The sequence below is a fragment of the Eptesicus fuscus genome, chromosome 12 (assembly GCF_027574615.1).
Source record: "Eptesicus fuscus isolate TK198812 chromosome 12, DD_ASM_mEF_20220401, whole genome shotgun sequence".
In the NCBI taxonomy this organism is placed as follows: Eukaryota; Metazoa; Chordata; class Mammalia; order Chiroptera; family Vespertilionidae; genus Eptesicus; species Eptesicus fuscus.
The window spans coordinates 32,105,715-32,176,149 of record NC_072484.1 but is presented as its reverse complement, the minus strand read 5'-3'; the positions used below and the strand labels follow the sequence as shown (position 1 = coordinate 32,176,149).

The window sequence follows — 70,435 nt, the reverse complement described above, 5'->3', positions numbered from 1 at the left end:
AAGACCGTCTGAGGGTGGGTGCCTCCTGCATAAGGCTGCTTCTCCAGAGGACATCTGAGCTGACATCAAGAATGGAGGTTGTTTAGAGTCTGGGATAGATAAGTTACCAAATATTTGTTCCAAAGGACAAATGCAGTCCTTCCCCCGCCTCTTTTCACTTATTATTATATTATGCTACTCAGCAGGTAGGCCATTGAAAATTCATGCACTTGGGGCGGAGGCGTCCCCCAGCCTGGCCTGCACCCTCTCGCCGTCTGGGACCCCTCAGGGGATGTCCACCTGCCGGCTTAGGCCCGCTCCCCGGGAGATAAGGCCTAAGCTAGCAGTCAGACATCCCTCTGGCAGCCCTGCGGGGGACATCCTTAGTGCTGCCGAGGAGGCGGGAGAGGCTCCTGCCACTGCTGCTGCACTTGCAGCCATCAGCCGGGGCTTGAGGCTGAGCAGAGCTCCCCCTGTGGGAGCGCACTGACCACCAGGGGGCAGCTCCTGTGTTGAGCGTCTGCCCCCTGGTGGTCAGTGCGTGTCATAGTGACTGGTCGTTCCTGGTCATTCTGCCTTCAGGGTCAATTTGCATATTACCCTTTTATTATATAGGATTCAGTCACTATGAATGCATTTACAATTTAAAATTTTTTTCCTCATACACACACACACACACACACACACACACACACACACTTGGCACACAGTATTACATGCTTGAATAGTTCTGAAAATAAGAAGCAAGGATCATCAATGGATGCTAAAACTATTGAGAGAAAGGCTGTTAAGGAACAGGATATTCGTACCATTTTAAAGTGCTGCCCCAGGGATTACTTATTAATTATAAAAGGAAGACATTTCCTTGACATGGAGTGATCTGGTGGGCACTCCCCTAACAAAAGGATCAAACTTAGCATCCCCAGGTAGGATGGAACACAATGGCCAGATGGAACAAAATGCAGTGCAATGTGGGGGACACCACCTGTGTAATCTTGCCAAACATGTTTAAACTGCATCTACTCATGAGGAAACCAGAAAAGTCAGGATTATGGCACATTCTACAAGACAGATTGGACCCATAAAATGCCAGTGCCGCCCGCTGATGTGGCTCAGTGGTTGACCCATGAACCAGGAGGTCACAGTTCCATTCCTGGTCAGGGCACCTGTCTGGGTTTCGGGCTCGACCCCTAGAAGGGGCTGTGCAGGAGGCAGCCGATCAATGAATCTCTCCCATTATTGATGCGCCTATCGCTCTCTCCCTCTTCCTTCCTCTCTCCGAAATCAATAAAAAAATATTTTTAAAAAATGTCAGTGCCATGAAAGAAAAAAACAATCCATGCGATTGTTGTGGATGAAAGGAGACTAAAGAAAGGGGAAAACCAAGTGTGATGTATCCTTCTCGATGGCACCATTTTTCTGAAGAAAATGCTCAGGCAAGTGGGGAAGTTTGAATGTGGATTGCTTGGATGGGATAATGGTATTGTGGTTCTGCACCCCTTTTTAATCCAGGCGTGGTCCCCAGATCAGCAGCATCAGCGTCACCTGGGAGCCTATGCAGAATCTCAGGTCCCCCCCAGACCTACCAGGTCTCCAGATGATCCACACGCACTTTTAGCCTGAGAAGCGCTCGTGTCGGAGAACTTCCTTAATTCATAGGCGGTATATCTTCTCAGGAGCCAGGTGTGCGGGGTTTTTGATCCTTGTGAGAGAATGGGCTTGACAGCAGTATAAATGTTTACTGTTCTTACTGTCTGTTGAGACCACAGGGCCTTTAACTAAATGTGCTCAACCAATATTTGTGTAAATGAATGAATACATTGTTTCCTCCACGAAACCTTTTTCTCACCCACAACCCTGGTCAGCCTTGACTCATCCCCCAGAGCTGAGTCAAATGTCATCTCCTTAGGGGACCTCGGGGGCTCCTGTCTTTCTAGCAGGTGGAGCTCCCGCTAACTGCCACCGGGGCTTTACGGAGGCAGAAGAAACGGGGAGAAACCTGTGCCCCGCGCCTCCTTGCATTAGGGCTGGACTTCTCACTTGGGAAACATTTTTGGAGGCCAAAATAGCTCATGTGAATTGTGTCCTTAGCTCCACAATCCCAGAGAAATTCTCGAACAAGTCTACTAGGGGACCTGCCCGAGGATTTCTCTGCAGTTTTGTTGTTGTTGTTGTTTGTTAGTAGCAGCAAGTCAGAGCAAACCTAGGTGTGTGTCACCGGGGAACACGTAGACAGAAGGTGCTGGATGTATCCTGTGGGATATTAGGCGGCCACAAGCCACGTGCATGTCGGTTAGTGCATGTCGTGGTTTGGGCAGGATGGCCATGGTTTCTGCCCTTCATCCTGGCTCCGTTAGTCATAGAACCCCTGGCCCTCTTAAAAGCACCCAGCTTCGATGATAATGTATGGTCACCGCCAGAGGTCAGATTCCCTAGAAGCAGAGCCTATAGGGGGATTCGTGTTTAAGTGATTTTGGGGGAAAGTGTACTTAGGAGGAAGTGAATGAGGGAAGAAAAGGCTAAGGAAGTAAAAGGATAAGTGAGGAGGGGGTCTCCGCTGGAGACTCACTCAGCCTGAGCCCCAGGGGAGCTCTGGGCATACGCTGCAGCCGAGTTGTTCCCGCCTTGAGGCTAGGCCCTTGCACCCTGGATCTCTCAGGCCGTGGCCACAGTCTAGGGAAGGGGGTGGGGCTGTGCCCCTGGCTAGTAGGCTTCTGTTTGGCAGTTCTCCAGAGGTGACAGCTGTGAGTGGCTTTTAGCCACCACTCAACGACAGCTGGGGGTTATGCCACTATGTCACTAAAGGGCATCTGGTTGATGCACTAAATTCATCTCTTACAAATCCCCCTAACATGAATAGATCTTTAAAACGTAGAGCTGAGCATGAAGAAAAATATGCGATATGATTTATATAAATTTTTATTTATTTATATAAAAGTACATATTAGCCCCTGGCTGGGTGGTTCAGTTGGTTGGGCATTGTCTTGTACACCCAAAGGTTGAGGGTTCAATTCCCAGTCAGGGCACATACCTAGGTTGTGGGTTCAATCCCTAGTGGGGGTGTGTACAGGAAGCAGCCAATCTATTTCTCTCTCACATCAATGTTTCTCTCTCTCTCTTTCCCTTCCTCTCTCTCTGAAATAAATAAAAACATATCCTCGGGTGAGGATTTAAAAAATAGTACATATCACATGGCAACATTGCAAAGCTGACAATAATATTTACATATTAAAGAATACATATCAAGTACATTAGAATGGTTGCCCATAGAGGGATGGGAATGAGCGTGGAAACTGGTAATTAAAGCAAAAAAAATGTACGTAAGTAAAATGAAACAGGGGCCTTGGGGAAAACGGTGATGACAGTCTACCAAGAAGGAATGAGTATGATGGACACATCCCTCTGCTCCTGGCATGCAAAAAAGGAAATAAAAGAGCTTTGAAGACTTCTACACAAAGCCGTCATTTCAGAGTTCCCTTTGTTCTTTGTTGGTCGGGGACAGGCTGGACTTGCAAAGGGAATGGCAAGTATTGTCTGACAGTGAGGCAGGGCTCTCCAGTTTGCAGGGGCTGGAAGCCCAGCTCAGAGCACGTTAGGTAGGAATGTATAGGCTCGTGAACTCCAGGGAAGAGGTGAATAACAAATCCCTGCAAAGGACAGGCAGGGACAGTGCTGGGCCTCAGTTACCCCCAAACCATGGCGTCCATGCTGCCAGCATCCTCTCACTGCTTGTCTTCTGCTTTTCTCAGCGTATCATCTTTATTCTCTTTCACAGCTACAAATGCGTGCTACAAACGGCAGCCTTCAGGAGCTGAGTTAACAGGGTAGGGTTTGCCTCCGGAACCCTGAGGCTCCTATGTGTGTGAGCCTCCTTGGCTCAGCGTGGTCAGGGTGTCCAGCTCTCCTGTCACAGGCCTCTGGGTGGGTGAAACTTCCATTACGTGGTTTAAGTCTGGAGTTAGTGAGGATTTCTATAATCGTGGGCCAATCCACAGGATGTTGGAATGATGGTAGATGTTAGTATCATAATGTCTTCAAGGGTGAAAATGTTACTGCCTTGTCATTGGTATTTTTTCTAGGAAGGAATTGTATATATATCCTAATATATAAAAACCCTGGGTCCATCACGACCGGAGGCTTGACCAACTGGAAGTCCTGCAGTCAGTGCTGGGTTGTCGTGGCAACCCAGCACTGACTGCTATGACAGCAGGCTTGGTGACCCAGCACTGACTGCTGAGGGGGCTGCGAATCAGGCTCAGAGAGAGGCCTGAAGAGAGAAGCAGGGTTTGATCTGTAGTCTCTGTGGCAGCTGTTGATCAGCACTTGCCTCTCTCCTTCTCTCTGGGCCTGGCCAGTAGCCACACCTCCATTTCTCTCCAGGCCTCCACCAGGGCTGCTGATGAGCCCCACCTTTCTGATCAGGCCCCATTGATAGGCCCAGAGATGCTGACTGGCATAGAAACTGACCAATCAGAACCAAATCCAGGTGAACTGTGAGGAGCCAATGGCTGCCTAGGAGGCGGAGCTTTTGATGCTGACTGACATAGAAACCGACCAATCAGAACCAAATTGGCTGGCAGAGGAGGGCAGTTGGGGGCAAGATCAGGCCAGCAGGGGAGGGTAGTTGGGGGCGAGATCAAGTTGGCAGGGGAGGGCAACTGGGGGTGACCAGGCTTGCAGGGGAGGGCAGTTGGGGGCGATTGTGCCAGCAGGGGAGCAGTTAGAGGTTAATCAGGCCAGCAGGGGAGCAGTTAGAGGGTGATCAGGTTGGCAGGCAGAAGCGGTTAAGAGCCAGCAATCTCAGATTGTGAGAGGGATGTCCGACTGCAGGTTTAGGCCTGATCCCCCAAGGGGTCCCATATTGGAGAGGGTGCAAGCTGGGCTGAGGGACACCCCCCAAATGCATGAATTTCATGCACTGGGCCTCTAGTGTGTATGTATGTACATATATATATCTGGCTAACATGCAAGGTGTCCCCGTGGGAGTTCAACCAGGAGACCAGGAGTTATATTACTTGCTATGATGTGCACTGACCACCAGGGGGCAGCACGGAATGAAGGGAGGCTCCAGCCATCAGCTGGCAGCCAGGGAAGGAAGGCCCTGATTGCTGGCCAGGCCTAGGTACCCTACTCGTGCACCAATTTCATGTACTGGGCCTCTAGTACATATATATGTATGTTATATATGTATGTATACACATATATGTATGTGTTTGTTTGTATATCATGGGAAGATTAGAGGCCCGATGCACAAATTCGTGTACCAGTGGGGTCCCTCAGCCTGGCCTGTGGGATCAGGCTAAAACTGGCTCTCCGACATCTCCTGAGGAGTCCCGGATTGTGAGAGGGCGCAGGCCAGGCCAAGGGACCCCACTGGTGCACGATCAGGGCTGGGGAGGTATGTGGGAGGTTAGCCAGCTGGGGAGGGACCGAGGGAGGGTTCCAGTGTGTGTCTGGCCCATCTCACTCAGTCCCAGCAGCAAGCTAACCTACTAGTTGGAGTGTCTGCCCTCTGGTGGTCAGTGCATGTCATAGGGAGCAGTTGAGCGGCCTTAGCATATAATTCATATTACGCTTCTATTAGTTGAACGGACGACCAGACAACCAGACACTTAGCATATTAGGCTTTTATTATATAGGACAATGACAATCTGCTTGAGGGCAATGTGAAACCTTAAGAACTCTGGGTGGTAGATGCCAAAGAAACAGAAATGGTCAATCTGCTTTGCATTAGAAATTAACAGGGATTTGTGGGAGGGGGAGAATGAGACAGACACAAATGAAGGAGGATAGAGGAAGGAGAGGAGCCAGTGAGATGGTGTGAGGCTGGGACACCACATGGAGAGAGGAGTGGGGAGGCCAAGCGCCTGCTTGTGAGGCTCTGAGGTGAGCTCTCCTGTTCTCCCGCATCTTCGTAGTTTTCCACACCTGCAGAGAGCCCTGGGTGGGTGGGCCTGTGTGTATGTTTGGTCCAACAGCGGTTGATATGAGGAGTTATAAACTGAGGAGAAAGGATTGTGGAATCACAGGATGTCAGGAGCACTCTGACTGTGGAGCGGGAATTGGATTGGCCAGGACAAGAGTAAAAATGAAGAAATAGAGCAAAGAAGAGATGGTGGTGGCTTTGGCTAGGGTGGGGCCGGTGGGGATGGGGAGAGCGGATGGGATTAATAGATATTGAGGAAATTTATGATTTATGATTTTATTTAAAAAATAGAATCAGCAGGACTCCCTGATGCAGAGGAGAAACTGAGTCCTTGGTTTCTGAATTGAGCTCCTGGATGACGGAGGTGCCATTAACTGAGCTGGGGAAGATTGGTGGGAGACAGGCGTCCTCCCTCTTTCAATCTGGAATTGGGAGGAGGGCCCTCTTTTGCCAGCAGAGGGCAGCCTAGACCAGTCAACAGGCAGCCCTGGTGGTCTAAGATGGGCCCAGGCTCACGGGCAATGGGAAGGCTACTGCATGGCTATGGAAAGCATCAGGTCTGCTCTGCGGCTTCAATCCAGCCTTTGACATAGAGTTCAATCAAGACACTGAAATCTGGGGCTATCTATGCCCAAGGCTGCTGGCCCTCCAGGCCACATGGTCTCTCCTTTTCAACAGCTTCTCAGTTCATCTCCAGGAGTCAGCTCCACATCACACCACTCAGCTTGAAACCCTCCAATGGTACATTGCCCTCAAGGTAATTTTATGGTCCTCACCCCGGTCTTCGAGGCCCCTCGCGAGCTGCCTCTGCCTAGATGTCCAGCTCATCCCTTACTGCTTGCCTCTTCGGCACCAAGCTCTTTCCTGCCTCAGGCCCTTTACATGAGCAGCTCCTCCCTGACTGGTGTTCTTTCTCCCTGATGTGTTTTTGTTTTTTTTCTTCATTATATATTTTAATTTTTAAAAATTAAAAACATATATTTGGGAATGCTCTTCTGTATCTCCCTGATGTTTTTGTTGAGCTAGCTCCTTCTCCTGGGTCTCAGCTTACATGTCACCTTCCCTAACCACCTTCCTATTCTTTCTCTCAGTTACTTATAAAAAAGTCCTCATAGCACATAGCACTTCAACGTGCAATGCGCCATCTACCAGGATAATTTGATATATTTATTTGCATTTTCTCCTGCCCTTTCTGTATCTATTGCCTAGCGGGGGTTTGGTCATGGGTTCAAAGCAAAGACGGCCTCCAAGACTCTTTCCTTTCTGGCTTCCATTTTTGATACGTTTCAACAGAGGAGATATTGCAAACCGCCAGTTTCATGGGCCCAATCCTGCTCACAGATGTGTTTTGTATGACCTTCACCAAGGTTTAACAACTGTTTTCACTCAGTTGCCAATGTTAAAAAAAAAAAAAGAGCAATTTCAAAATAAAAAGTTGGCTATCGGACCTCTTTTGAATATTTAGAGGATCTGGCCATCTCAGCCTGCGTTTTCATGTGAGGGGTGCTGATACTTACTGAGTACCGACCAGTGTCAGGCACCATTCGAAGTGCTTTCTCACATGAAGTCACACGGATAGGTACAAGTATGACTCTTTTTCAGGGTTAAGAAAACTGGCACAGAGTGGATAAGTGACTTGGCTAAGAACTCACAGACAGTAAAGAGCAACCCCAGAATTTGAACCCAGGCAGCATAGCTCTAGAAGATGGTCTTCTAACCATTAGGCAACACTGCCTGATGGCATCTGGGTGAGCTGAGCTGGGCTGTCCCCTCTTTGTGGATCATGTGCGTTCTGATCACCAAGTCTCAACGTTTTGTTAACTACGTGGGTCCTGGAGACTGAGTTTGCCGACCCCTGGTGTAGAGAGGGAAGGACAAGGGGAGAGAAAAGAGCTCTTCGAGGTTCTGCAGAGAAGGAAGGAGGAAGGAGACTCGGATTGGGGGGATCTTCCTGTCTCTTTCTGGGCAGTGCCCCAAGAGGCGGCCCGACTCTGTGGGGATGAATGGACGGTGAACCTGGGAGGCTGGACCCAGGCTTCCAGCAAGACTCCCTCTCTTGGCTTGGAAGCGGAGGCTGCTGGACTTCAGGGGCAGATGAGGGTTTGGACGCTGTGGTTAGCGGCCTCCCATGGTCCAGTGCCAGGGAGAGACCCTGGTTTTCCTCCTTGTCCCCTGGCAGGTGAGGATGGAGGGTGAATTTCCCTCCAGTCCAGAAGGGTGGAGGATAGGAACAGAATTTAATTTGTTTTAAATTTAAATTCTTTATTGTTTAAAGTCTTACATATGTCTCCTTCCGCCCCCCCCCCATTGACCTCTCCCCAGCCATTCCCACCCTCCAGCATATGCCCTCACCCCCGTACTGTCTGTGGATGCTCATATGCATGCATACAAGTCCTTTGGTTGATCTCTTACCCACCCTCCTCCCCTGCCTTCCCTCTGAGGTTGGATGGTCTGTTTGATGCTTCTGGCTCTATTTTTGTTCATCAGTTTATGTTGTTCATCACATTCCACAAATGAGTGAGATCATGAGATATTCATCTTTCTCCAACTGGCTTATTTCGCTTAGCCTAATGCTCTCCAGGTCCATCCATGCTGTTGCAAATGGTAAGAGTTCCTTCTTTTTTAGCACAGTATAGTATTGCACTGTGTAGATGTACCACAGTTTTTTAATTCTCTCATCTGCTGATGGGCACTTAGGCTGTTTCCAAATCTTAGCTATGGTGAATTGTGCTGCTATGAACATAGGGGTGCATATGTCCTTTCTGATTGTGTTTCTGTTTTCTTGGGATATAATCCTAGGAGTGGGATCACTGGGTCAAATGGGAGTTCCATTTTTAGTTTTTTGAGGAAACTCCATGCTGTTTTCCACAGTGGCTGCACCAGTCTGAATTCCCACCAGCAGTGCAGGAGGGTTTCCTTTTTTAAATTTGGTTTTTGAGAAAATAAAGAAATGAATGTTTTTTGCACACCTGAGTTGGGCGGGGGGATGGTGGTGATTAAGATTTACATTTGATGCAACAATTTGTAATTATTTTTATTATTTCTGTTTTTTTGAAGTTGGTCTTTTTAAGTTTTTTTCTCCCCTATTAGATGTGAGCCCCTTGAGTACAATGTTCACACTGTACATGTACTGTCGAGAGGGCATCAGGCACATAGTAGATGTTCAATAATCATCATGATAATTACAATGCACATTCATGGAGAACTTAATCCCATGCAGGGTGCTTACCCTCACACCACCTATGTATGGGTAGGCATCTTTTCTTCCTCATTTTGCTTTCATTTTTTTAAATTCTCACCTGAGGAGTGAGGATATTTTTTCCATTGATTTTTAGAGACTGTGGAAGGGAAGGGGAGGGAGGGAGAGAGAGAAAAAAATATTGATCTGAGAGAGACACATCAATTGGTTGCCTCCCGCTCTCACCCTGACTGGGGCCGGGGATTGAACCTGCAACTGAGGTATGTGCTTTGACCAGGAATCGAACCTGAGACCTCTCCATCCACAGGCCAACATTCTAACCACTGAACCAAACCAGCCAGGACTCCTCCTCATTTTACACATGAGGAATCTGAGGTACAGAGAGGCTAAATAATTTGTCCAAGGTCACGCAGCTTGGATTGTATCTAATAAATATTCACTGAATGACCGGATGAGTGAATGATTTCCTGGCATGCACCATGTTTTCTTGCCACCAGGCTGTCCCTCATCCTACACAGTGGTATGCCGCAGTATTAAAATTACATGGGTCAGGCAGGAGGCTGTCTCAGAGCCTTCAGTGAGTCCCTGAGGCCCATGGGGCAATGTCCTCACCCCTGGGATTTGATGATTAATCCTCTCCTTCTAGCTTACTCTCTCTTCCTCCCCAGCATTACATCCTACACTTCAGGGCACTAATTACTCATAGGTCCCTAGATTCTTCCCAGCCTCCCTGCTTTTGCTTAAGCTCTTCATCGTGTAGGGACCACCCTTTCAATCCCGAGGTTCCATTATTCTAAAAGGAGGTACCAGAAAGGTAGGCCGGTTCTTTAAACCACAGCTCTCCCTTGTTTAATAATACTAAAATGCTAGATTGTATCTGGTCGCCAGCAGCCTTATGATGGTGGTGGTGAGGGGCCGGTCATAGAACAGTGTTCTCATCCCCATCTCTCTAGTGGGATACGGAGTCCCAGGGAGAAGAAGGGACTTGATAAAAGCAAAACCTTTGCCCTGGGTGGTGTTTTTCAGTGGTTAGCGTATTGGCCCGTGCACAGAAGGGTTATGGGTCTGATGCCTGGTAGGGCGTGTGCATGGGACAACCCATCAATGTTTCTCTCTCACATAGATGTTTCTCTCTCTTGAAAAACATACACTTGGGTGAGGATTAAAACAAACGGGCACTTTTGATCAGATTTAGTGGGGCCCAAATCCAGGCCACAGGCCTCCTAGCCCAGAGCCCGTCCACAATGGGCAGCTGCTCTCGTTGACGCCGCACAGAGAACAGGGCCTGACCGCCAAAGAGAGCCTCAAGCCCGCGCTCACCGTGCTTGAAGGCCCACCATGGGAGATGACTGCCTTTGGAGGTAAAGGGTGTTGAGGGCTCTCTGATCCTCAGGGAGTCTCAGCTGATGATGGAAACCCCTGCAACGAGTCCGCCGTTCCGTTCACGTCGGCCGTTCCCAGGAGGATGAACTGGCTGACAGGCAGCCAAGGGTGAGATGCCGTGGGAAGGAGGTCCCGCATGAGGGCTGGAGGAATGTGGGAAGCACCAAGGCAGGCAGAGGGATGGGGGCAGGGAAGTCAGCCGTGGACAGGGTGGGGCTGCTGTGAGAGCCTTGGGCTGGGGAGGCTGGGCTTCCCCACCACTTGCTGTGTGGTGCTGGGCGAGTCTCTTTCCTACTGGGAGCTCTGATCTGGGTCAGTGCTATGGAACAGACTTGTTTCTGGGTTTATCTTAAGGCTCTTGGTGTCAGGAAGTTGGCACCCCCCCCCCCACCTCCCAGGGGTGGTTACCATGACAACTATCTCTGTGGAACTAGTGACCAAGGTGATTGTTGCTAGGACTACAATGACAAGGTACAAGGGCCGAGTGATTGGCTATCAGTTCTGCCTTCAGACAGGTTCCCCCCCTTCACCTCCTTCAATCACCCCCTGAAGCTCAGTGTGTGGGGCCAGATGCGTTGACACCCAAGGGAAGTGTCAGGTGTCAAGGACCTGTGTTCTAATGTCTTTTCTTATACAGACAGGCATTGAGACCTTGGGCAAGTCTCAGCTTTTCTCTGGGCCTTAGTGTCCTCATCTGGAAAAGTAAGAGGTTGCACAAGGCCCTTTCACTTCCAAATTTCTACCAATTTGCCTTTCAACAAAAGGCAGTTTTAAGCCAAAGGGTTGTTTCCAAGAGTAATAGGAAAATATTTACAGCCCAGCCGGTGTGGCTCAGTGGTTGAGCGTTGACCTATGAACCAAGAGGTTACGATTCAATTCCCGGTAAGGGCATATGCCCGGGTTGCTGGAGTTGCGGGCTCGATCCCCAGTGTGAGACGTGCTGGAGGCAGCTGATCAATGATTCTCTCTCATCATTGATGTTTCTCTCTTCTCTCTCTCTCTCTCTCTCTCTTTCTCTCTTTCTCCCTCTCCCTTCCTCTCTGAAATCAATAAAAATATATTTAAAAATATTAATAGCTATTATGACTGTCATTCACCAATCTATCCACAGGACCTGGACTACGCCGCTGTGGCAGGTGTTAATCTTTCAGTGCCTGTAAGTGAGGAGGTCTGGGGGGTCCCAGAGGGAGGGACTGCAGTGGCCTTTATGCTTGGAGGGTACTTGGAGGGAACTTGGGACCGGGCTTATGAACAACTAGTTAGAACATATCTAAATGTTTCGATGACTGGCATGGCCATGCCTTTCCATGCTGAGCACCAGCCTTGTGTGTATGGATGGCGGTGGGATACAGGCACTGTGAGCAGTGAAGGGAGGTTTTCTGGGCCGAGGGCCCCACTGATATCACAGAGCTCTGGCTGCTGCTGAAGCCGATGGATCGCGTTCAAGGCAGCTCTGGTCACGATCTCCGAGTGTAGGATCAATCCTCCTTCCTGGCCACTGCGCCTCCCTGAGTCAGCCGTGCACAGTCCCCAGAGAGTCAGATTTGCCAGCGTCTCAATTCCAGGATGGCCGATGCCCAGACAAGTGGGCAGGGCACAGCAGGAGCTGCCAGAGCGGGGGAGCCCAAGGAGGAAGCAGGAAGCTGGGGAGGCCTGCTCCTCCTCTCCCAGGAGACCAGGCCTTGGGCAGATGCCAGATCCTCAGCCTCCCAGAGCTATTCCTCTCCCCCCACTCCAGGCCCAGTACCCCCCACCCCCACCCCCCACTTACCCCCCTTGCCTCTTTCAGCAGGACTTTGCAAACAGCTTCCCCGGATGGATGGGGCTGCCGCCTCCTCCCTGCACACTTTCCATTCCCAGCCCTGAGCCTCAGCCAGGGTTCCTCAGGAAAATTGGCTGAAAGAGACATTTTCCATGCTCTTGACTCCTCTGCCGGGTGGCTGTCCCTGCCTCCACTCCTGCAGCCTCTTCTCCAGCGGGTCACCCAGACCCAGGAAGGAAAATATTTGGTCAACTGGTTGCTGCTCACTCACCATTTGACTTAGTATGTAATGTTATCTCTCTGGGCCTCAGTTTCTTAATCAATGAAATGAGCTAGCTACCCTGGGAAGCATGCTGGGGAGGCAGACATTTTTTATTTAGACCTTAGCTCTGCTGATGACTGTGTGACTTTGGACATGATACTTACCATCTTAGAGCCTCAGTTTTCCTCGTCTGTAAGACGATGTTGTCTCATACTGTTGTGAGGATTAAAGAAATGATCTGAGACAAGGGCTTAACTCAGTGTTCTGCACATGGCATGTGCTTAATGAATACTTTTTTTATTTTTAAAAGCCAGTTGACTTCTTTTTTAAAAATATACTTTTATTGATTTCAGAGAGGAAGGAAGAGGGAGAGAGAGATAGAAACATCAATGATGAGAGAGAATCATCGATTAAGTGCCTCCTATACACTCTCCACTGGGGATCAAACCCACAAAATGGGATATGTGCCCTGACCAGGAATCGAACCATGACCTCCTGGTTTAGAGGTTGATGCTCAACCACCGAGTCATGCCAGCTGGACTGAATACCTATTTTTTTAAAATTAACTTGTTATATTAGTATCTGCTAGGTGCCAGATGCTGTGCTGGGCGCTTTACATACCTGCTTTCTAATCCATCTAACACCTGTACAAAATGTTTGTCATCCATTTTGTAAAGCTGAGGCTCCAAAGGTTCAGAGAGGCTAAGTAACTTGCCCTCAGTCACACAGCTGTCAAATGGCTGAGCCAGAGGGAGTCCAACTCAGGTTTGGCTGATTCCAGACTCCCTGTTCTAACCAAGGCTCTGGTAACTGGAAGAAAAAACACATCCCTCTACTCTAGGCAGATAATGAAGAGTGGAATAGCTTAGGCCCTAGGCTAATAATTTAATCCAGCCCTAGCCGGTTTGGCTCAGTGGATAGAGCACTGGCCTGCGGACTGATTCTGGTCAAGGGCACATGCCTGGGTTGCGGGCTCGATCTCCAGTGGGGGGCGTGCAGGAGGCAGCCGATCAATGATTCTCTCTCATCATTGATGTTTCTATCTCTCTCTCCCTCTTCCTTCCTTTCTGAAATCAATAAAAATATATTTAAAAAAAAAAGAATTTAATCCAGCCCTTAGGAACTGTAATTTCAAAGCTTCACTGGAGTTTTGGGCAGCTAAGGGCACAGTCATTGAGAGAAATATTGCTCAACTTTGTTATAATTAGGGAAATACAAAGTAAGCAATGAGACACTTTCTTTCCCAAGAGAATATCAAATGAGAAAAGATTGGTCTTTTGCTGTCCTGAACCCAATTCCTGTACGTGTGTGTGTGTTTCTCCAGACTAACAAGCAATTCTCAGACTATCTACCTGGAGATAGCATCAGACTCCACAGGTAAAGGGCTCAGTCCCACAAGACTGCCCTCCAATTCAGGGTCCGAATTGCAAGCTGAGGTTGGTACCTGTGCTTCTGACTGATCAACTACAGACAGGAGGTTCCAATGACCCCCTGCAACTCAGGTTGCCAGTCGCAAGTCCAGTGCGTTATCTGTACTTCTGACCAACTGGCTAAACATCAGAGGTTCTCAGGACCCTCTCTTTGCATTTGATTAATTTGCTATAATGGCTCACAGAACGCAGGGAAACCCTTTACCAACAAAATAGTTGATTTATTACAAAAGGATATTAAAGGGTACAAATCAATAGCTAGACGGTGAGGTCCCAAACAAAGGAGCATCTGTCCTGGTGAAGCTTGGGGCCCTGTGTTCTGATTCTCCAACCGGGAGGGTCTCTGAACCCCCTGGAGGCTGCATTACGTAAGCATGATTGAGTAACTCATTGGCTATGGGTGGTTGACTCACCTCTAAGCCTCTCTCTCCTCCCCGGAAGTCAGGGGGTGGAACTGGAAGTTCCACACCTCTATTCACGGTGGGTTCCTTGGCAGCCAGACCTGTCCTTAGGTGCTTTCCAAAAATCACTTTCACTAACATAAATCCAGTTGTAGTGGAAAGGGGCTTGTTATGAATAATAAGACCAAATATTACATCAAAAGATGCTCCCATTGCCTTATCATTCAGGCAATTTCAAGGATTTTGGAAGCTGTGAGGTGAGCCAGGAATTGTATGGGTGAAGACCAGATATATCTGATAAATATATTTTGATCATCTGAGTGGTCACACATGTATATTTCTTAGAAATTATAATATTGTAACTAGTGATAGCTAATGTGGATCCTGGTGTGGGGAACTGGGCACTATTGGTGTGAATATAAGCAAAACCAGTCCTTTTGGAGGGCCATTTGGCAGTGTCTGTCAAAATGTAAAATGTACATGCCCTTTGACCTAGTAATTTCGAATTTGGTAATTTCTCCTATGTGTGCAAGAATATTCAGTGCACACTATAAGGGCAAACGATTTACAATAACCTTAATGTCCTTCAATGGGGGAAATATGTATATCATACTGAGGAATATTTTGCAGCAATGAAAAAGAACAAGGAAAAGAAAAAATGGACAGACCAAAAGGAGATTTCAACACTCCTTTCTCAGCAACGGATAAGACCAGTAGGCATAAAATCATTTTGGATATGGAACTCTTTTTTTTTTTTTTTTTTTTAAATATATTTTATTGATTTTTTACAGAGAGGAAGGGAGAGGGACAGAAAGCTAGAAACATCGATGAGAGAGAAACATCGACCAGCTGCCTCCTGCACATCCCCCACCGGGGATGTGCCCGCAACCAAGGTACATGCCCTTGACCAGAATCGAACCTGGGACCTTTCAGTCCATAGACCGACGCTCTATCCACTGAGCCAAACCGGTTTCGGCTGGATATGGAACACTTGAACAGCATTATCAATAACCTTGACCTGATTGACATTTTTAGAACTCTACAACCAACAATGGCTGAATGCATATTATTTTCAAGTGCACACGGAACATGGATCATGAAAGACCACATGTTGAACTATAAAACAAGTCTCAAATTTGCAATAGAGCTAAATTATAAATCAATAACAAAAAGACATATAGAACTCCCACCCCAAATATTTGGAAATTTAAACACTACATATCATTATACGTCTGAGTAACCTATGGGAAGAAGAAATCACAGGGGAAATTAGAAAATATTTTAAACTGAATTATAATGAAGATACAACACACCAGAATTTGTGGGATGTATCTAGAGCAGTACTTAGAGGGAAATTTAGAGCTTTATATAACTTACATAGCTTTTTTCTAATATAGAGTTAAATGCATATATTAAAAAAAGAAGAACGTTCTCAAAAGGTTTAAAAAAGAACAAAATAAATGTCAAAATAACGAGGTACATTTGTATGTATTGGCTTGCGTAGAAAATCAGAATAAATTGAACAAAAAAGCAAATTACATCCAATACTTACAGTGTCATGGCAGATATATATTGCTCGCTGCCCTTCAATGTCTGTCCTATCATTCCTTGAACATTAAATCCCTGGTTTTGAGTTGATACATGGGTATTCAGAATAAAATACCCTAGGCACCTTTGCAATGAAGTGTGGTGATGTGACTAATGAGATGTAAGCAGTGGTAATGTGTGCATCTTCTGAGAGGCGGGCCTTTTCAGGCTCCTCACCACTTCCTGCTGCTGGAGTTTAGGATGTGATGGCTGCAGCATGAGCAGCATGTGGGATGGAAGACGGACCCAAAAGATAGAAGGAGCCAAGGTCGTGCACTGTGGAATACATGCCAGCCTTGGACTGCCTGCTTCTGAACTTCCTTTCCGTGAGAGGGAAATATACTCCTATCTTGTTTCGATCACTGCTATTTTGAGTTTCATCCTTTGTGACTAAATGTCAGTCCTAACGCATATAAGGGTGATCCCATTTATGTGAAAAAAAGCAAAGTAAGCCCGGCTGGCATGGCTCAGTGGTTGAGTGTTGACCTATGAATCAAGAGGTCACAGTTCGATTCTGGTCAGGGCATATGCCCGTGTTGTGGGCTCGATCCCCAGTGTGGGGCATGCAGGAGGCAGCCAAACAATGATTCTCTCTCATCATTGATGTTTCTATCTTTCTCCCTTCTTCCCTCTCCCTTTATCTCTGAAATAAGTAAATAAATATGTTTTAAACAAGCAAGTTAAACCTATATACGTCAGATGATTTTGACTTTGGTACAGAAATCCTCAAGATAATTTGCTTCAGCACTGAAAACATATTATCTAACATAGCAATAGGTTCAGAGGTGGGGCAGCCTCAGGAATGGTTGAGTCAGTGGCTGGACTTCATTGTTAGTGACTTCGGTACTTCCGATCTTCCTACTTTGCTATTATTCTCTGACTAGATTCCGTCATCATTTCAAGATGTTGGCTACAGTTCCAGGCATCACATGCATACATCTCAATGACCAGTAGAAGAAAAGGGACTGTCCCTTTCTGCTGAAGCTCTTTTTTTTTTGTTTGTGTCTTAGCACTTTTGTGAGAGCAAAGAAACTTTTTCTAGACCCTTCCAGCCAACTTCCCTCACACCTCATTGACCACAGCTGGATGGTAGTCCATCTTTAAGCCAATCTCTGGCTTAGAGCAATCAGGCTTATTCTTGACCCATGAAAAAGAGAAGAACAGCAAACTCGTAGCCCTGACAGCGTGGAAGAAAAGAAAAATGGCCAGATGTCTGCTCCAGCGTATATGGAAGCAGGCAAAAACATCTGGAAGGATACATCATAAAATGCCAATGGTGGGTAACTCGAGGGAGAAGAGTGGAACTGGGGGAAGAATACAAGGAGTTCTGTGACAAATGCCAAACCCACCCATTCAACGACTCATAACCACTCCTCCGTTGCTCCCCAAAGCCATCTTGTGAGGGCAGCAAGGGGTGAATTGTAATTGGCCCACGCCAGGTGTGGCACTCTCATTCATTTGGGCCAAACAGTTGCTCTCCCAACCTCTCTGGCAGCTAGAGGTGGCCGTGAGACTCCGTCTGGCCAGTGAGATATAAAGGGAAGCTGCTGGAAGAACAACTTCCTCCTTGGTAAAAAAAATAACGTCTTTCTGACCTTTCCCCTTCCGTTCTGACTTGGGATAGGGTGTGAGGATGTGATGTTTGGAGCTGTGGCAGCCCTATTGCAACCATGAAGAAAAAGCCTAGAGAATTATGCAGCTGCACACTCAGTGTCCTGGGATTTTCAGGCCGATGAATCAACCTTAAAACTGCCTACCTCTGGACTCTTGTTAGAAACTATCCTTATAAGGGTTTCTATCATGTGTAGCTGAGAGCAGCTTAACAGACAAATGCATCTATTTTCTATTGTTTTGACATACCCTAATAATTAAAATCTATTATTTCTGTAATTCAAAGTTCAATTTAAAAAATATACCACTGGGCCTGGGCACCTTTGACATCCCAACGGGCCTGGAGAGGCACCCGTGGAAAGGGGACTGAGAGGAGTTGAACAAAAGGAACAAGCTAGCCCTGACCGGTTTGGCTCAGTGGATAGAGCGTCGGCCTGCGGACTCAAGGGTCCCAGGTTCGATTCCGGTCAAGGGCATGTACCTTGGTTGCGGGCACATTCCCAGTGGGGGGGTGTGCAGGAGGCAGGTGATGGATGTTTCTCATCGATGTTTCTAACTCCCTCTCCCTTCCTCTCTGTAAAAAATCAATAAAATATATTAAAAAAAATAAAAAGGAACAAGCTGTTCTTTATAATCTGGTATGAGGGGTGACCTTGCAGGCCGGGGGTGACTGAGACTACATTTCTCTATCACTATCTGGGTTTGGATCAGAGGTTACAAACTGTCAGCCTCTGGTCAGAATTTGGCTGGTGGACATATTTTGTTTCTCCTGTCTAGGGTTTTTAAAAATTGGAATTAGCACTAATGATTTAAGAATTGAGCCCTAGCCAGTTTGGCTCAATGCATAGAGCGTCAGCCTGCGGACTGAGGGGTCCCAGGTTTGATTCCAGTCAAGGGCACATGCCCGGGTTGTGGGCTCGATCCCCAGGAGGGGGTGTGCAGGAGGCAGCCTGATCAATGATTCTCTCTCATCATTGATGTTTCTATCTCTCTCTCCCTCTCCCTTCCTCTACGAAATCAATAAAAATGTAAAAAAAAAAAAAAAAAGAAAGAGGGAGAATTGAGATACTTCACACAAATATCTGGATTGCTGGCTTTTGTGGAAAAAAACAGAAGAAGAAATATTTGGCAACACGGGATTTGTATCCTAACAGCAGTAATAGGCAGTTTAGTTGTGTCCCTCCCCGAGGGGCAGGACAGGTGCTTCCAATTTGCCACAGACCTTGATGCTCCTTAATGTCCTTCGCCCAGTCTACTTCACTGATTTATATTCCCTTTCTGATACAGTGAGCGTTGGAGTTAGTGCAGTTGTGTGTGATATCCAACAATTACTTTCCAGGCAATTGGCCCTGTAAAATGGCCACCACCTCATGCACACAGGTGGGCAAACCTTGAAGAGACCTGGATGTGGAGTGTCACCCTCTGGACTGTCCTGTAAGACTGGAAGAACTAAGAACGCCCTTGATTGTCCTGCTGGGGCACTTGGAGCCTTAATCTACCCCCAATACCTCGGACTTCTGAAGATGTCCTGCTCGGGAGGGAGATAATTCGGAGGCAAGACTTACCTTGGTGGGTAGGGAGCAGGGTTTTCTGAAAGGCAGGTGGAGATTTGCCCGCTGAAGGATGGAAGGAGCTGGAGCTCCTGAAGAGAAGCATGGACTTGAGGGAGAAGAGTAAGGCCAGACTCTGGGGACAGCATCCCAGAGCTCCTGACATGACATTCCTCTAGGAGGCTACCCCTTTCATGTAGGGCCTCTCCACTCATTAAGACACGGTGGACTGTGTCTGTGCAGAGAGAGAGAGAAGACCCAGCCACGCCCTTCCCCCATCCCTCACTCTCTCCCGTTACGGTAGGCAGAACAGTAGCTCCTCGAAATGTCCATGTCCTCGAATCCCTGGCAAAGGCGGATTAAGGTCAGAAATGGAATTCAGGTTGCTAATACCCTGACTGTTAAAACAGGCAGGTTATCCTGAATCATTCGGGTGAGCTCAGTGTAGTCACCAGGGTGGAAGGAGGAGGCAAGAGAGGGAGAACCAGAGAAACGGCGGCACGAGGCGGTCTTGTCCCGACCTTGTTGGCTTTGAAGATGGAGGAAGAGGTCATGAGCCAGGGAACGTGGGCGGCCCCTAGACGTGGAAGAGCAAGGATACAGATTCTTCCCTGGAGCCTCCAGAAAGAAACGCAACCGTGTGGACACCTTGGTTTTAGCTCAGCGAGACCCATGTTGGACTTCTGGTCTACAGAACTGTAACGTGATGCATGTGTGCTGTTTTAAGCCACCAAGTGTATGGACATTTGTTAGAGCGGCCATAGGAAGCAGACGCACCAGGCCACGAGTAGGTGACACTCCAGCGCCGGCCAGTAGCACCCTCCAGACATGTGAGTGATGACACCAGGCCTGTGAGAGAAATCTAGTCACTCCGGTCCCCGAGCGGCCCCGAGGAGGCCCCAGAGAGAAGCTGTACGCGTTTTGCCCAGATTCCTGACTCACAAAATATGTCAGTATAATAAAACGACTGTTTTTATGCCACTGAGCTTCGGGGTGGTGTGTTTGGCAGCACAGTAACTGGAACAGCCTTCTCTTCCAGCCTTGAACTTGAACCAGATGGGACTGGGGAAAGCTGCACACACTGCTGAACCCAGAGCTCCCATTCCATCATTCGTATTATTTTTAACTGAACCCTGAACTGAACAGAAGGGAACACGGCTGAAATTGAAACTGAACTTGTATATTTTTTCAAGCTGTGGAACTAGAGTATTCAAATATTCTCGAGACAGCATCACATAGAGGATTCTACCTTAACCCCTTCACTCTGTGTACTTTTATTTGCCTGAGGTCACACGCTCATGGCAGAGCTGAGAGATTCATACTCTTTATAAACAGCCAGCGGTGACCCTCTCTACCCTCCTTCCCTTCCCTTGTCAAGGTTTGCTGAAGGAAGGACTGAATTGCCCCAGGAGACGTGAATTTCCCACCATCCAAGGACAGGGAGTCCCAACCTGACCCGGATTCCTTGGGGGTCCCTGAGTGGAAGCTTTGTGTCCCTGGCTGAGATATTGGAACTTTCCATGAAGGTCAGTGATCCTCACATCTGAGCAGCCCGGCTGGGGTGTGTCAGGATCCAGGTGGCCTTCATCTCGTCTGGAGCAGGCCGGCACAGCTTGTGGCAAGGGGGGTGGGGCTCTGAGGAAACTTGGGGCCCCTGGGAGACGTTCATCTTTCCAGAGCTTTATCATTTTTTCCATAACACCACCCTCCCTTAAGGTGGAAAGTCCCAGCTGTCAGCTGAGGATACTCTCAATGTGCTTTTGTTCTCCACCCTGCCCCCAGCCCAGGCAGCAGGGTGCTGGCAAAGGACACCTCCCTCTTTATACCAGGCTGCTCCAGACTCACTGTTCTGACAGACAGTGCAATAACACCACGGGACTACATTTCTCTGGTTCAAATCTTGGCTCTGCTATTTGCTAACTCTGCAATCTTGGCAGGGTATGGAACTTCTCTCTGCTATAGTTTCTCTATCTGAAAACTGGCATGGTGATAATACTGTCCAGTTTTTAAAATATATTTTTTTATTGATTTCAGAGAGGAAGAGAGATAGAGACATCAATGATGAGAGAATCATTGATTGGCTGCCTCCTGCATACCCCCTACTGAGGATCGTGCCAGCAACCCCATCATGTGCCCTGACCGGGAATCAGAACTGTGACCTCCTGGTTCATAGGTTCAACCACTGAGTCACCACAGCTGGGCAATACTGACCAGTTTTGAGGATTTAATATATGAAAAGCACTTAGCACAGCACCTGATACATAATAAGAGTGATATAATTGTTTGCTCTTATTATTACACTTGAGGCCTGGTGCAAGAATTTTGTGCACGGGTAGGGTCCCTAGGCCTGGCCAGCGATCAGGGCCAATCTGTGAGGTGACCAGCAGGGCAATCGGGGTGGGGGGGGGGCCCTGCTGGCACCTGCCTGGCTGGGGCCTGCGGGCTAGGGGCAGCTCCTGCGTTGAGCATCTGCCCCCTGGTGGTGAGTGTGCGTTATAGAGACCAGTCATTCCGCTATTTGGTTGATTTGCATATTAGGCTTTTATTATATAGGATGACCTTGGGCAACTCATCTCCTTTCTCTGGGCCTCAGTTTCCCCAATTGTACAATGAAGACAGCAGTTTCTTCTAGTCTGAGAGTAAATCCTGAATGCCCTTTCCTGCTGGGTGGTCTTGGACAAATTTTTTTTGGTTCTCTTAACCTCAATCTGCTCATCTTTAAATGGCACATACTAAGTAGGTGGTTATGGTGATGATGAGATGAGAAAATGCGTAGCAAGCACATAGCATGGGGCCTAGCACACAGAAAGTACTAAAACAAAGTTAGCATCTTCTCCCCCCTCCCCCTGCAAACACCAGTTTGTTTTTATGGATGAGAAAGAACTTTCTAGACTATAACTAGCCGTGTTCCTGGGAGGAATATTGTGGTTTTCTCATAGGCTTCCCCACCCATACCTTATTCACAGACTCCTAGAATCAGAGAGGTCAGGATTGGAAGGGCCATTGTACAGATCGGCTAATTAATCCACTAAACAAATATTTACCGATTGCCTATTAAGAGCCAGGCACTGCTGTAGGTGCTTGGGAGAGAGCAGTGTTGAGGGCCTTGCCCTCACGGGGCCTTCATTCCTGTGGGGGAGGCAGACTGTAAACACGGGTACATGAATATGTAATACAAGTTCAGATTCAATCCCTTTATTTTATGTGTGGGGAAACTGAGGCTCAAGAGGGGAAGACATTTTCCTAAAGTTCTCCAGTGTCATAGCAGGGCAAGGACTTCAGGCAAATCTTCACAATCTCAGAATACCCTACCCTCAAGAAACCCTGGTTTCCCCAAGGTTTTATTATATAACTAGAGGCCTCACGCACGAATTCGTGCACCAGTGGGGTCCCTTGGCCTGGCCTGCGGGAATCAGGCCGAAATCGGCTCTCTGACATCCCCCAAGGGGTCCCAAGATTGTGAGAGGGTGCAGGCCTGGCTGAGGGACCCCATCAGTGCACAATCAGGGCCAGGGAAGGACCAAGGGAGAGCTCCAGGGTGTGTCTGGCCTGTCTCACCCCGTCCTTATCAGCAGGACTCCAGCAGCAAGCTAACCTACCAGTCAGGGCATCTGCCCCCTGGTGGTCAGTACGTGTTACAGCAACTGGTCAAATGGTCGAAAGGTCGGAGGGACAATTAGCATATTAGGCATACACACACACACACACACACACACACACACACACACACATACATATAACAGGAACCAACATTTACTGAATCTTCCTAGCTGTGGGAACTGCTTTAAGTACTTTACATATCATAAGTCATTTAATCCTCACATCAACTCCGAGGGAAGGAATTGGCATAAATCCTATTTTATAGATGGGGAAACTAAGGCACACAGAGGTGTAGGAGAGTAGGGTTTGAACACAGACCCCCTGGTTCAGGGTCCTTGACCTCAAACTTGGTGCTGGCTGCATACTATCCCCGCCCCCCCCCAACATTGGTTTGCACTATTTCTTTCTTTCTTCCCTTCCTTTCCACCACTCCCCCCCCCCCCCCCCCCCCCCGCCCCCAAATCTTGGTCTCAATGATTTCTTTCACACTTCCAGGAGCCTCAGGTAAGCCCTCTCCCTCTCTGGCCCTCAGTTGCCCCACCTATGAGTTGAGTGGATTGGACTGGATTGTCTTTAGAGCCCTCAATGACCACCCTGACTTTTAGCTCCTTCTAAGTTTGTAATTATTTTATTCACTTGTTTTCCATCTGCTCGCCTCCCCGCTCCCGCCCCCCCCCCCCCCCCCCCGCCTTGTCTGTGAGCTCCAGGAACAGCGTCCTACTCATTCTATTCATTGCCATCTCCCCAGAGCCTGGCACTGTGTCCTGCACTTAGTAGGCCCTTGGTAAGTATTAGCGGATGAAGGAAAGAATGAGAGGATAGTCCTCAGTTTTCTCAGAAATAGCTCCTGTGCTCTCTCCCTGGCCCCTCTTCCTTTCTCAGCCTGTGGGGCCCCATCCCTCCCTCTCTTCTGCCCTCCCTCCTTCTCACCTCCCAGGGCCGACTCAGGCCCTCCATCCGGCCTGCATTTTTCCGGGTTTGATATCATTTTTTCCACTCTCCCGGCTGCTGCCGGCTGCCTCTGCCAACTTTCCACAACTACAGCCCCTCCCCCATGACCACAGGCGGGGGACAGCTTGGGTGGGGGAAGACCCTCCTCCCTTCCCTTCCCCAGGCTGGAGTTGGGACGGGGAAATCAGTGCCATCGGTGCCTGGCTGGCAAGATGGTTGGGGGTGGGGGGTGAATGTTACAGCTGGAGGCTATGGCTTGCCTGCCCCTGCTTTACTTCCTTGGCACCCTGTTCCTGGTGGCACGGACAGGGCCCACGTGGGGCGGGGAGGGGCTGAGGCATCTGGAAGGGCAGCTGTTTGGGGGCAGTGGTGTCGGGAATCAGGGACACGTGGTCCAAACTGTTTATATCTTGTTCTCTTTTCCAATTAGTGACACCCCTTCACCTTAAGCTGGAAACTCCTTACCTGACCCCAAGACCCCATCCCCAGCCAGAAGCCTCACTACCTCCTACTTCCCGCACAGACATAGGAGAAGGCTGGGCCCTGGGGTCTCGTCCTCACCCTCCCTGGCTGGGTGACTCTGGGGTGTTCACTTCCCCTCTCTGGGCTTCAGTTTCTACATTCTGAAAAGTGAATGAGTTGGACTAAATTGGGGGTCCATCCTGGGGATAAGTGGATTGAGTTTCATGGAGTCTACTCCCCTTCCTTCCTTAAATTGTGTGCAAAATTGTGTTTGAAAGTCCATTTCCCCGGGGGCTCTATAGCTTTTTTTTTCTTTTTAATATATTTCATTGATTAAAAAAATTTTTTTTTATTGATTTCAGAAAGGGAGAGGGAGAGAGAGATAGAAACATCAATCAATGATGAGAGAGAATCATTGATTGGCTGCCTCCTGCATGCTCCCCAGTGGGGATCAAGCCTGCAACCTGGGCATATGCCCTGACCGGGAATCGAACCGGTGATCTCTTGGTTCCTGGGATGACACTCAACCGCTGAGCTACACACGGCTGGGCTATTTTATTGATTTTTTACAGAGAGGAAGGGAGAGGGATAGAGAGTTAGAAACATTGGTGAGAGAGAAACATCGATCAGCTGCCTCCTGCACACCCCCTTACTGGGGATGTGCCTGCAACCAAGGTACATGCCCTTGACCGGAATCGAAACTGGGACCCTTCAGTCCGCAGGCCGACGCTCCATCCACTGAGCCAAACCGGCTACGGCTCTATAGCTTTTTAACACATTCTCCAAGAGGACTGGATAATTGGGTACAGACTAGACTGACAAGATACAAATCCTGGCCACTTCACGTATAGCAGTTGTGTGATCCTGAGCAGGAGCCTTCACCGGCCTGTGCCTCGGTTTTCTAATTATTGAACGGGGGTTGTGAGGATTAGTTAACAGCTGTGACGTCTTAGTACACAGACAGTTCCCAACAAACACCAGCTATTCTATTGCCAGGATGCGTGCTAAACTTCTTTCCAGATACTATTTTATGACTCCATCACCTATAAAAACGGGCTAATGAGAAACTAAGAGGTCACCACACTTGACTGTGGTTGTTCGCCACTGTGTCTCCCTCAAAGACTGGGGTCCGGGTTGTGCCCAGTGGCTGGGAGAAGAGCTGAACGCACAGTAGTTCCAATGACTTTATTGACTGACCCTGACACAGGTCAGCAGGTAACCCCGTCTGTAGCCAGTGTAGATGGGAGAGCAGGAGGTGGAGATGCCCGGATGAACCCCAAAGACGTCTGGGCATTCAGACGGGACATCCTTGTAGTCTGTGGTGTTTTTTGGGGGGGTGGGAAGATGGGGGTAGTGTTTCTGAGGGTTGGCCAGAGCCCGAGGATAAAGGTTTTGTTTTTTACAAAAAGACACAAATCGTGTAAAAAAAAAAAGAAAATCCCCTACTGTGTGCCGAGCTTGGGCTTCGGGCCCCATAGTCTGTACATCGCTTCCGGTGGCGGAGGGGCCCCTGAAGCTGTGGCTCCGGGAGATGCTCTGGCCCGCAGGGCCGCGGGCAGGGAGGACCCACGACGCGCCCTCCAGGTCACTGCGCCGTGGCCCCGCGGTGGCCCCCTCGGTGGCGTCGGCAGAGCGTCGTGCACCCCAGTGTTCACCACCCTGGGCGGGCGGGCGGCCTCAGAGCACGGCCAGGTTGTGGCAGGACTTGGAGCGGGCCTTGAGGGCCCGGCGGCGGGCGCTGCGGGCTGTCAGGCGCGCCAAGAAGCGCCGAGCTCGCTGGCCGAAGCTCGCCCGCCGTCGAGGCGCGGGGGAGTCCCGGGTGCTGCCGTCCTGGCGGCGCAGGCGCAGCTGGCGCACCACGCCCTCGAAGAGCTCGGCCACGTTGTGCTGCAGGGTGGCTGAGGTCTCGATGAACTTGCAGTCGAACACGACAGCGCAGGCGCGTCCCTCTGGGAGGCGGGGACAGGCGGGCGTGGAGGAGGAGATAAAGGTAGGAAGCGGAGTGTTCAGTCTGGACGGGAAGCAGTGTTTTTCTTTCCCACAAGATTGTGCCAGGGCACTCAGAAATAAGTCAGATCTGGCTCGGAGGAAGTAGTTCACAGGCTAGGGACTGGTACGGGTGGCAGAGTGGGGTTGGGAAGACAGGGGAGCTGGGACTAGGTAGGGAAGAGTCTTGAATGCCAGGGAAGGAGTCTAATTTGTGCATCAGAATGATCTGGGGAGAGATTCTGATTCAGTAGGTTTGGGATGTGCTCTGGGAACCTGCATTTTAACAGAATCTCCTGGGATTGTGTTGCGGAGTTTGGGGGTCTGCTCACAAAGCATATGGTCTTCTATCTCCAGGATGCCCCTGGGCTGGGAGGCAGGGACCTGAGTTCTAGTCCTCCGTGGCTGGTGACCCAGTGGAACTGGCTTCTTCTCTCTCTGGGTCTCAGATTCCATAATTTTTAGATTGTTCCCTGTTGGTAGGGCCATTTTTAGATCTTTATGAGTCCCATCTGATATGTCAAACATTAAAATATTCCCACCTCACTTTAAGTACTATTTATATATACTAGTAACTTACACGTTTTGGTTGGCAGTTGCTGGATGGCACAATATCATGTTTTATAGACAATTAAAGCTTTCTGAATTTTGAATTTATAAATTCTCGCTCTATTTTGCAGCCAATAAGTGGATTTTTCAGGTCTCAATAGTTGAAAAGCCAGTAGGACTAGGCCTATCAGGCCTGGTGGATAAAGTGTCTCTGCCGAAGGGCATGGGAGAGCAAACGGGAATTTTTAAGCAAAGAAGTGACAAGGTCAGATCTGGTTCTGGGAAGCTGCGGCAGCTGTTGAGGAGAACTGATTGAGTGGGGATATAGAATTAGGGTGGGGGCTGGCCCAGGCTAAAGTGGAAATAGCGGAATGAGTCAGAGGCTATGGGAATGAGGTGAAGGGACTGTGGGGTGAAGGGAGGATTTTGGGACTGGTTTGGGGGAGTGCGAGAGGAGACAGGAACGGTTCCTAGCTTTCAGGCAGAGGCGAGGAGATGCAGAATGGGGGAGGTAGGTGGCAGGCAGTCCCTGAGAGGAAGACACTAGAGGAGGAACAGTGACAGTGGGGCTGAGAGGAATATGGAGAAGGAGGGTGGACCAGAGGGCTCACCTTCCACGGAGACTTCCCGGCAGCGTGCCAGGTCCGCCTTGTTGCCCACCAGGATGATGGGCACATGGTCCGCCTGATGTGTGCGCCTTAGCTGAATGCGGAGCTCAGAGGCGCTCTCGAAGCTGCCTCTGTCTGCGATGGAGTACACGATGACGTAGGCACTGCCCACCTGCAGGCAGGACTCCTGGCTCCAGCTTTCATCCTGTAGGGGAGGGACCCCAGGCCCATCCTCAGACGTTACCTAGGCCTGGGCTGAGAAAGGGGCTGGGATGGTTTAATGGGTGGGATGGAGCTAAGGTCTATACTTTGGACAGGTCTGAGGGACAAATTCTGCCATAATTCCCTGTTCTCCTCTCAAAGTAGTGATATACTGATCCTCTGTGAGCCTGTTAATCTGCTTGAAAAAATTGGGCTAATGACACTACCTCACTACATTCTCTCATTCATTGGTTCCTTCTGTAGGCTGGGCACTAGAGACCAAAAAAAAAAAAAAAAAAAAAGTTGGTTCCTCTTCCTGCTAAGGAGGGTTTGCTGTTCAGCTGTCCTGGCTTTGCCTGTTTAATGGGTTCAGGCATATTAGACAGTTCTTTTGGTCTGCAGTCTCCTCAAAAGAGAAAAAAAGGAAGGGAGAGAAGTGAGGATGGAGGCTGATTTCAAGGGAAGGCATTTTCAGGATGGTTCTAAAGAGATGAAGGAGCAACTGTGGGGTGTCAGGATAGGGGGTGGGAGAGGCACAGGCCATTTTAGAAAGTGGAGAACTTGCAAGTTTTTTGACCAAGGAAAGGAAAGAACTGGAATGATTTTGATACTCCATTTTGGATGGTGATCTGTTGTCAGGGACAGCACTCAGACTGGACCAGCTGGGTAACAACCTTATAAGGCACAGTTCTTGCCCTCCAAAAGCTCATGGCCTGGAAGGGAGGCTATGGAAATGGAGCGTTATGATGCACTGTGAGAAGTACCCATATGAAAGTAGCTGGAGAAGCCATGGGGGTGGGGGAGGGAGGCCAGAAGAACTCCACCTGGCGGAGTGTGGGAGGGTTCTCAGTGGACCTGTGAGTGGGATTTGAAAGGATGAGCAGGTGGAGCAGGAGAGGAGAGAGTGGGCAGGAGTGGGAAATAGTGAGTGTGGTGGAGGAATTGTTTGTGAGGAGGAAAGAAGCCAGACAAGTTATCTGATAACCAAGTAAGATAGATGAATAGAAAAGCATCAGATCCATCGTCAACAGCATTGTCAAAGGGGGTGAGTTTTCAAGAGCCATATCGATCCTTCCTCAGGTCAAATAACGGTGGGCTGAATCAATGGTTGAAGGTGCTCATTCTGGGTTTTCAACCTTGACTATGGACAGGTCCCTTCCTCCCTCTGGGTCTCAGTTTTCTCATCTGTTGAATGAGATGGTGAGTCTTGGCCATTCATTCATTCATTGCAGAAATATTTATGAAGAATTTGCTCTATGGTTAGGATCACAAAAGCCAGTTGCTGCCTGGCTTGGTGGGGAAGAATCTCTTGGGATGTGATTTTAAAATATAGATTCCAGGATTCTACTTATACAGGTTCTTATTCATGAGGTCTGGGGTGAGGCCTGAGAATCTGATTTTTAATTCTCTCTCCAGGTGACCCTGATGGTTAGATACTAGTAAGTGAGTGCACTACTGGATGAGCCAAAGGCTTACCCAGTTCTTTCAGATTCTGCCTCTCTGACTAGCCCAACGATGGAAGGAATGGAAGCTTATTCCAACAAGGCTGCTACTGTATGGGCCCTGTTTGGGAGCTGCCTTCACAGTCACTGACTAGGGACACTGGTTCAGTTTTCTTATTTCACTTGTAGGAAAACCAAGGGCCAGAGAAGAGAAAACTTTTTCATGGCCCAGCAGAGAGCTGGGCACACAATCCCAGTCCCTGCTTCTAGGCCAGTGCTCTTCCTCCTCCGTCTCCCAAATGGAACTCCCATGCTGATCACTCTTAATCCACTGGACGCTGCCCCATAGGATCCTCAAAGTAGCCCCTCCCTTACCAGCATCCAAAAAAATAGCCCCTCCCTTAGCAGCCTGTGAGCTCCATGGGGCCAGAAAACATGTCTACCTTATTCACTGCTGGGTCTCCAGTGTCCTGGCCAATGATATATACCCAGCAAGTGCTTTTGCTTGTTTTGTTTTTATCCTCACTGGAGGATATTTTTCCATTGATTTTTAGAGAGAGTGGAAGAGCGAGGGAAAGGCAGAGAAATACCGATGTGAGGGAAACACATAGTTGGTTGCCTCCTGCACGTGCCCTTGACCAGAATCGAACCGGGGACCCTTTGGTCCACAGGCCGACGCTCTCTCCACTGAACCAAACCGGCTAGGGCAGCAAGTGTTTCTTAATGAACAAATGGGTGAAGGAGTGGAACCTCAGCTGGAGGTTCAGAAGGTGATGCTCCCAGGGGAGCTGGCGGGGCTCTCCTAGTGCATAAAAGTTCAGGCTGTGGGTTCTCACCGATCTGGGTTTGAATCTCACTTGCTGAGAACTTTGGGCACATTATGTAACCTCTCTGAGCTTCCATTCCCTCATCATAGAATAGGGATCAGAAGAACACTCACTGCATAATTTTTGTCTTGGCTGAATGTCATAATATATGTCCAGTGTTTAGCGCAGGAAGAGGGTGCTACATAATGTCAGCTGCTGTTAAGAGCAGCAGCATCATCATTATGTTCATTTGGACCTGGGTTTCCTTTATGCTCGTTAAAAAGAACTGGCTGCACAGCTCCTTCATCCCCAGCCTTTGGGCCTGTCACTAGAGCTGTCAGCCATTTTTGTCCATCACCCGACGCTGCCCTCCTAAACCCTCTGTGGCCAGGCCCTCCCTGAGTTTTCGGCGGGGAACCTACTCCTTAGAGAGATGGAATCTCGGGTGATTTTTAGATCCTTCTCTTTGCTTGGTTGTATTTCTCCGGAGTTCTATAGTGAGCATGTACTACTTGTACAGCAAGAAAAACAGAAAACTCAGACCAGGTAAGAAAACCATAACAGGGACATGCCCCTGCCTGCTGCTCTCTTCCTGCTCGAGAAGGGGCTGGGAAGGACTCCCTTCGGTTTCCTTTCCCCTAGCTACTAAATTACAATGAACAAGAGTTGTCATTATTTATCATGCTTCATCCATGTTCAGCATGTGTTCACGCTCAAAACTGCTCAACTCTCTGAAGTTGTATAAGAACTTAAAGAAAACAGTTGGGCCGAAACCGGTTTGGCTCAGTGGATAGAGCATCGGCCTGCGGATTCAAGGGTCCCAGGTTTGATTCCGGTCAAGGGCATGTACCTTGGTTGCGGGCTCATCCCCAGTTAGGGGGTGTGCAAGAGGCAGCTGATAGATGTTTCTCTCTCATCGATGTTTCTAACTCTCTATCTCTCTCTCTTCCTCTCTGTAAAAAAAATCAATAAAATATATTAAAAAAAAAGAAAAAAAGAAAAAGAAAATGGTTGGTAAAGAAGGCAGGAATGACCGACCCATTTATCAGGTGAGGAAACTGAAGCTCAGAGCAGGTAAGTCAACTGCTCAAAGCCACACAACTGGTAAAAAAAAGAAAGGGGGTTGAACCTCAGAAATTTCGATGCTAAATTCGGCGTTCCTTCCTCTGCACAAGGTAGGCGAGTGGAGTGGGATGAGGGGGCTAAAACGAGGGGGAGGCTTGCAGGGGAAGAAGCACATCCTGGGATGGCTGTGGAGAGGGGACCAGAGGAGTGAGAAAAGGAGGTGAAGGTCATGAGGTTCTGACTTTGGTTGGAAAGGCTGCTTAGGAGCTGTGGGTTTTGGAGGGGTCTGGTACGAGGCTCAGCACCCATCTCCCCAAATCCTGCTTGTGCCATACCAGTTTCTCAGCCTCCCAGGTGTCCATGACCAGCAGTGTGGTGTCTTCTCCATCCACTGTGAGGGTCCTCTCGTACACGTCTTCTGTAATGGAGGGGAGAGCTGGATCTCAGGGCAGGCCTGGGGAGGATGCGGCTCCCCAGCCCCTCTTTATGGTCCCTGCACCCCCTCTACTTCTCCTTGTGGTGCCTGTTTCTCCTGATAGGCCAAGAAGCTCCAGGAGGAGGAGCCCATGTCTCCCAGCTGCCAGCATAGTATGAGGCGCACAGTAGGTGCTGAGACAGCGTTGGTGGTGGTGGTTATTGCTGACTGAACGAGTGTGGGGTGGTGGGGTTAAAGTTGGGCTGGGAATTCCCCAGTCCTGCTCTGTCCCTGGCTTACTGTATACTTCAGGCAGGTCATGTTACCCTCTCTGGGCCTCAGTCTCCCCATTTGTCACACCGACCGGTGCACATATGCACACCTCTCGCATGGGTTCTCACTCTCAGAGAGGCAGAGCCTGGAGAAAGGGCCTGGCTAGTGTCCCCACCTTCTCTCTGCTTTTAACCAACTCCCCACCCCACTCACCCTAGTCCTCTCCGCCAGTCCTGCAAACACCTTCATTTCCCCCGTCCTTTCCCCATCCCCCATCATCCTAGGGCCTCTGCTCTTGGGAATACAGGAACCCAGGGCCAGGGACTTGGCGTCTGAGAGTCTCCATTTTGGGCAGGATTTTAGTTTTGCCACAGGGGTGGTTATCTAGGGAGCTGGGGTGATCCAAGAGTCAGGGGAGAGCCGGGGCTAGGGGTTTCTAAGCGAGGTGCAAGTCCACCATTTCTTTATACTTGAGTCTCAATCCCACATCTGTCACCCATGAACACTGGCAGAATTCTCACCATTCAAGGCATCCCTCTGCCATAGCCATTGTGCAGGCTGTGCCCTGCGTGACTCTGGGGGGCACACGCACGTCATCGTCTGTGCGAATGACGCCCCATGAGCTGAGCAGGGCCTGAGCTGTTCAACTGTTCCCGGCCGCCTGGTGCCCTGGTCACTCCTTTGGCCACAGCCCAGCCCAGCCCGGCGTCCCTACCTCCCAGCTGTTCGTGGAGCTCCCGCTCCGGCCTCCCCGCGAAGAGGCTGGCCAGGCTGGTCTTCCCCACGCCGGGGTCTCCCAGCAGCACCACGCGGTAGAGGGCCTCCCAGGAGCCTTCAGAGTCGCTGGATTCAGAGGACCAGCCGTCGGGGGCAGGTGCAGGTTGCTGGCGGGGAGGGTTGAGGGAGGCCGACTGGCCCAGCCGTGGGTGCCGGGATTGTGTGGAAGCGGAAGGCGCCGCGCACAGGCCAGGCTGGCGGCCCCGGGAGGCCAGGGGCAGCGGGGTGCTGGCTCGCCGTCGCAGGGGCGTCTTTGCTTCTTGCTGGGTGTTTAGTGTCATCCTCGGGAGGGGGACGTGGCTCCTTCCTTCCTCCTTCTGTGAGGAAGAAGGGGGGTGGGCGGTGAGCAGGTGCTGCGAGCCCCTTCTGCAGGGCCCTGAGGTGGCTTCCTCCAGCCCCTCTGGTCCAAACGGGAGGAGCGGGCCCTCCCTCCTTGGGGCGGGGGCTTTCCGGCTTCAGGCCCAGGGTCTGCCTGGGTCAGGCTGGGAGGGTGAGTGTGCAAGCTGTGCACACACATGTATGCACCCCCAGAGGCCGGTGATCCCCTCCCCCAAGACACACGGACAGCAGAGGGGCAGCAGCGAGGGGATGTCCCCACGAGCACGCACACACTGTGTGCACAGACCTGCCTCCCCACTCAGAACACGAGACCCACGTTCGGAAAGGATGTGAATTGCCCGGTGCGCCCCTTCCCACAGGTCTCGGCCCCGCGGTTGGGAGATTGGGGGAATGGAGGAGGGGTAAGGGCCCCCGGGGAGGGCTCACTTCCGCCGCCCCGCCTCCAGAGGGCTGAGGGAGAGGCAGGGGTGGGTGGGCTGGGACTCGGAAGCGCATGGGGGTCTGGGGGTGCCCTCCGCGGTAACCCGAGCGCCCCGGTGCCATGGGAACGGCGTGTCCGGCCCGCCCCCTACGTGAAAAATTCAGCAGCGGCTGGCACTGCCTCCAGGGGCTGTCGGGGGGCGGGGGCTCCGGGGCTGCGGGGGGCCAGGCTCGGTGACAGGACAGGGTCCTGGCCGGGGGCGGAGAGGGGACCTCCGGGGCCGGGAGCGCCTGTGCCATGCTCCGAGTCCGAGTCCCAACTTGCCCAGCCCCGGGCCCTGGTGGTGAGTCCCCTGATCCGGGCGGGGATCTTGTCCGGGGCTACCCAGCCCTCTGGGCCCCAGTTGGAAGGACCCTCACCCCTGGGATGCGAGTTCGAGGCCCCCCTCGCCCCGCCTGCCCGCAGAACCCCCCCATGCAGGCGCCGGGCGAACTCCGCTCCAACTTGGCTAAGTTGGCGGCGGGCGGCGCGGGCCTTTACCTCGGCTTGGGGAGGGGTCCAGGGTCCCCGGCCCGCAGCTGCCGGGCGCTCCAGGCTGTCCCACCGCCGCGGCGCGCAGCCCCTCCGGCCTGTGCCGCCCCGCCGCCCCGCCGCCCCGGCGGGGGAGGAGCCGCGACCCCGCCCCGTCCAGCCCCGCCCCAGCGGGACAGCCCCGGGGTCCCCGCCCCGAGGCCTTGGCCGCCGAGTGACTCCACGCAGGGGTCAGCTGACCCGCCCCCTCACGGCCTTTGTCTAGGGTGGCGGTGGCGGTGGCGGTGTCGGGGTGGGGGCCAGAGAGAGGGAGGAAGTGGGTCTGGATCATCTGTGCACCCACAGCTACCCACTCCAGCGATGGGGCGCCCGACAGCCTTGGTCCTTCCAAAAACCACTTGGGGAGCTTGTGGACTGTTCAGAACCCCAGGCCCCACCCCAGGCAGATGCCGCCGTCCGGGGAGGGGTTCGGGGATCTGCGCTTTACACACGGGCCCAAGCGACCCTGGTGCAGAGTTCACGGACTCCGCTTCCAGAAACCCTCTGCTTTGCACGGACGGACGGAGAATTAATTTTGGAAGGCGGCGTGAGGGCGGAGGGGAGTCCAGGAAGCCTGCGCTGGGGAGTTCTGAATACCTTATTTTTGCATCATTCATTCACTCACCAAATTCTAGGTGCGGCACCCTAGGAAGCTAGGGCTGTCCTGGACCTGGAAGAACGGCTGTCCACTCTCCCGTTCATACTTATTGAGCCCTGTGCCTGCCTGGCCTGGTCTGAGCACTCTGCCTGGATTCGTAGCTCATTTCATCCCCAGGCAACACGGAGGATGAACATACCCAGGCTTACCTGGGCCTGCGACCCAGGAGCCTCTCAGCCTCCGGTTCCTTTCCATCACGGGTCCATAGCTTTTTTTTTTTTTTTTTTTTTAAATCTTTTCTTTTCCCAGGCATGTAGGCGGAGGAAAGAGACACTGTGGTCTTGGTTACAGAAGAGAAGTTGGCTGTAGGGAAGGGAGTTTGGCCATCCGTGGGCCAGGATCTAAGCTCTGGGGGAGGGTGCTTCCGTTTAGGTCAGGAGGGGCTGGAGCAGGTGTGTACGTGAGGCCCCGGGGGACTGGCTGTACCTGTGGGTGGGGCGCTTTGTCATGGCTGAAGGGGTCCAAGTGTCCAGCTCAGGGCAACTCCCACCGCAGCGGGGCCCTTTCACGCCTGGCTTCCTTCTGTGGCCTGGCCCTCTAAGCTCTCCTTCCCCACCTCCCAGATGGGCTGGGAGTGGTGCAGTCATACGTTGTCTGGGAGTGAGGCAAGTTCAAGTCCCAGCTCCACCTCTGTTCTTTGGATTTTGGTTTCTTTCTTTCTTTTTTTAATTCTCACCCGAGGTGGGGGTGGGGTGGGGAGACCCTCACCCAAGGATATTTTTTTCCATTGATTTCCAGAAAGACTGAAAGGGAAGGAGGAGGGGGAGAGAGAGAGAGAGAGAGAGAAACATCAACATGAGAGAGACACATTGATTGGTTGCCTCCCACAGGTGCTCCCACAGGAGCGGGGGGACCCGCAACTGAGGTGCATGCCCTTGACTGGAATCAAACCCTCTACTCTTTGCCAGTGCTCTAACCACTGAGCAACCTGCCAGGGCTGGATTTCTGTTTCTTTATTTAAAACTCAAATCTGCAAGTATTTGGTGACAGAAGATGATTTGACTTCGGGTGGTAGACACACAATGCAATATACAGATCATGTATCATAGAAATGCATACTTGAAGCTTATATGATCCTATTAACCAATGTCACCCCAATAAATTTAATAAAAAAATAAATAAATTAAAGCTCTAGCCGGTTTTGCTCAGTGGATAGAGTGTCAGCCTTCGGACTGAAGAGTCCTGGATCCAATTCTGGTCAAGGACACATGCCCGGTTTGCGGGCTCAATGCCCACTAGGGGGCGTGCAGGAGGCAGCCGATCAATGGTTCTCTCTCATCATTGATGTTTCTATCTCTCTCTCCCTCTCCCTTTCTCTCTGAAATCAATGAAAAAAAATATATATATAAAAATAAATTAAAAAATAAAGGGAAAAAATAAAACTGAAATCTAAACAGGTTACACCTTTGCTACAAAACTTCCAACTGTCTACAATAGAAAAGCCTGACCTGGGTATTCAAGGCCCATTGTAAATAAAAGCAGGGCAAGGGGTTAGCGTAGTGGTGCAGGTGGGGTGGTGGGAGAGGTGAAAGGTCTCGAAAAAGTTAAAAAAAATTTTATTTCAAATGTACATGACAGTGAAAGAATAATATAAGAAACAACTCGAGCTTTTAAAAAACATAGTATTATGGAAAAATGGAAACATGCAAACATACAGAATAGTGTAATGATGTGAGTTTTAAAAAGAAACTGTCCTTTCAGGGTCATTTCCAATCTCCTCTCAACAAATTCCTTGCTCTGGCCGTGCCCCACACTTCAGGCACATTATGTTTCTTCTGCCTGGAATACTTTCCTCTCCTCATCTTTCAAGATGCAACTCAGATGCCTGTGTCCCAGACGCTGTTCTAAGCTCTGCACACATATGATCGATCTCCGGGGTTCTCAACTTCAGCAGTATGCTCAAATCAGTCGGAGGGCTTCTTACGCCACAGCTTGCTGAGACCCACTCCCGAGCTTTTGATTCAGTAGATTTGGGTAGAGCTTGAGAATTTTCACTTTTAACAAGCCCCAGGTATTTCCTGCTGCTGCTTGCGGGTCTGGGTGCCACACTTTGTATTATTACTATTTTAAATATATTTTTATTAATTTCAGAGAGGAAGGGAGAGAGAGAGAGAGAGAGAGAGAGAGAGAGAGAGAGAGAGAGAGAGAGAAACATTAATACTGAGAATCATTGATTGGCTGTCTTTTGCACACCCCACACTGGGGATCAAGCCTGCAACCTGGGCATGTGCCCTGACCGGGAATTGAACTGTGACCTCCTGGTTCATAGGTTGACGCTCAACCACTGAGCCACACCAGCTGGGCCACACTTTGTACTATTTTGTTTAATCTTCTAAATGAGTTAGGTAACAATGACTCTCTGTTTGCGGGGAGCTATTACTCCTCTCACTTCCTGCATAGGCCTGAATGCCTGCTGTTTGGACAGCTCAGTGCGTTCTGGTTTCACCTCCTTGGCTCCAGGAAGGGAATCCTCCGTGCAGTTAGCTTTGCAAGGGGGGCTTGTGATCTTTCCTAGGTGATAGCCTGGGGCTCAGAGAGGCTCAGTGACTTGTCCAAGGTGTCACAGCCGTTAGAGGGAGTCGCTGGCAGTGAAGCAGGTCTCTCTGAAGCCAAGGCTGTCCCTCCCCTCTCAGGTGGGGAAGCTGTCCAGTTTCTGACCCCAGACTTGCTTCAGGAAATTCTGTCCCCAGTTTCAGAGCTCAGCAACCTCTGGAAGGTGTGTCCAGCCAGGTCCCCACATAGCTGGCTGAGGTCCAGCTGCACCCTTGAGACCACAAGGCCTCAGACTCCCACTTAAGTCTCCTGCGGCCCACACTCGGCCTTGATCTGCAGTTGAATAAAGGCTGGGCCCCCGGCAGCCAGGGTTGGTGGGCTTGGCTCCTCTCCTCTCGTGTTCTCTCCCCAGTGGCCTCCCAGGAGCCCTCTGGCCATGACACAGCTGCTTCTGCTCATTGTGTTTCTCCTGGTCCTGGGTCATGTGCCTCCAGGTAACATCGTGTGTGTGTGTGTGTGTGTGTGTGTGTGTGTGTGTGTGTGTGTGTAGAAACAAGGAGTAGGTTCTCAGCTCCTGGGGAACAGAGGAGGCCTGGACCAGTGTTTAAATTCTGGCCCCATCACTGGCTTTCTGGGCAGCTTAGAATGGGCTGCTAGATGAGCCTGCACCTCAGTTTCCTAATCTTTAAAATGGGATTCACTCAACAAATGTTCATTTGAAAAATATTTACTGTGTGCCAGGCACTGTTACAGTGCTGTGGATCCAGTAGTGAGAGAAAGCATGGAGTTGATATTTTAGTTAGTGGGGACAGAAAATAAATGACCAAATAAGCATATACTATTTCAGGTGGTCCTAAGAGCTAAGAACAAACGCAGGGCAAGGGGTTACTGTGGTGTGTGCATGGGGTGGTGGAAGAACTGAAAGGTCTCTGATACGTTTTTAAGTTTTTAGTTCAAATGTACCTGAAAGAATAATATAAGGAACACGTGAGCTTTAAAAAACCTTTTATTATGAAAAAATGTAAACATGCAAAAATAGAGAATGATGTAATGATGTGAGTTTTAAAAAGAAATCCTTTTGAGAAAGCTTCAAACCTAAATTTAAAAACATGGCATAGGTCCGGGTGAGACCATGTGTCCCTGGATCCGGGTGAGGCCTCGTGCACCTAGGCCCGGGTGAGGCCACGTGCCCCTGGGTCTGGGAGAGGCCAAGCGTCCCTGGGTCCGGGTGAGACCATGTGTCCCTGGATCCGGGTGAGGCCTCGTGCCCCTTAGTCCGGGTGAAGCCGTGCCCCTGGGTCCGGCCGAGACCAAACCAGAGGGAGTCGGACCTCCGTTACCACCATTTGTCCACCATCCAGAGCTAAGGGGTCAGTGCTGACATGTACACATAAGGAACTGGTGGACATTGAAATTGGGTCTCAAAAGAACTGTTGGTCCAGAAAGAAACTCACTACAGACTGATTCATTTGCCTGTCAGCATAACTATTATTGCTTGTCTCACATTCAGTTCTCATAAGTATATATCTAGTGACATATGATCTCGCTCATCTAGGGGAAATGATGAACAACATAGACTGAGGAACAAGAACAGAACCAGAAGCAAGGAGGCATCGATCGGACTATCGGGCCTCAGAGGGAGGATAGGGGAGGGTGGGGGGAGGGGGAGAGTTCAACCAAAGGACTTGTATGCATGCATATGATCCTATCCAACGGTTAAGTTCAACAGGGAGTTGGGGCATGCGTGGGGAGGGGGGGGATGGGAATGGGGGGATGAGGACAAATATGTGACACCTTAATCAATAAAGAAATTTAAAAAGAAAAAATAAAAACATGGTATAGAAAACTCGCTGTGTCCATTACCCAACCTCAACAATTATCACCTTGAACCAATCCTGTTTTGTTGTTCCCTTGCCCCTTCTGCCCAGTGAATTGTTTTGAAGTAAATTTCAGATCTCTTATCATTTTAGATAAGGTAGGTTTGAGCAATGATCCGACTACAGTGAGAATACAGCAGGCTTCTGATTAACGTTGTTTGGTTGTAAAGCTGATGAGGTGCTGTAGGAACTTAACTCTTGTATATATCAATTAGCCTGTGGCAAACTTGGGGTCTTTATACATTTCATTTAAAGTCACAGAACCTATTGATGGTGTTAAGTGAGGACTTACTGTATAAGAATGATCATCCCAGACAGGGGGAGCAGCAAGGATGAAGGAGGCAGGAGGGCGATAGATGATAAATAGCTAGGGGGGAGAGAGAGAGAGAGAGAGAGAGAGAGAGAGAGAGAGAGAGAGAGAGAGAGAGAGATGTTTCAGGAGCAGCGAGGAGGCCAGTGTGGCTGGAGTGGGAGCACAAGAAGAAAAGTGGAGGGAGATGAAGTCAAAGGAAGGGATAGCAGATCATGTCGGAGAAAATAGCAGCTGTATCTCAGGGTGGTTGGAAGGTTGAAATGTGATGATGTGTTAACAGTAGTCGTTGTAGGAACTGCCTTCAGCTGGGAGTCAGGGTCTTGGGTTCTGGTACCAGCCCCACCTCTTACTGGGTCAGAGAAGTTGGGCAAATCCCTTCCTTTCTTTATCTGTAAAATGAGAGGGTTGGCCTAGAATGAGCCTTGGTTGCTTGAACTCGCTAAGCTGTCATTCTGATAAACTCACTTGGCATTTATTGAGTATTTACTACCTGCCAGCCACTGTGCTAAAATGATTAAAGCCCCCATCACCGCCCTCTGAGGAGGGATGCACAGATGAGGAATGTGAGGCCCAGGCCACGCGGCTGGGAAATGGCAGAGCTGGAATTTGGACTCAGGGGGTCTGAGCTGGGTGCACACCACACCGTTAATCGGCATACTACAGATCCTCTTCGGCGTGTGGGTTCTCTGCCTCATAGAGATGTTGAGATCAGCTCTGTATCATTCTAAGTTCTCTACCTTGGCAAGATAAAAGGATGGGCTGGTCAACAGGGCTGAATAACACCCATGGGTGTCGTGTGAAGATGCTGTGGAATCTCTTTTAACTCAGGGAGCGGCACTGCTCCCCTCCACCTCCCATTCAGCCCCAGTTCTTCTGAGTTGCCGGGTCGCCTGTGTAGAAATATCGCTGTAACAGACAGGCCTTGTAGAAGTGGTCCTCCTCCCTCCCCACTTCCCCACACCCGCCCTGATTGGCAATTGGGCACCCATTACTTCCTTCCGGGCACTCACCACCTCTACTGCCAGTGCCTCCTGTTTGCTGAATGAATAAAGGCAGATGCTTCCCCACCCCCTGCTGTGACCAAAGACCCGCAGAGAGGGTACAGGTCCTAGTCCCCCAAAGCCTTACCATTTATGGAAATTCTTTCACTGAATTTTAATATTAAACAGGTCCGTAAGTGTGTGAGGCAGGTAATGTTAAAGGCTATGAGTTTGGATTCTGGAGCCAGATCGCCTGAGTTTGAATCCTCGCTCTGCTCCTTAATGGCCGTGTAACCGTGGGAAAAGTTGTTAATCTTTCTGTGCCTCAGTTTCCTTAACTGTATAACAGGGGTTGTTATACAGTTAAGGAAAGACCAACTACAATCATACAGCGTTATTTTGAAAAGTGCTTAGAGTATACCTGGGGTGTGGATTAATCTGGACAAGAAATTGGTCTCTAACTTATAACCAGTGGTCTAACTTGTGACCTGTGGGCTAACCTGAACTGAGATCTGTGATCTAAATTGTAACTAGTTGTCTCTGGTAGTCTAGCCTGTTACCTCTAGTCTAACCCTTGACCTGTGGTCAGAGCTCATGTACTGGGGCCTAACTTATGACCTGTGGGCTGCTCTATGGCCAGTCATCTAACAAATGACAAGAAAGCGAACTGGTAACTTATGATCTAACCTGGGCCCTGTGCACTAACTTGTGGTCAGTGGTCTCACCTGTGACCTGTGGCCTCACCTTTGACCCGTAGTCATGTACGTGAACAGTGGCCTAACCTGTGACCCCCGGGCTCTTCTGTGACCTGTGGCCTTCCTCTTCACAGGGAGAAGTGAATTCAAGCGGTGCTGGAATGGCCAAGGAGCCTGCCGGACTTACTGCACCAGGCACGAGACCTTCATGCACCTGTGCCCGGATGCCTCCCTGTGCTGTATCCCCTACGGCATCAAGCCTGCAGCGCCCCACAAGCCACAGAATGTGTAGCTGGTTCTGGGGCCGGCACACTTGCTCTTCATAAAATACATGCTGCCCGTGGTCTCCTCTTGCTGCTTGCTCACCACCCTCTGCCCCCACCTCCTCCAGGGCTGGGGAGGGGAGAGCGGGGCGGCCCATGATATAGATGGGTGGTGGAGGGAGTGAAGTGCCCAGGAGAGAGGGCATTAATGACCATTGGAAATGGTGCTGGTCTTGCCTGTATCACATTTGCTCTGTCCAACTTGGGAAAAAATTGCTCAGTTTCCCTCAGCCTCCCCAGTCTTCTTGTCCATAAAGTGGGGATAATTATAATATCAGGAGATTAGAACTTTATAGAAGGATTGCAAGAAGAAAGGTAGAGTTCATAATAGGAATTAATGGTAATCACAAGAACTAACAAGAAAGTGAGTCAATTATAATAAGAATTATTCATAGAGTTAAAACCACATTTCCGGCATGCAGAACGAGGTGGTGCATTAGGCTTGACAGGTAGATCCTACTGAGAGGGAAAGGACTTTCCTATGTTCCTTTATCTCCTGTCTGAGCATTTTAAGAGCCTGCCTGCCCAGGTAGGAAATAAGGATTTTATGAGAGCAGAGTTTTCACAGAAACAGGGAGGAGCAATAGAGGAAAACGCTGCCCTCCTAGGCCCAGGGGACTGTGGGGACTGCAAGTCAGGGAGAAGCCATGAGCAGAGTCGGGGAGGTGGGTGGACAGACACGCATTCTAACCTTCCTGTATCAGGGTTGTGTTTGGCTGAAAAAACAGAAAAACTTCTTTTTCTCACGTAAACAATCTGGAGGAGGAGGAGCCCTGGCTGGGTGGCTCCGTTGGTTGAAGCGCTGTCCCTACACCGAAAGGTTGAAGGTTCAATTCCCAGTACTGGAGGCAACCGATAGATGTTTCTCTTTCTCTCTCTCTGTCCCATGAGGATTAAAAATAAAATCTGGAGGTAGGTAGCAACCATGTCAGGGCAAGCATCTTTGGGGTCCTCTCGGGTCACATAACTTCAGGCCTCATATCATTGTTTAACTTGAAAGCAAGAAGTGGGGGGAGGGTCGGCATGGGGTAGTTTCTCACTTTTATCTGGGAAACAAAAGCTTGCCCTGGAAGCTCCCTCACAGACTTCTCCTTACCTTCCATGGGCCAGCCTGTGTCACAGGGCTGCTCCTGACACAGGGAAGGCCGGGGAGGGAAGGGTTTAGCTGTTCCAGCCTCCAGCATAGACTTCAGCTTGGGAGGAAGGCAGTTGAGGGACCCTCAGTGTTGGCCCATCTTCACCCTGAGATGGAGCCCAGAAGGGGGCACGCGTGTGGGATACGTTGAGAGGAACCCCAAGGGCGGAGAGGCTGTTGTCCACTGTCCTCTGAGACTTTTCAGAGAAGCCTGGGGTAGAGGTGGAGTAGGAGAAAGGACGCTGCGTGGCCAGGCTGCGAAAGGAGCAAAGGAGCGGGGGAGTTCAAAATACCCAACATCAGACCATCCGAAGGGGTGCTGAGCAGAGTCTTGGAGGCGATCTGCTGTGCCACGTGTTAACCCTTTGGTTTCTGGTATGAGAGGGACCTGGGGATATGCCAGAGGCAGCTGGAGTGGAGGAGGAGAGACTGCAGCTCTTTCCCAGCCAGCGGGGAGCGTTCCATGAACCTAACAACGAAGCGTGGACCTGCATCTCAGTCCTGCTCTTGAACCTCCCTTAGGTTCTGAAGACGCTGACCTGGGAGCCACAAGGCCTGTTTTAGGACCCACCTGGTGGGGGCAAGGTGGACTTGGTCCAAGGTGGTCAAAACCTAGAAACAGGACAAGATCAGAACCCCAGAGATGACCACAGAGTCTCAGAGAGCCGCTCTCTCCACTAGGCCTCTGAGTCTGCAGGAGGCCAGACCAGCTCACCAGTGACCAGCCATCACTGAAAGCCAGTGACTGGCTCAAGCCACCTAGATCCCCGCAGATGCCAGCTGCACCCAGCCATTGAGTCTCCCCACCCTGACCAGCCTTCACATTGGGAGGAGCAGGGGGAGGAGAGGAGGCATCTGAAAGACAGAGCAATTATACCAGAGACCAAGTTTCTCCGAACTCAAGAAACCTCAAGAGAATATTTAAATTGTTGAATTAGACCAAGTTTTCAACTGGATTGAACTAAATTTAGCTCTGCACTCTGACCCTTCCCTCTCAGTTGTTTTACAGAGAGTGATGAAGCTAGGTTTCCTTTGCACAGTCTCAGATGTAGTTTGAGGGAATTTGTGACCTTGTTGCAGAGAAGATGGTGATGATTCCTGGGAGTGAGGAGTCAGACAGACTCAAGGTCAGACTCCAGCTCTGCCACGTTCAGGCCACAGGCCGTGTGATCAGGGCAAGTCCCTTCCTGTGTCTGATGTCAGGATTCTTCTCTGCAAAATGGGCTCGATGACAGCTGTTAATGGGGCAGCTGAGGGGTCAGATGAGGTCATCTGGCACTTTGTAAGTGCCCAGTAAAAGAAATGCTGCAACCGCTACCACTTCTGCTGAGCAAGAGGAGCGCCACTAGCCTCCTTCTCCACACGATTTCAGACTTACAGGAGATCTGTAAGAGTAGTCCCAAGAATTCCCATAGACCCTTCACCCAGTTTTTCAAATATTGACAAATATTGGCCTGGCCGGCGTGGCTCAGTGGTTGAGTGTCGACCTATGAACCAGGAGGTCACGGTTCTATTCTCGGTCAGGGCACATGCTGGGGTTGCAGGCTCCATCCCCATTAGGGGCTGTGCAGAAGGCAGCCAATCAGTGACTCTCTCTCATCATTGATGTTTTTATCTCTCCCTCCTTCTCCCTTTCTCTCTCTGAAATCAATAAAAATATATATTAAAAAACCCACACAAAAAAACTAAAATTGACTTTCACTTTACCATTTCTCTCGCTCTTTTTTTCTGCTTACTTTATTGTATGAATACAGTATATAATACATATAACATTTAAGAAAGTGTTAATTGTTTACGTTTTAGTAAGACTTCTGGTGAACAGTAGTTAAGTTTGGGGGGAGTCAAAAGTTATATATGAATTTTTTACTGAAAATTTTACTGTGTGTGTGTATATATATATATTAAACTTACAAACTAGTGTGTATGTATGTGTATGTATAATATATCCATATGATTATAGGTATCTATATATTTGATATAGCTATATTATATATAGATATCTTTCTATGGACATATTGAATATGTATAATTTATATAAATCTATATGCACTTTTCACGTGCATTGAGATTCTCCTGTTGGAGTAGAGGTTAGCAGAACTTCTCATTCTGCTGATCAGGTGGCTCCCTTTGGGCTTACAAGAAAACAAGGGAGTTACAACGATGGCTATTGTAGGAGGTCAGGTACGATATGGTGGCTCCTCACTCTCTTCCCCACTCGGGTTGTTGTTTTTTGTTTTTGGTTCATCTCACCAGAGGATATTTTTTCCTTTTTTTTTTTATTTTTATTTTATTTTTATTTTTGAGAGAGAGTGGAAGGGAGGAAGGAAGAGGGAGAGACAGAGAAACATCAGTGTGAAAGAGACACATCAATTGGTTGCCTCCTGCATGCTCAGATCCAACCTGCAACCCAGGTACATGCCCTTGGCAGGATTCAAACCCGAGACTCTTCCGAGCTGGGGCCGGGGGGCGTGTGTGTGTGTGTGTGTGTGGGTGTGTGTGTGTGTGATCTAACCACTGGGCACACTGGCTAGGGCCCCACTTGGGGTTTTGATGGCAGAGTGTTGAGTGGAATTGTTCATTTTACCAGCATTACCAGTACATTTATGTTGGAGAGCCAGGTGACAATCACATGTAACTCAAATTGCCCTTGAAAAGCACTCAGAAATGTGCCCTCATGGAGACAGACAAACACAGCAAGTTTTTCCTCGATCAATGGAACACATTAAAGCAAAGGAACTGATTGGTTATGTTTAGGGGCCATTTTTACGAAAAATAAATATCTCTCCACAGTGGGATCCCACAATGCAGTGTGATGCCTTCATTGCCAGGTGCTTTTGCTGCAACTGAAGCCGAGACAATTCTCATCTCCACTCAGGCACTGGCTCAAGGAGGGATTCCTCTGGCTTCTTTGGACTGTGATTATTCATATTTGCTATCTATCTATCTATCTATCTATCTATCTATCATCTATCTATCATCTATCCATCTATCCATCCATCCAACAAAGGACTCATTTCCAGAATGTATGAAGAACTCATAATTAGTAAGAAAAGACAGCTCAATAATAGAGTGGGCAAATATTTGATCAGACATTTTACAAAAGGAGGTATGTGAGTAGCAAATAAGCTCATGAAAAGATTCTCAAAACCATTAGCCTTCAGGGAAGAGCAAATTAAAACCACAGTGGGATACCAGTACACACCTACCAGAATGACTAAAACAAAAAGCAAGGCCGACCACGGCGAGTCCTGGTGAGGATATAGAGCAGCTGGGATGCAAACACATTGCGATGGGAATGTAATGTGGACAGCCACTTTGGAAAAACAGTTGCAGAGTTACTTTAAAATCAAATAGAAATATGCACATATAAATATTTCTCTATTAATGCTTATAGCAGCTTTATTTATAATGTCCCATAACTGGAAACAACTCAAAGGTCCAATAAGGAAATGGATACATTGAGTTACATCCATATGGTACAATCCTATTCAATAAACAATAATAATTTACTGATACACACATGAATTAATCTAAAAAACTAGGTTAAGGCAAAGAAGTCAAATACAAAGGTGTACACACTAAATGACTCCATTTATATGAAGTTTAAGAAAGACAAAACTACCCTGGCTGGTGTGCCCAGTGATTAGAGCGTTGGCCTGCGCCCCAGAGTCGGGGTTTGATTCCTGATTCCACCCCCTGGTAGGTATATGGATGTTTCTCTCCCCTTCCCCTTCCTCTTTTCCTCTCTCTCTAAAAATCAATGGAGAAAATATCCTCGGGTGAGAATTAACAAACGAACGAACAACAACAAAACAGAAAGGCAAAACTAACTTGATTTAAAAAGTGAGAAAAAAAGTTTCAAAAAATCCCTGAAAACCTTATTTCTCTTTGTTTTTATGAGCACATGTGGTTTAATTTGTGTAAGTGACCGGTGCTTGTGATGCAGGCTACACTGGTCTCAGAAAGAAGATAATCCAGGAAGGGAACTCTGCTACTGGCTAGATCAAAGGAGAGATACTGCCCTCTAGGGGTTGTTTTGGGAATTTGCTGGTGGCATTATTATTATTATTTTTTCAATTATCAAAATTAATGGGGCCACTACTGGAATTTAGTAGGTTGGGGACTCAGGATAATTCTCCGGCCTAGAATCAAAGGCTGTTTTGTATTATCAAGGGATTCTTATACTTTGTTCTGGTTAGCACTTTGCCCAAAATGTTCACCATTTTGGAAAGTCAGGACACAGACAGCAAATGCTTTGGGTAGTATTTGAGGTGTACACTCAGCACACCTGTTTATGTCTGCATTTGTAGCTGTTACACTCATGCTGTGTACGGTACAAGATCTGACTATTTTATTAGGTCTTAAAATGCCATAATACATATTATTATAAAAGTTTCTTCTATCCTCCTTTATATTATAGTTAGCTCTTAATTTGATTTTTCTTGAAATTATGTGAGTAGATAGGTTATAATACTTATGAATATATTTAAAAAACACCTCACTCAAAGATATTTTTTCATTGATTTTCAGAGAGAATGTAAGGGAGGGAGGAGGGGGAGAGACAGAGAGAAACATCGATGTGAGAGAGACACATCAATTGGTTGCCTCTCGCATGCACCCGTACCAGGGCTGGGGAATCTGCAACTGAGGTATGTGCTCTTGACCAGGAATCGAACCTGCCACCCTCTGGTCCGTGGGCTGATGCCACTGAGACAAACTGGCCAGGGCAGACATTTATGAATCTTATTTTAAGGACAAAAAGGGGGCATTGCAAAATATTTATTACTAGTAGCCCTGCGCACGAATCCATGCCCCAGTAGCTCTCTGCAGGGCCTGGCCACTCAGTGCCCACTGCCCAGAGGCTCTCTGTGGCCAAGAGGCCCATCCGTGGCCAGGCGTGGAATGCTTACATGGTCGCCACGGCAACGAAGCAAGCATTCTGCCAGGCCGCTCATGCTGCCCGCTCTCAGCGGCCGCCTCCCAGGACTAGGGGGACTCCAGTGGGGCTGAGAGGACTGGGCACCGCCATCTTGTGGCTATGGGCACCGCCATCTGTGCAGTGGAGTGACAGTTAATTTGCATACTACCCTTTTATTAGATAGGATAAAAAGGAAGCATTTGGTCCAATAGGACCCAGTGAAAATCAAGCTCTCACCAACAGATTATGGGACCTCACGAGGAGATGGAGAGAGGAGTTGTCCCCTTCCTCAGACTTCCACCAAGAAGGCCCATGTTTTATTGATGTTCAGTTCCCTCTAAGCATAGGGGCTCAGGGTTTCATGAGGCGAGGGGCGACATATTCTTCCCTATAGAAGCTCATTCAAAGATACACGGAAAAGTGAATACAATGGGACACTGTGCATGTCCCTCCAATTTATACTCTTCTAGCCCTGCAAACAGCCTTGGGTGAAATGACAGGTATATGCAGACCAGGCAGCTACTCTCCCCTATGCCCCAGACGCAGCTGATTGGACAAGAGGTGGGCACTTCCCCAAACCAAGCTAATTCCATAGCCTGGCCAGCAACCCACACACGAGATGGGTTGGTAAAAAATGTTGAACTGGATCAATCAAATTCTCTGTTACAAGGATTTGAATTGGGAAATATAGGGAATAAAGTAATTCGTAATTGGAGTTGAAGCTGAAAAGTTACCTTAATAAAAGTCAAGAGTGCTGTGGGTTGTGGGAGGAGGGGTGGAGAAAGCATAATTTGAGGAAGCAGAGCAATGAGTAAATAGACGCAATTGGAGGGAAGGCAGATGTCCTCTACTTTAATACATAATGTAGTAAATGTTTAAATCCAAACATCAGTGTTGTGGGGCTACCACACTGTCTACCTCATCTTGGATCTCTCTTCTCTTGTATACCAGGATTTAGCCGTCTCTGGAACAAGCCCCTTGCCTCCTAAAAGGCCTGTGCACATGCTATCTACCTGGAATATTCTGCAAACTCCCTCTCAACTCTTTGCAAACATGAGTTCTCATCCTGCAGATCCCAGGTCAAATGCCACCTTCTCAGAGAGAGGGTTACCCTGATAGCTCTCTCATAATCCCCCACCCCCATTCTCAATTATTATACTCTTCATAGCCTTTCTATCGTATGTGATTATGAAAGTATTTCTTTTGTTATTTTTATTTTTTAAAATATATTTTTATTGGTTTCAGAGAGGAAGGGAGAGGGAGAGAGAGAGAAACATCAAGATGAGAGAGAATCATTGATTGGCTGCCTCCTGCATGCACCCTACTGGGGATTGAGCCTGCAACCTGGGCATGTGCCCTTATCTGGAATGGAACTGTGACCTCTAGGTTCACAGGTCAACACTCAACCACTGAGCCATGCTGGTTGGACTGAAATTATTTCTTGCTTAATGCTTTTTCCTCCACAGTTTGTAGACTCCCCACAATGGCAAAGCCCATGTTTGTTTTATTTAATATTGTATAACTAGAGACTAGCCTGGTGCCTGTCAAATAGCTGATCAACAGATATTTGTATATGACTAAATGGACAAATGAATATATGTTTTTAAGGAATTATGGTTCAGTAGATCTAAGACATGGTAAAAAAATTCTTAGCTTCACAATAGTCGTGCATTGATTACGGATGGGGATATGTTCTGAGAAATGTATTGTTAGATGATTTCATCAAGTGCAGTTATGGTTAGAATGTATGGTACATTGAACTCCCTAGGAAACTGCCCAATTGTTTGCAAGTAGTGGTACTATTTCACATTCCCACCAGCAGCATATGGGAGTTCCAGTTGATAATACTTGTTCCTCGTCAACAATTGCTGTGGTCAATTGCTTTAACTTTAGACATTCTGATATGTGTGCAGTAATATTATATTATAACTAGAGGCCTGGTGCATAAAATTTGTGCACAGAGGGGGGATTACCTCAACTCAACCTGCACCCTTTCCAATTGGGGACCCCTTGCGGGATGTCTGACTGCCATTTTAGGCCTGGTCCCAGGGATCGGGCCTAAACCGGCAGTCAGACATCCCTCTCACAATCTGGGACCACTGGCTCCTAACTGCTCACCTGCCTGCCTGCCTGATTGCCCCTAACTGCTTCTGCCTGCTAGCCTGATCACCCCTAACTGCCCTCTCCTGCAGGCCTGATGTCACCCCCAACTGCCCTCCTCTGCTGGCCAATTTGGTTCTAATTGGTCGGTTCCTATGCCAGTGTCAAAAGCTTCACCTCCTAGGCAGCCATTGGCTCCCCACAGCACCCAGATTTGGTTCTCATTGTTCGGTTCCTATGCCAGTCAGAGTCAGAAGCTCCGCCTCCTAGGCAGCCATTGGTTCCCCACAGCACCTACCTTTGGTTCTGATTGGTTGGTTCCTATGCCAGTCAGCATCAAAAGCTCCACCTCCTAGGCAGCCATTGGCTTCCCACAGCATCCACCTTTGTTTCTCATTGGTCAGTTCCTATGCCAGTCAGTGTCAGAAGCTCCACCTCCTAGGCAGCCATTGGCTCCCCACAGCACCCAGATTTGGTTCTCATTGGTCAGTTCCTATGCTAGTCAGCATCAGAAGCTCCGCCTCCTAGGCAGCCATTGGTTCCCCACAGCACCCACCTTTGGTTCTGATTGGTTGATTTCTATGCCAGTCAGCATCTCCAGGCCTATCTCTGGGCCTGACCAAAGAGGTGGGGCTTAACAGCAGCCCCCATGGAGGCCGGGAGAGAAAGAAAAGCCTGGCTGCTGGTGAAGATCAGAAAGAAAGAGGGAGAGAAAGAGAGAGGTAAGTACACTGATCAACAGCTTCCACTGAGGCTGCAGATCAGACCCTGACTCACTTTCTGGGTCTCAGCCACCTGAGCAGTCAGTATTGGGTCGCCAAGCTGTAGCTGGGCAATTCAGTGCTGACTTCCGTATGGTCTGCGTTTGGTCGCAGGCTCGGCCCCTTCCCAAGCCCCAGGCTTTAGGCTTGGGAAGCGCCCCCCCCCCTCCGCGCCACCCCTCCAATCACAGGCTCGGCTCCTCCGATGGCTGGCTGGGAGTGACCTGGGTGCCAAGGAGGTTCCCAGGACCCAGGTATGTATGCAAATTAACCTCCATCTTTGTTGGGTTAATTTGCATACTCATTCTGATTGGCTGTGGGTGTAGCGGAGGTACGGTCAATTTACATGTTTCTCTATTATTAGGTAAGATTTTAATCTGTGTTTCTCCAATATTTATAAATTTTCATGTTTTTATTTGCTACATACATAGCTTTTTTGGTGAAGTGTCAGTTCAACTCTTTGCTTATTTTGTTACTGGGTTGTTTGCTTTTTTTTTTTAATTGGATCTTGAGAGTTCTTTACATATTTTGAAAAAAAATCTTGTATAAGATGTGTAATTTTCAAATATTTTCTTTTCTAGGCCTTTTTGACTGATTTAGCTTTTTCATTTTTTTTCTGGTCTTACAATTCTTAAGGCACTTAGTGTTCATAGCTTTTATCTCTCTTTTTTATTTTTATTTATTTATTTATTATTTATTTATATATTTTTAAATTTCTTTATTGATTATGGTATCACATAATTGTCCTCATCCCCCTATTCCCATCCCAAACCCCTCCCACGTATGCCCCCACCCCCTTGTTGTCCATGACCATTAGTTAGGCTTATATGCATGCATACAAGTCCTTTGGTTGATCTCTCCCCCTTCCCCCCACTCTCCCCTGCCTTCCCTCCGAGGTCCGTATCTCTCTTTTTTTAAAAGCTTGATTTTTATATATTGAGAACACAAAAATACTTAAAAAAATGTAAAAGTATAAAAACAATGATAAAAATATCTCTATTTCTACCAACCTGATTAAAAAAATAGAATATCAGCATCACTTCTTCCAATTTCTATATTCTTAGAGTTAGCCATTAACTTACATTTGTGCTTTATTGATACTTTTGTCATCTATGTCTATGTCTCTAACAAAATATTTGTTTATATGTGCACAATTTTGATTAAATTCTGGGGGAAATTTTTAAAAAAAGATTTTGGTTTGAATTTAATTGAATCTAGGAAACAATTGGTATAGCATTGACATCTCTAAGATATCGAGTCTTCTAATTCATGAACATGGTATACCTCTCTATTAATGTTGGCTTTCTATAAGGACTTCTAATTTTCTGCATAAAATTTTGAACATCTTTTGTTTGAAATAGTAACAAGTATTGTGATATAGGGTAGGGGAAGGGTAGACTGACAGGCTAACACAGGAATTAGCTGGAGGTGTTTATTGATAGAATTCAGGAATCCTTGGGGTTCAGACTCAGAATAGCTTCATCTGCATTTTTATGGCTTTAGGCTTCAGAGAACTCAAAATAACCAGGGCTGTTGTTTTGGCTGATGCTTGGGCTTCACACAGCATGGTTTATTATTTGTGCAGTAAACATAGATCCTTTCATTCTTGGAGCATGTGTGGCGGCATTTGCCAAGAAGATTCCAGCATTTTTGGGTGCCACCTGACACAAAAAATGAAAGAAGAATGGAAACAATGTCAGTCCTAAGAAGAGATAGGTTCTGGATTTGAACGGTTTATAAAAAGGATTAAAACAGATGTGATAGAGAAGATCCTCAGTTTCCCCTGCTGTCCTTTCTTTTTACTTCTTTCCCTTCCTTTAAAAAAATTGTGGTAAAGTACAAATAATATAAAATGCACCAGTTTAAGCATTTTAAACTGTACAGTTCAGGGGCATTAAGTACATTCATAGTGTTGTACAACCATCATCACCATCTAGTTCCAGAACTTTCAAAATCATCCCAAACAGAAACCCTGCATCTATGTATGCTTATTTCCCCTCCCCCCAGCCCTGGGCAACCACCAATTTGCCCTCCTCTCTATAGATTTGCCTACTCTGGATATTTTATGTCAATGGAATGATATAATAAAATATGTGGCCTGTTGTGTCTGGCTTCTTTCACTTAGCATGATGCTTTTAAGGTTCATCCATATTGTTTGTTTGTCTTTTCCATATTGTTTTTTTATTTGTTTGTTTTCTTTTGTTAACATTCCATCACTCTCTTCATAATTTAATTTTTATTTTGTTTTGTTTTTGCCAAGGCACCTCATCAAGAAGGTGGCTGTACTTAGTTTTATTTTTAATTGTGGTAAAATACACTTACCATAAAATTTACCATCTTAACCATTTTTAAGTGTACAGTTCAGTGGTATTAAATACATTCACATTGTTTTGCATCCACCCTTATCATCCATCCCCATAAGTAAAACTGAAACTTGTGGAGGAAAGGGGCCACATGCTGACCTGACAAGCTCAGGGGAGGCCTGCTTGGCAGTCTTGCAAACTCAGAAACCTAAAGTTACCACAAAGGATGGTCTGAAATTAAACTTTAACTAAATGCAGTTATGGTGGGCAGTTACGTCCTAGGCCAGTATCTTCACTGACAAGGTCAACCTTTACCTTAACGGAGCCTATCTGTCTTTTTGCATCTATGATAACATACCTTTGAAATGTCTGAGTAACTTGTAACTTCCCTTTTTCTGGAGCTCCTGGGGCACAACCAAATGTGACACTGTGGCAGCCTCAGGACCAGCTTTTACGTCCCAAGTGACTCAACAAGATCTCTCCTGAGACTTCACCAACCAGTTCCTTGGGGAAATCATGCTGCTGCACCCCTCGTCCAGCACGGAAAACAGTACCTGTTTTTGGCTCACCTACCCCATGGCTCCTATGCAGGCGTTCGCCAACCAGAAGGTGGGAGAGATCTATCTGGCATTGAATTCAGAACCTAACACCAGAATCCTTGAGACCCCGGGTAGACACCCCTAACGATGCCCCATCTCAGCTGGAAGCAGTTACAGAAGATGGACCTTCACCCCCTGACCTTGCCCAGACTCTCAATTTTTAAAAATATTAACAAAAGCCTGGAATGATAGATCCTCCCTTCCCCCAACTGATGGACAGAGTATGACGTAAACTCCACCTGCAGCCTGAACATTCCTGAACACCTTATATGGACTGTACATTGAACCACCAATCAGCACCTGCCAAATACCCTAAGCCCCCGATTCCTAAGTCCCTAGGTCCCTAATCATGTGCCTTACATGAAACCACCAATGAGCGTGTGCTGAGTGCCCTAAGCCCCGTCCCCTTCTTTCCTCCCCTCAAAAGGCGCTTTCACCCCGGCACGCCCTCTCTTTCTCCTCTGGAAGGGAGCCGGCAGGGTCTTCTCCTCCAATAAAGCCTGTGTCCTGGTCCCTGGTCTCCGGCCCTCTGTTCCATCTTTCAGTGTTGGGGTGGGATTGTACTAATGGAGTCAACCACGAGGCACAAAAATCCGGAACAGTTCCCAACTATTCCAACCACAAGTTTTGCAGCAAAGATGAAATCTGCTCCTTGAGCCAAACAATGACATTATCCCTCTCTTCCTTATTCTATAAAAACTCCAAGCCAGCTCAGAGTTGGGTTCCAAGTGCTCCCTGATGTCCGTCAGCGGAATAAAGCCTGTAACCTCTATTTGTCTCAGCTGAATTATTTTCTTTAGACAGTTTGGTGCCATGACCACTCTCTATTTCATTAATTTATAATTTACTCTTTGTTGTTTCCCTTTTTCTGCTAAAGGTTTAGGCCAGATTTATTTTGTGATCAAGAATAAGTTTCCTTTGAGATTATCTTTGGCCAATATGGGGGAAATTTGTGCTCAATGAAAAACTATGGTTGTCTGGAGCAGTGCTTTCAACTGGGGGATTTTGCCCCCCAGGGGGTGTTTGGCAATGAGACATCTGGAGACATTTTTATTTGTCACACCGGTGGTGGTGGTATTGGGGTTACTATGGCAATTATTGGGTTGAGGCCAAGGATTCTTCTAAGCATCCTTCCATGTACACTACAGCAACAACAAAGAATTATCCAGCCCCAAATGCCAATAATTGCCAATAGTGTCAACAGTCCCTGGTCTAGATAGATCACAACCTTCAGAGCTAGCTGATTTCGATCATGAGGAAGTTATTTTACAGCTCTATGAGCTTGTTTGTCTTTCCCAATTCTCAAAAAAGCCAAACTAAAGTGACAGAATGTAGATAAGTGGTTGCTGGTGCCTGGGTGGGGGAGGCGGGGAGGGGAAGGGGAGGTAACTGATTGCAAAGGGGCATGGTGGAAATGTATTATACCGATTGTGGTAGTGGTTACATGAATGTATACATTTGTTGAAGCTGACATTTTACACTTAAAACTAGAAGCCCGATGCACAAAATTCGTGCAAGAGTAGGCCTTCCTTCCCCCGGCTGCCAGCACCGACTTCCCTCTGGCACCCGGGACCCGGGCTTCCCTTGCAGCCCCGGCTTCGTCTGGAAGGCCATCCAGTCTAATTAGCATATTATACTTTTATTATTATAGATGTGGGCATTTTATTGTATGTAAATTTGAATTCAGTAAAAATGATAAAGAAATAAGAGAAAAATTCAATAGAAAGTGACCACCATTCAAGACAGGCAAAGGAGATTCAACATAGAGACAAGAAGAGAGCTTGAGGGAAAAAAGCAGAGCAAGGTATCAGAAAAAATACTCACACTATAATTCAAGGTGTTCTTTAAATAACAGATGACTTGAAAAGCTGAAGTTGAAGAAGTACACAGTGTATCTGAGAATGTTGGTGTGGAAGAAGGAAAACACAGAAGGAATATGGAATATTTTGACTACAAATCCTGTAGTCCTCACTTTGAATAGAAAGTATCAATATGAATTCATGAGGTATTTTATATACATTTAAATGTGTTGATTTTCCCTCCTAGCTCTGTCTACTGAAAAGAAAAAGGAAGGACCAACTTAGTAGCATTGAATATCTCTAACACTAGATCATAGTTCTGAAATACCATTTTCCTATTTTAAAAAATCAGAACTTTCATGATCTGCAGCAGGAGTGTACAAGATGAGCCTAGAATATCCTGTCATGCCAGATAACCAGATAAGTTCTAAAGACAAGAAAGGGACGAAGATGTAACCAGTACATTAAATAATCTTAAGGGATATCAGATTTTTAAAGTGGACATGACAAAAATAGGATGTCTAGGGATGCATCATTAGCAATGAAACCATAAAGAAATGCAAAGACTTGAATGCTATAAAAGTCAAGATTTTGCTTAATTTGGGGAAGGGAGATAGTTGTGATGGGGGGCAGGTGGGGTTTTTGTGGGTGTCAATGTTCTATTTATTGATCTGGATTGTGGTTACTAGGTTGTGTGCTTTATAACAATTCATTAAGCTGTGCATTCATTTTATGTGGGCTCATAATCTGGAATTTTGTGTTTTATTTTACAACGCCCCCCCAACCATTGCAATAAAATCTCAATTTTAAATTCAAGAGTGTCAAGATGAACTGTGGGTGAGAGTGAGAGGAAAGACAGTCTCATACACTTTGTTTTGGCTTCCTTGGAGGCGAATTAGCAATGACTCACACACTTTAATATTAGGCACAGGATTTACCCAGCAATTTTCTTTCTAGATGTCTATCCTAGAGAAATACTCACATGGATAGATTGAGAATATATTTGTATGAGAGATACAACTAGAAACAAGTTAGAAATAGACACTGCCTAGAATTTCCGGTCTAGTGGTGGTGGTGGTGGTGGTGGGGATAGCCATTAAAGAAATAACTTCCCAGATATTTGATTGACTAGAGTTGTAATGAATGTTATAAAGGAAGAACTCTGGGTGCTATGAGGAGGTGTAATAGAAAAGTAGGCGACATGTCCCACTTACATCTAATATCTGTTGGGTTCTCAGGCTTCATAGATATGTCCAAAATTTCCACAAGTAACCTAACTTTAATAGTTTGAAAATATTAAAGTAATATGTATTTCATTCTTCTTTAATTTTGGTTGCCAAAAAAGCAGAATTAAGCTGTTCTTGGGCTTTAGAGAAATAGTAAAGAACAGTTAGAATGACAAAGTCATTGCTCAGCTTAAATGAGATGAGTAGTTTTAGTTCATAGCAAGACAATGGTTTTAAGAACCAAAATTTATCAAGAACACTCAGGATTTCCAATTTCAAAGAGCTCCTTTACATATTATTAAGTGAGCTTGATAGATTCAGATAATACTACCTTACCATAAGCCACAGGAGGCAAAGGCTGAGGGTCTGGCTAAAGAAACTCCCATTCAGTCTTTGCCACCATCACACCCAACAGAAAGTAGACAGGAAATGCTCTCCCTAGGAGAAAGTGGGCACTTAAATCCACTTCTTGCAGCAACAGCAGCAGCTACAGGCCTGAGACTCCCACTAAAACCTCCTATTTCACCTCGGCCAGCCAGGCTGATGGTGACCTATCAGCAAGCTAGAATCCAAGGCTTTCCACCCCTTCCCCACTATTGGCCTGCTGGTCGACCTAGGACATAGAGACAACTAATTTGGGAAAAGTAGGGGCAAGAGAATCTTTTGCTATAAACACCCAGATTGGTCTGGACAAACGGCCAGCATTCCTTGCCCAGTTATTGCTAACAGACTGGACACAGCACATCATGGCGCCACCTGGAGGAGGATTAGAAGTGGCTGAGCATCTCCCTCTGCTTTCCTGTGGCATAAAATAGACCAGAAGGTCCCTAATTCTCTGTGTCTCTGGTTAGGAAAACCAGTGAGAAGCTAAGAGCCTGTGGGACTTACCAAGAGTAGACCTCTATGCATAAGGCAGTGGAAGGGGTGTGAACAGACTAAACCCAAGGGCCAGATGGAAGATTTGGCTGAGCTAAAGGGCTGAGCCAGTGGGGCTCTGCCAGGACTGAGATCGTATCAGCCATGGGATCCAGTAGCAAGTGCCAGCCGGACACTCACTGACCATAAACAATGAAGGACATCATCCTAAAAGCCGGTGAAGGTTCAGCATAGGGCCCTATCCCAATTCCTTATGCTCCTGACATAGGGCTTTTGCACCCCCAGATTGACTGTTCTACCCCACAAACCCACATGGCTTATCCCTTATCCTCCCTCAGGTCACAATGAGCCAGTCCATGAGCACACCTTTAAAATGGCAAATCCACCCCACTCATATTTGCTATCCCCCTTTCCTGTCTATTCTGTTCATTATATTCATCATTTGACATTCCACAGTTTTCATTTATTTACATTTTTTCTATCTCCCTCAATAGAATGCAAGCTCCAAGAGGACAGAGATTTTGCTTATCTTGCTTTGTTCTGATTGGTTCGCTGCTCTTTCTCTTGTACCTATCACATTGCCTGGAACATTAAATCTATCCAGCCATGTTTACTGAATGAACCAATGAATGAAATAATGATATATCAAGTGACTTTCTCTTAAACCCAATTCTATTCTGGGAAGGAGAAGGGGAGCATAAGAAAGGAGAAATGCTGAAAGACTGAATATTTATTCAAAGGGACAGAATGAACTTGGTGACCAGTTTAAGCTAGAAAGGCTGAATATTTAACTGCCGAGTTTAGGCACAGCTCCTATGCTCCGTCTCCCTCCCAACTGTCCCACCAGCATGATGGAAGTTCCAGGGGGAATTCAGATGAGTTACACAAAATAGAGAAGCGACATGTTTTTGCTCACCAAAATTTCAGTGTGTTCATTGCTGCTCCCTCCACCTGGCATCGCTACACGGGCACTGTTGTAGCAGCTCAAGAAAGAAGGACATTGGAACTGGGTAGCCGGGCTGCTTGCTGGGGGTTCCAGTGTGAGAAAAAGCTGGGCAGTTTCTAACCGGGTTCTGGGCTTCTCCTCTCTACCCCAGGCGAGCCGTGTCAGGCATTTTCCCACAGGCAGACACAAGGGCTGAGGTCAGCGTGTTTGAGGAAATTCACACGTTCCCACACCTGGGAAGGTTAGGGGTCAGCCTGGGGGTGGGCATAGCTCCGGCAGCGGAGCAGGCGGGGCCCGGTGGCTCAGGCTGGAGTGGGTGGAACGGGCAGGTCTAATGATGGCCCTTCTCTCCTTCCCAGAGCTCCCTTGAGCCATTCCAGGCCCAGCCTCAGCCTTACCCCTGGCCCCACCCCTCACCCCCACCTCCAGTTGTGTCAGTTCCCTAAGGGCACATCTGGACCTCCGCAGAAGGTGATTTCTGCCGGGCACCTCTTCGACTTCCACCTCTTTTCCTTCCCCTTCTAACTTCTGCACATTTTTCAGGACGTGGGAGGAGCCCTCTGGGAGGGTTCCCCTGGCCCTCAGGCTGGGCTGGTCCCCCCCTCCAGGTGCACCCCAGCCGCCTGGCTCCCTTTATCACAGCTGGAGTCACTCTGGGTTGTACATGGCATTTGTCATCGCCCCCAGGGCCGTGCCATTTGCCTCTGTGACCCTGGCTCCCCACACAGGCTCTGGCGCAGAGACAGCAAGAGGAAACAGGAGCTTTCTCCCCTGTTCCCAGGGGAGACCTTTACTGAGACCTTTACTCAGCCAGAGTATTCTGGGGACTGTTTTGCGAAAGGGTCACTACTGTCCTCTGCTCTTCCTGCTTCTCTTGCCCACCCCTCCCATGCCCTCTCATGGTGCTGGGCCACCTGGCCATGCTCCCTGGGAGCCGTGATGGCGTGGCTGAGATCTGCACCTGCTGGTGACGGTGCCCCCTCCAGCCGGCTCTGAAAGCTGACCTACCTGGAGTGAGCTGGGACAGGAGTAGCAGGGCCGTCACAGTCAGCAAAAGGAGCTTCATGGCTGCAAGTGGCCCAAGGTGGAGTTGCAAGTCCCAGGCCAAGGCAAAGCTACCGGGGGAGAGCTCCGGCCTCTCTCCGGCTTGCGCTCCCTTTGACCAATCGGAACAGCTGCCACCCACACGTGCCCTCAGCCGCCCACAGGCACGGCCCCCGCGCCCCCTGAGCCGCAGTGTGCAGCCACGCACTCGGCTGGCACGCCGCCTTTGTCTTTTAGGTCAGCAGGGAGAGCTCGGGCAACTACTAGGCCCTCGGCCCAAGACTTGCACGCGTCCTTCCACCCAGCTCTAAACGAAGGGACCACAAGGGGGCGCCAGGTACACGGAATCCTCCAGGCTGCGTGTGGGGTAGACTTCACAGAGAGGGTGACACTGAGCAGGGCCATCCCCAGGCAGATGAGCCCAAATGGTGCTCCAGGCAGAGGAAAGGCTGCACAAAGGCGTATGTTGGTGTTGAAAATGAGAAGTACGACGTCCCTGGAGCTAAAACTGGAAGGAAAATGATAGTAAGAGATGAAGGTCCCCGCACCAGCCTGGCTGTGCCCTCTCAGACTTGCCAGCAGCCACGGCCCCCTGCCCTCTGAGTACTAACCACGCACGAGGCCTTACCCACAGGCTCCTGCCTCTGGGCACCGGGCTGTGCCCCTTCTCAGAGACCCAAGAACCAGCTATTTGGGGTTTCTCCTCTGAACTCTTAGGTTTTGCCCTGAGGACACCTGCAAACTCGAGGCTTTGCTGGCCTAGAGGTGAGAGGGAGAGAACTCAAAGGCCAGGCCCACTCCGGGTAAAGTTCAACAAGAGATTCTGTCCTCACATTACGCTGGGACCACAGCGGTCCGTACATCGAGAGTAAGGGTGAGCCACACGTGAACCCGCTACCCCTCTCAGATGTTCTTGTTGTTGCTGTTAAGCAGAGCAAGACACTAGAAAAGTCATGAGGCTGTTGTACCTACAAGCTAATCTTCAAGTGTTTTTGTAGCTCAACTACAGTACCAACTGAACTGTAAAACAAAACAAAACAAAAAATCCCAAGCTTTCGAGTTATGATTTTATTTGAAGATGTTCCCAGCCCGACCGGCATGGCTCAGTGGTTGAGCGTCGACCTATGAAACAAGAGGTCACGGTTCGATTCTCAGCCAGGGCACATGCCCGGGTTGTGGGCTTGATCCCCAGTGTTGGGTGTGCAGGAGGCAGCCAATCAATGATTCTCTCTCACCATTGATGTTTCTATCTCTCTCCCTCTCCCTTCCTCTCAGAAATAAATAAAAATATGAAGAAAAAAGAGAAAATGGCCCTAGCCAGTTTGGCTCTGCGGATAGAGCATGGGCCTGCAGACTGAAGGGTCCTGGGTTTGATTCCAGCCAGGGGCACAAGCCTGGGTTGCAGGCTTGATCCCCAGTAGGGGGCGTGCGGAAGGCAGCCGATCAATTATTCTATCTCATCATTGATGTTTCTATCTCTCTCTCCCCCTCTCCCTTCCTCTCTGAAATCAATAAAAATATATTTTTAAAAAAAAGGAGAGAGAGAGAAAAAAATGTTCCCAAACTGGAAATGTTTCAGGCATTTGACAGAAGCAAAAGTGAATGCTCGCTAAAGGAAGGCAAGGTCATCTAGACTCCCAGGAAACCACAAATAAGTTCAAGGACAATTAATAGCACATATTCAAGATTAGGAAGCACACAGAGAAACAAGGCACCATCAACAAGAACCATAAGAACTACACCTACAAAGCTTCAGTTGTTAGATTATCAGTGTGTGTGTGTGTGTGTGTGTGTGTGTGTGTGATGTTTAATACAACATTTAATCAGACTTCCAGAAGGAGAGGAGAGAAAATGGTTTCCAGGTTATTTCAGAGAGTTAATGGTAGAGAATTTTCTAGAACTGATAAAATACATAAATTCACAGATTCAAGAAGCTCAATGAATCTCAAGCAGAATAAATAAAAAGAAAACAACCTTTAGACATGTCATACTAAAATCGTAGAACACACACACACATGCAAACACACACATGATAAAAGTATCTTAAAAGTAGCCAGACAGAAAAGACAGATAAACCCTAAGAAGCAGCAGTTATGCTGACAGTTGACTTTTTAAAAATAATAATATTGGAACACAGAAGAGAATAGAATGATACTTTCAGTGTGCTAGATGACATATTTGGCCATATAACCAGAAAAAGGTTTTATAAGAACCAGGGTGAAATAAAGACATTTCTCAGCAAATAAAAATTGATCAAGACTGGTACCAACATACTAAAAGAAACATTAAAGGATATACTTTATGCAGAAGGAAAAATAATTCTATGTGAAAGGTCTTAGGTGCAAGAAGAAATGATTAGCAAATAAAGTGATATGTATAAGAATAAACCTAAACAATATGGAAGCAGCCTATCTGTCCATTAACAGACAATTGGATAAAGAAGATGTGGTACATATACACAATAGAATATTACTCAGCCATAAAAAGAAGAAATCTTGCCATTTTCAACAATATGAGTGGACCTAAATTTATTTCATTTATTATGCTAAGTGAAATAAATCAGACAGAGAAGGACAAATACCATATGATTTCACTTATATGTGGAATCTAAAGAACAAAACAAATGAGTAAGCAAAACAAAACTGAGCAGACTTATAGGAAACCGATGGTTGCCAGAAGACAAGAGGACAGGGGGAAGGATGAAAAAAGTGCAATATTTTTTAAAATATATTTTTTAAAAATTGATTTTAGAGAGAAAGGAAGGGAGAAGGAGAGAGAGATAGAAACATTGATAAGAGAGAAACAACAACATCGATGATCGGCTGCCTCCTGCACACCTGTACCAGGATTGAGCCCACAACCCGAGCATATGTCCTGACCAGGAATTGAACCAGCGACCTCTTAGTGCAAGGGTTCGATGCTCAACCACTGAGCCACACTGGCCAGACAAAAAGGTACAATCTTAGACACAATATTGACCAAAAAAAATCCAGAATATGTAAAAATGTTAACATTTTGTGACTAAAGTGGGTTGAGATCCAGAAATGTAGATTTGATTTCAAATTAATTGTTTTGGGTTAAAAAATCAAACACAGAAATTAATAGCCTCTTTAGGCACCAGAAATAAAAAGAGAATATAATTTTTTAAAACACACCATTGAGCTTTTCGGTAAAAATGGTGGGTTAAATACACACACTTTTTAGGCATTCAGTTCCCAAGTTGCACTTAAACTATAGCAACTACCGAGATTTTTAAAAGTTATAATACAATAAGTAAGAGGAAAATGAGATGGACAACACAATAACCATTTGGAATCTTGAAAGCAGATAGATGGATGGAAATAAATTAGCAGACTAAGGAAAATGGAATTAAAGCTGGCAGTAAGGGAAATTAAGACCCAGCCCAATCTAAGCCACAGAATAAATACGAGCTGGGAATCTGGTGGCACCAGGCACATCTAGAAATAAGGAGAAACATGGAGGAGTTGAAATAGTGAGGTTTAATTAAAAAGATATTTAAGAACCAAATCCTTAGATACTCAGCCTCTTCTCCCTTTTAGGTAGAGAGCTATCACCTTAGACTTACAATATGCAAAACTCTAATCTGACAAAAAACTTAAAGACTTTCTCTAGCAAGGGGATCCAAAGCATCATTGAAAGTAAGTTTAATAAACAGAAAATATGAGGATTAATTGAACCATGTGCTGGGAAACCATTTAGCCACCAGTCTTCATTCCCATCCTAACCCCTAAAATTCCTAGTTGAGAAGGAGAAAGTATTTAAAGATACTGACAATGGCATTTCTCACTAAATTGCCCAGCCAAATCACTTCACTGTCAATGTCATAATTGGCAAACCCCCTTTATATGAGCTTCAATCAGCATTTTAGTACCTCACTTTTATTTATTTTTATTGAATTTATTGGGGTGACATTGGTTAATAAAATTATATAGGTTTCAGGTGTACAATTCTATAATATGTCATCTATACTAATAATAGAGGAATATGCAAATTGTCCAGGATGCCGTCACAGTAACAGTAATTACCAGCAGGCTTCCTGGGGCGACAAGGCCGGCAGAGGGGGTTAGTGACGGATGCCCAAACAACTGAACAGCAGGCTGCATGGAGCGACCAGGCCGGCGGGGGGTGGGGGGGGGGGGCGCAGTTGGAGGTGACCAGGCTGGTGGGTGGGGGCAGTTGGGGGCGACCAGGATGGCAGGGGAGGCAGTTGGGGGTGACCAGGCCAGCAGGGGGAGCAGTAAGGGGTGACCAGGCTGGCAGGGGGGCAGTTAAGGGCGACCAGGCTGGCGGGGGGGGGCAGTTAGGGGCAACCAGGCCGGCAGAGGGGGCAGGTGGGGGCAAACAGGCTGGCGGGGGGGGCAGTTAGGGGTGACCAGGTTGGCAGAGGGGGGACATTGGGGGAGACAAGGCCTACGCGGGGGCAGTTGGGGGCGATCAGGAAGGCAGGCAGGTGAGCAGTTAGGAGCCAGCGGTCCTGGATTGTGAGAGGGATGTCTGACTGCCAGTTTAGGCCCAATCCCCGGAATCGGGCCTAAACAGGCAGTCAGATATCCCCTGAGGGGTCCCGGATTGGAGAGGTTGCAGACTGGGCTGAGGGGACCTCCCTACCCGTGTGCACGAATTTCGTGCACTGGGCCTCTAGTCTGTATATAGTATTATGTGTTCACCACCCAAAGTCAAGTTTCCTTCCATCACCATTCATCCCCCCTTAACCCTCTTCTACCTCCCTCCAGCCCCCTTTTGTCTGGTAATCACCATACTGTTGTCTGTGTCTATGAGTTGTTATAATTATTACTAGAGGCCCGGTGCATGAATTCGTGCATGGGTGGGGTCTGACCAGCTGCGGGGAGGGACTGCGGGTGGTTGGCTGGCCGGCCCCACCCCCAATCAGGGTGTGGGGGGCTGATCAGGGCCACAGTGCGCATCAAAGCAACTGGTCATTCCGGTCGTTCCAGTCTTTCCAGCGTTCCGGTTGCTTGGCTTTTATAGAGAGAGATTTTTTTTGCTTAATTCCTTCACCTTTTCCTCCCAGCTCCCAAGCCCCTTCTTCCCTAACAGCTGCCAGTCTGTTCTCCATATCTACGAGTCTGTTTATACATTGTCAGCTTATTTTGTTCATTAGATCCCACATGACTCTAGTATGCTCTACTCTCCCTTTCCTGGAACCCAGAAGAGTGGCTGTGAATGAGATTTTGTGTATTGGCCCTTTAAGAGGGCTCCTGTGTCTCTCCCTGGCAGACAGAATCACCACTGATTTTCACAACCAGATGTTATGTGGGAGCCTCTTCCCTGCTTTGGTGCTCTGGGCTGGGGAGCCCCGCGTGGGTTTGAGACCCCAGCTCCTCAGGGGGAACCTATACAGCTGAGCTATCTTCCTGAGAGTGGGGCCAGCCCTTTTCACACCTCTGCCCTTCCTGCCAGTCTCAGGGTGGCTTCTGTGAACCCTCTCTTATAAGACTTCTGATCATCTAGTCTTCAGTTGGTTATACAGGTTCATGGTTCTATATTTTAGTTGTAATTCCAGTTTGGTCCTGGGAGGGAGTGAGTGTAACACTACCATCTTAGATCCTCCTCACTTTTAAATACTAACAAATACATACTAGCATCTAAGTCTCTCAAAAGAAATAGACATCAAAACCAAATTGAACAAAGCACTCATGGAGTTTCTAATAAACTTTGCAGTGTACACCCTAAAATATGAGTACCTAGTTAAGGATCACGAGTCATGTGATCCTTGATTAGAGAAAAAGATCTCATTTAAAACAGACCCACCAACGATACATAGAAAATAGATTATCTAGGGAGGAAAATATCATTCAAATCCTCAGAGAAACTCGAGAAGCTACTGCAATCACGAAACAAGAATAGGATGTTATAAAAAGGAAAAATCAAGGAATAACTGAGAACTCATCTATATTATAAAAAGCCAGTGGCCATAATGCTGGAATGACCAAATGACTGGTCACCAGGAGGTGCATTGATGGGTCCTGTGGAGGTGGCAGGCGGGACTCTGGGTCTCGCGAGATTTCGCACTCTGGGCCTCTAGTAGAATATAAAAGTATGATAGCATAAAATAGAAAGTAAAGATTAATAGAAGGGTTGGAAGATACATTTGTTAAAATTTCTCAGAAACTAGAGGGGAAAAAACCAAAGGAATGGAAAGTAGGACATAAAATATAAAAAAAAAATTAAAGAATCAGTCCAAGGAGCTCAACATCTGAAAAGGAAAAATTCCAGAAATAGCAAACAGAAAAATTAGACAAAGGAGAAGAAATGCCAAAGAAATTATGTAGAACAATGGACAAAAAATATAAACAGACAATTCACACAAAAACAATAAAGGCACTTAAACATATGAAAAGATGTTTAATTTCACTCCTAATAGGACTTTTTAAAAATATATTTTTATTGATTTCCGAGAGGAAGGGAGAGGGAGAGAGAAGAAACATTAATGATGAGAGAGAAACACTGATTGGCTGCCTCCTGCATGCCCCATGCTGGGGATCAGTTTGCAACCCCAGCATGTGCCCTGACCAGGAATCGAAATGTGACCTCCTGGTTCATAGGTCAATGCTCAACCACTGAGTCATGCCAGCCAGGCCCTAATAGGAATTTTTAAAAACCATCTGTTGTAGGTTGAATTGTATGTCCCCCTAAAAGATATTTCACATCCTAATCCCAAGTAATGGTAATGTGACTTATCTGGAAATAGGATCTTACCATGTAAGAACAGGGTCTTCTATGATTCCTCATCTGTATCCCATGGACCCTATCCCGAAATAGTCTGGTGTGGTGAGACCCATTCAAGGATCCTGGAGAGAATATTAATGGAGAGAATATTAAGGCTTTATCATAACCAGAGCAAATCTCTGTGCACTGACTACACAGGGAGCAGGCCCAGAGTGGGACTGTGGTTTGCAAATGCCATATAGCATATTGGATGTCAGGAACAAGGGGAGTCCTCTGACCCCAGTGTGTAAAGAGAGTTGGAGCCTGCTGAGGGCACCTTGAGAATCCTTAGGTGTAAACTCAATTAGCCTGGCCTGTGTTGGTGGCAAAAATGCACAGCACTCCACATTCTGTGCCTTTTCAGCATCCAGGGAACCATAGCATACTACAGCCCATCTGTTCCAATCTGCTCACTGGTGCAGTTAAAGCCCAGAGAGGGAAAGTGACTTTCCTAAGATCACACAGCAAGTGAGTGGCACAGCCAGCAGAAGGAGCTGAATATTTTCAACTCTTCCCTCTCTCACTCTTAATGACAAAATCCTTCCTGAAACTGAACATTTTAGACAGTGGGGACTTTTCTCTTAGAGAGAAAATAATCAGATAGTCACATTCTTCCCAAGGTCTGAATGGGTGTCGTTCTTTCTCTACTCCTCTGCTCTCAAAATGGAAAATTAAATTCCAAAAAGGAGTTTGCCTAACTTACATTAAAAGCGCAATAATGGTGGATCTCTAGACCAGATAAGGTAGGGCTTTGTAGGGCATAGTAGAGATTGTGCTTTTTTTTTTCTTTTCTTTAATGTGTGATGTGGAGTCTTGGAGGATTTTGAGTTATAACAAGGGCTGACATCTATTTTTTTTAAAAATACTTCTGGCTGTTGTATGACTTCTCCCTGCTGGTCCCTAAAAGGTGAAGATGGATAAAAGGAGACAGATGAGCTCAGCGGTGTGAGTGGGGGCTGCGGGGGCCTTGAGATAGTGACTGAGAAGTGTGGGGGAGGCAGGCTGTTTCAGGGCAGACTGTACCCGTGGGCAGCCGAGGGCACGTGTAAGTGACCCAGTTGATCATGTCCTAGTTGACGAGAGCGAGCAGAAGAGTCTAGAGCTCTCATCCACTTGCTTGTCAGCTCTCGAGACCCAAGACGACCCCTTGGGCTACGCGAAGTCATGACGCCTCTCATGCTCACTGTGACTGTGCTGGTGCTCTTGGCCCAGGCCTTCCCAGGTAATCGAGACCTCTCCAGGGCGGGGTGGGGTGCAGAGGGGCTCTCGGCCAGGGCACTGCAGGGCCTGGGAGGACGGGCTGGTAGGTGGCAATGTGTAACACCACTTATCTGGGGAAGAGGGAAGAGCCCCCAAGTACTGGGTTCGACCCTGCCCCACCGTTTATTAGCTCTGTGATGTCCCCAGAAAATGACGTGGCTCCGGTTGGTTTCAATGTACTCATTTGTCCATTTGAAAGAATAAACCAGGTTGTGGAATCCACATGAACACACTGGAATTTTGGTGTGTTACAAATGCAGCTTCTTTATTTTCTAAGCCCACCGAAGAGGGGACCTGGCACCCAGACAGCCATCCTTGCCAGGAACAGGTGGCAGCTCTTAGGAACCAGCTGTAACCCCCAAACTGTTCCCTCAGCCACCCTCTCAGACCCCCTTTCTTTGGTCAGCTCCAGGGATCAGGGACAGGAGGTCTGTTGCTCGAGGAGGAGTGGGGCCGGGCAGGGGAAACAGGAAAGAGTGGAGGCAACAGTGACCCTTTCTGCCAGCGGTCACTGGAATTACTTGGATTTTGCACTGTTCACAGCTGCCTTAAGGCAGCCTGTCAGCACCAGTCCCTGCACCAAAGCCGTGGAACAGCTTTAAGTAGAGAAGGGCCCTCATCAAACTTGCCCAGGCCAAGGTGCCAGCACCATCCCCTCAACAGAGAGGAGCTTGCTCCCCCTGCCCCGTCCCCCACCCCACCCAGCATCTCTCTAACTTTCCACAGGCCAGGATGTGAGTGGATTGCTTGGAAACACTGCCTCACACTTTGTGCCAGACACAGGCATGAAACACCATCCACCTCCAAATCCTGGGTTAGAACCTGCTCCATCAGTTTTTAGCTCTTTGGCACCCGACAAGCCATTTGGCTGCTCTGAGTTCCAGTGTACTTACTTCTCAATCCTATATAATAAAGAGGTAATATGCAAATTGACATTCACGCCAACACACAAGATGGCCGCCCCCATGTGGTCAAAGATGGCCACCCCCATGTGGACACAAGACGGCCACCACAAGATGGCCAGCAGGGGAGGGCAGTTGTGGGGGACCAGGCCTGCAGGGGAGGACAGTTGGGAGGGACCAGGCCTGCAGGGGAGGGCAGTTGGGGGGACCAGGTCTTCAGGGGAGGGCAGTTGGGGGTGACCAGGCCTGTAGAGGAGGGCAGTTGGGGGCCATCAGGCCTGCAGGGGAGGGCAGTTAGGGGTGACCAAGCTGGCAGAGGAGGGCAGTTGGGGGCAACCAGGCCTGCAGGGGAGGACATTGGGGGGGAACCCAGGCTGGCAGGGGAGGGCAGTTGGGGGCGACCAGGCCAGCAGGGGAGGGCCGTTGGGGGGGACTAGGCCTGCAGAGGAGGGAAGTTGGGGGGCACCAGGCCTGCAGGGGAGGGCCAATGGGGGCGACCAGGCTGGCAAGGGAGGGAAGTTAGGGGTGACCAGGCCAGCAGGGGAGGACCGTTGGGGGCGACCAGGCCTGCAGGGGAGGGCAGGCTGGCAGGGGAAGGCAGTTAGGGGTGACCAGGCTGGCAGGGGAAGGCAGTTGGGGGTGACCGGGCCTGCAGGGGAGGGCAGATGGGGGTGACCAGGCCAGCAGGGGAGGGCCATTGGCGACCAGGCCTGCAGGGGAGGACAGTTAGCGGTGACCAGGCCTGCAGGGAAGGGCAGTTGGAGGTGACCAGGCAGTTGGGGGGACCAGGCTGGCAGGGGAGGGCAGTTAGGGGTGACCGGGCCTGCAGGGGAGGGCAGGGCAGTTGGGGGTGACCAGGCCTGCAGGGGAGGGAAGTTGGGGGCGACCAGGCCGGCAGGGAGGGCAGTTAGGGACAACCAGGCTGGCAGGGGAGGGCAGTTAGCAGTGACCAGGCCTGCAGGGAAGGGCAGTTAGGGGCAATCAGGCCAGCAGGGGAGGGCAGTTAGGGCCAGCAGGGGAGGGCAGTTAGGGGCAATCAGGCCAGCAGGGGAGCAGTTAGGTGTTGATCAGGCTGGCAGGGGAGTGGTTAGGGGGTGATCAAGCTGGCAGGCAGAAGTGGTTAGGGGCAATTAGGCAGGTAGGCAGGTGAGCAGCTGGGAGCCAGCAGTCCTGGATTGTGAGAGGGATGTCCAACTGTCCGTTTAGCAGTTGGTCGGACATCCCTTGAGGGGTCCCAGATTGGAGAGGGTGCAGGCTGGGCTGAGGGACACCCTCCCCCCCCCCTCGTGCACAAATTTCGTGCACCAGGTCTCTAGTGTGGAATAATATGTTAGCTTGAGGAGTCAATATTGGGGAACATTTAGTGAATGCAGTTTGTAGTATTCTATTGCCTTGACTTTATTTCTTCTTTGGTGCTTCCTGTTATTTGTATGTTGGAGTTTTTTTGCTTATCATCAATATTTGTAACTTTCTATTGATTTCATTTTACCTCTTTCTTTCTTTTTTTTAAAAAAAATACATTTTAATTGATTTCAGAGAGAGAAAGGAAGAGGGAGAGATAGAAACATCAATAATGAGAGAGAATCATTGATTGGCTACCTCCTGCATGCCCCTTATTGGGGAATCAAGCCTGCAACCTGGGATGTGCCCTTGACCAGAATGGAACCCGGGCCCCTTCAGTCTGCAGGCCAACGCTCTATCCACTGAGCCAAAATGGCCAGGGCATTTCTTCCTTTCCTTTTGATGAACATATCCTTTTTTTCACCTTGTGTTTCTCAGAAGCCATGATCTGTTGCATTTATTTGCTCATGTGTTCCTTCTAGTTTAATCTTTACTTATGGAATGGTTTATAAAATGTATAATTATTTTTGAGGTCTTATCATGATTTATCAACTTTATTTAATGGTTTTTATAGACCATTTCATTTAATCCCCACAACAACTCTCTGAGGCAGGTGCGATATCTTCTTTTTAGAAAAGAAGAAATTGATGCTCTGAGAAGGGTGCTAGCCCGCCCAAGGTCTCCCAGTTGGCTTGTGGTGTAGACAGATTTAAAATCCAGGTGTGTGGGTCTCCATGTTCCTAGCCGTTAGAACCCATGGAACCTGTGAGAGAACTTTCAGGAAAGGATGGACTTGAAATGGGGTGTCCAGAAAGGATGCAAGACTCTACCACATTATAAATCTAGGGGTGTCTCCTCCAGCATCTGTGCCCCCCTCTTTCAGCCTGATGGTTAGCCTTCTCAAGCCAGGACTCATTTCCCCTCGGGACTGATTTTGGCTCCCTTCTCTTTTTCTCTTTGTAACAGGCAGCACTGAAAAATGCTGGAATCTTCATGGCAACTGCCGTGAGGAATGCCATAAGGACGAAAAAGTCTTTATTTTCTGCCCGAGCGGCAATCTGTGCTGTGTGAAGCCCAAGTTCCAGCCGAAGATAATACGGCAGTGAATTCGTGGTTGAAGCCGGAGGGCGCAACGATGAAGAAAACCCTGCCCTGCGCCTGAGCACGGAGATTCCTGAGTTTTATTAAAACACCTTTGGCTGACTTCTGTGTGTGTCTCTTAGTCAACCTAATCAAACTCAAGCAGAGGAGGTGTAGGAAAGGAAGTATGTATAGGCGAGGAAACGGGACTTACACATATCTTACCTCATCCAGTCCTTTCAACTAACCTAACCAGTAGACTGTGTCATCACTTTTATTTTATGGATGAGGCTTGGACTGGTGAGTCATTTTGCCCAACGTCACATAACTAACCTGCGGAGGCTGCTGGGATTAAATGTCGGTCCGCATATAAGTTTGCAATTAGCTCCTTGCCTCCTGGACTATTGCTGTTATAAATAGAAATGCGTATTATATTCATTAGAATCTCTCAAAAGCCAGGGGTAGACGGTGTTACACTGGGGTCCTGTTTTCTGGGATTGT

The 70,435-nt window shown here is 48.2% G+C and overlaps 3 protein-coding genes and 1 long non-coding RNA gene across 4 annotated transcripts; 2 read left to right on the top strand and 2 right to left on the bottom strand.

Moving 5' to 3' along the window:
• Positions 1–25,282: 25,282 nt before the first annotated feature.
• REM1 (RRAD and GEM like GTPase 1) lies at positions 25,283–33,617 on the bottom strand. Its single transcript, XM_008140975.3, has 5 exons — positions 33,526–33,617; positions 32,164–32,542; positions 31,096–31,178; positions 27,250–27,451; positions 25,283–26,052 (listed from the first exon to the last, which is right to left on the bottom strand). The coding sequence occupies exons 2-5, from the start codon at positions 32,504–32,506 to the stop codon at positions 25,781–25,783; spliced, it is 900 nt and encodes a 299-aa protein (XP_008139197.2). The 5' UTR covers positions 32,507–32,542; positions 33,526–33,617; the 3' UTR covers positions 25,283–25,780.
• Positions 33,618–37,142: 3,525 nt separating this feature from the next.
• DEFB124 (defensin beta 124) lies at positions 37,143–40,863 on the top strand. The gene is made up of 2 exons (XM_028144644.2): positions 37,143–37,200; positions 40,706–40,863. Exons 1-2 carry the CDS (start codon positions 37,143–37,145, stop codon positions 40,861–40,863), a joined length of 216 nt encoding a protein of 71 aa, XP_028000445.1.
• A 10,372-nt stretch (positions 40,864–51,235) lies between these two features.
• DEFB123 (defensin beta 123) lies at positions 51,236–58,748 on the bottom strand. The gene is made up of 2 exons (XM_008140976.3): positions 58,566–58,748; positions 51,236–51,469 (listed from the first exon to the last, which is right to left on the bottom strand). The coding sequence occupies exons 1-2, from the start codon at positions 58,621–58,623 to the stop codon at positions 51,324–51,326; spliced, it is 204 nt and encodes a 67-aa protein (XP_008139198.1). The 5' UTR covers positions 58,624–58,748; the 3' UTR covers positions 51,236–51,323.
• Positions 58,749–66,429: 7,681 nt separating this feature from the next.
• Positions 66,430–70,057, top strand: LOC129151014 (uncharacterized). The gene is made up of 2 exons (XR_008557817.1): positions 66,430–66,573; positions 69,821–70,057. It is a non-coding gene; the product is annotated as an uncharacterized LOC129151014 (long non-coding RNA).
• Positions 70,058–70,435: the final 378 nt, after the last annotated feature.

Bases quoted from the DNA above. Each gene is read 5' to 3' on its own strand.
- DEFB123 (XM_008140976.3), bottom strand. From the start codon at position 58,623: ATGAAGCTCCTTTTGCTGACTGTGACGGCCCTGCTACTCCTGTCCCAG. The intron at 51,470-58,565 runs GTAGGTCAGCTT...TTTTTGTGTCAG, and splicing joins CCTGTCCCAGCTCACTCCAG to GTGGCACCCAAAAATGCTGG.
- DEFB124 (XM_028144644.2), top strand. From the start codon at position 37,143: ATGACACAGCTGCTTCTGCTCATTGTGTTTCTCCTGGTCCTGGGTCAT. The intron at 37,201-40,705 runs GTAACATCGTGT...TCCTCTTCACAG, and splicing joins CCTGGGTCATGTGCCTCCAG to GGAGAAGTGAATTCAAGCGG.
- REM1 (XM_008140975.3), bottom strand. From the start codon at position 32,506: ATGACACTAAACACCCAGCAAGAAGCAAAGACGCCCCTGCGACGGCGA. The intron at 31,179-32,163 runs GTAGGGACGCCG...CCTCCATTACAG, and splicing joins GCTCCACGAACAGCTGGGAG to AAGACGTGTACGAGAGGACC. The intron at 27,452-31,095 runs GTATGGCACAAG...CCTCCCCTACAG, and splicing joins CCTGGGAGGCTGAGAAACTG to GATGAAAGCTGGAGCCAGGA.